This window comes from Rhamphochromis longiceps, linkage group LG14, assembly GCF_057381845.1.
Source record: "Rhamphochromis longiceps isolate RC_006_pf linkage group LG14, R_longiceps_female_GT1.1, whole genome shotgun sequence".
Classification (NCBI taxonomy): Eukaryota; Metazoa; Chordata; class Actinopteri; order Cichliformes; family Cichlidae; genus Rhamphochromis; species Rhamphochromis longiceps.
The window spans coordinates 7,367,697-7,439,785 of NC_140570.1; the positions used below are offsets into that span (position 1 = coordinate 7,367,697).

Sequence of the window (72,089 nt, forward strand, 5' to 3'; positions counted from 1 at the left end):
AGCCCAGGTTGGATTTCTATCTATCTGTGTACACAGACACAGGGCTGGACTGGGAAAAAATAGTCCTGGCATTTCTGGGCACCCCACTATAATCAGTCAAAACAGGGCTTCAAAATCTTCAAATCATGCCAAACACACACACCATCCTCCCCTGTGATGCTAGTTTGTTGGCTGTGAAAAGGTCCTTAAAGTAAGTTATTCCACTTCTGTGTCACTCCAAAACACACCATACTGGACAGAAAGTTTAGACACAATGGGGTTGAGAGGGGAGAAGTAACAGAGATTAAAGTATTTCCTAAACAGGACCCATATTTTCAGTGAGTGTTTCACTACAGGGATGGATATGAGTTGGATAAAGAGAATGAAAGTAGAGAGCAAAGTGCAGCGGGTAAAGACATACTATTGTTGCTATATAGTTCGATAGTCACCGAGTCAGGACAGCCACTCCGAGTGTGGTAGAAACAGAACACTGGACATCTTATGTTAGCAGCCCAATAACAAAAGTGAGATTCACCTTATCCCACCATGATTCAAAAAGTTCAACACCTAATTCACGCTCCCAGGCGGTTCTGATTTTGCCTAATGAGTCAGATTTGGAACTACTTCCTCTTACGCCTTTCATAGTCATAAGCGAAATACGGCTGTATAAATGTGTCGCAGCCCCTGGCGTGCACACTCACAACAATGGCTGAGCGCAAACAGAGTCATTTGTGGACGCGTTTTACCTCCACAAACAGCCCAGATGCGGTTTGTGATATATGTGGCAAGACAGTGAGGTGTTGTGGCAACACCACTGACCTCGTCAAACACCTCGGAGTAAATCACATTACAGAATATGATGAGCTTATGTTGAGGCGAACTGAAGAGGAGGAGAGGGACAGGTGCTGCTAGGGCGAGACAGACGTCTCTCGCAGACGCACAACGTCAGTTTTTTTTTTTTATTTCTATATGATTATTCTGCATTATTAAGCAATAAAAACAAGTTGTCTGATGTCCTCTAATCATTATGAAGCAGTATGGTTATGTTATTATTAGAATTACATAATACAATTATATATTGTATTATGAAATGCAATGAAACATTAAGTTTTTGTACAGAGTATCGGTATCGGATCAGTATCGCCGATACCACCCTGAATTTTACTTGGTATCGGATCGGAAAGGAAATCAGTGGTATCGCACATCACTACTTCCAGCTGCTGTCAGAGCGAGATGTTCGCTGCAAATGAATTGCGCATGCGCAAAGCCGCTGCTCCCACGCAGTGATCCTCTGATTTTTAGTTTTAGTGTTCTTATTTTCCTCCTCTGAGTTATTGATTGTGTCAATAGTTTCAAACATAAACTAATGTAAGTCTATTAGCCAACCAACCACATGACTTCATGTCCCGTGCTGACAGAAGGAACTTTAACTTTAAGCAGTTATTTTTTAAATCCAACTTTATAGAGAGAGTTACATCTATGGCAGTTTTTAAGAGCAGGGCTCAGTGGTGTGGTCATGTCACTTCCTCACAGCAAACAGATGTTAGTACTTATTGTTGTCTGATATTTTTTGGAGTTACGGTAAATACAGGCCCTCCTGGGTTAGAGGTGTAACTGCCTCAGTGTATTTTAAGTAATGTTTTAACCATATCCCTTAGTGATTGATTTTTATTTTATAAAAAGTCGATTTATGTTTGTTGACCAGTCTAAAAACTGATTATTTCTTTCAACAGAATAGAATAGAATAGAATAGAATAGAATAGCCTTTATTGTCATTGTACAGAGTACAACGAAATTGGAGTGCCACTCCCTTGGTGCAAGATTCAATAATAAATATAAATGTAAAATATAAAAAGTACAAAAAAACAATCGTAAGTACTCAAACAATAGTATGTACAATATATACAGGATAGCAGCATTAATATAATGACAGTATGAATAGCAGCATAATATAATGACAGTGACGGTATGGTATAGCTAAGCAGGTTCAATTGTTTTTGTGCTTATTTACTACAGTGATAGCTCTGGGAAAGAAGCTATCCCTGAATCTGTTTGTCCTGGTTTTATGTGACCTGTACCGTCGGCCTGACGGTAATAGTTCAAACAGTTGGTTGCTGGGGTGAGAGTGGTCCTTGATGATATTGCCAGCTCTGCTGAGGTACCGAGAGTTTGCAGTGACCTCCAGGCTGGGCAGAGAGCAGCCAGTGATCTTCTGGGCTGTGTTGATGACCCTCTGCAGTTCTTTCCTGTCTGCAGCTGAGCACCCTGCATACCATGTTGTTATGCCGTACTTTAGGATGCTCTCTATGGTGGCTCTGTAAAATGTCACCAGCAGCCTCTCCTCCAGGTTGTTCCTCCTGAGCACTCTCAGAAAGTGGAGACCCTGCTGGGCCTTTTTAACCAATGTATGAAAAGGAATGAGTGTTTCAAATTCATTCCATGCTTGTTTGAAGGCTTGCAAACATTCACTAGCACACTTTAACACACATGCACACTGATCAACTTTACTTCATCTAGAAGACGCAATACTGTCAGAACTCTTTCCCCCCCTTACAATGTAAGAAAGCATTCCAATAAGATAGGAAGAAGGCAATTTTATTTTATTTGGCAGGTCACTTAAAATTGTAATTCTGTTATTTCTACTTTTAATAATTTATCAGTTTTTTGTCTTTAGGAGAATGTTTCTTCAACAAAGTGGAAAATTAGATTTTGATATAGGATGCAAATACAATGAAAGAGTTGAGCTCTTTTGGCAGATACTGTTAGTTAAAATATCAAAACATTGTCATTTCTAAAGTGGAAACAAATGAGAAGTTCATTTTAAAAGAGTTGTGTTTTCTCTCTTTTGAATATTTACTATTGATATTGATTGAATACTCAATTGCTAACATAATCTGTTGTGCTAACAGTTTTCTTGATACATAATCATCTAAGAGCTCATTTTATTTTCAGTTATTGAGTTATGAAGAAAAAAAGAAGCAGATATAACTTGCTTAACTACTGAGATCAGTAATAGTTCCTGTGCGCTTTTTTCCTGTATAGTGAACTATCAAAACCAGTTTTTTTTTCTAGTCGTACTTTTACTTCATGTTATGCATAATTAGCTGATGCCTAGTGTCTTAGTCAAAGAGAGAAATGAACCTAATTAACTCAACACTGATATCAGATCAGTTTCTTTAACCAGCAGATGCAAAAGTATCAGATTCGATGTTGTTTGCTCAGTGAATTATTTATTTAGTTTATTAAAACTAAGACAAAATACAGCATTTTATACGGACTGCTCTGACTTAGTATTTGACATCAGAGCAGTGTCAGGTGTATTAAAGGGCACAGTAAATAGTTGATGATAGTTAAAAGAGATGAAATAATGTTGCAAAGAGTCCTTACAACTCTTTGAAATGTGTTAAATGATTTTCCCCCCCAATTTTTTTCACTTTCCCTCAGACATAAAGGCTGCTCCTGCACTGATGGATCCTCCTGCATTCTGTGCTCTGAATCACTCTTAGGTTTCACCTTTGATGGGGAAAGGTTCACATAGGAGAATACAATTAAAGCTGGTCTGATGTACTTTTTAAAAAATCATACCAGTTCACCACAGTCCAGTTAAGCATGTTAGGTTATATTCTTGCCTTGTGACTAAAGTTTAGCAAGACAGAAGTAGAGCATAGGTTGGTCCCCATTATACCTGCTGTGTGGTGCCTGGCAAATGTCACTGTACAGCAAAAGCTGTCATCTCTGCTGGTCATAATCTTCTCCATTTAAATAATCTGGTGCTTTGTTCCATTCCTGCTGCAGCTGGGTTAAAGTCTGTTTTTAATGGCATTCAAACATCATATCAGTACAGAAGTTTAGAGATTCACAGGTTATGCAGAGGGAGATGTTGAAACTTTGAAACTTGGCAAAAACTTTAAAATTCCTTGGTTTCCAACTTTGACTTCTTCTCCTTCTATACCAATGCTGATTTGGAGGACTGGAAATACCTATTGTTCAGAAGAATACTACAGCATGTACATGCACCATAACAGCTAGCATATATCATAGATATAACTGTGTGATGGCATTACTGGTGACACGCAAAGCTGCCAACATAGCATGTACACCAGGGCCCTTGGTTTGGAAGTGATGCAGAAGCAATGTGTGGAAAAACCAACAACACCCCATGATTTCTTAGCTTGCAGAACCTCCAGATAGCCTTTTCTAAATTTTCTGATGTGCTTGGAGTCACTGCACTGCCTGATAGTAGGTGATTTTTTAAAAAACTTTTACTCCTGGGAATATTTTGCAACTTGAATGTTTTCTACTTGAATAGTAAATAATCTTTGTCATGATTATTTCCTCTTTGGCATTATGTTGACACACACCAGAATGCTCCAGAGCAGCAAACTGCCAAATCTTCTGAGTTTATAGAGGTCGTCACTCATGCAATTAATCAGTTAATCAATTGCATTTGATTATGATTATGATTCGTATGTACCTGACACTTGATACCATCTTTATTTCTATGGAAGCAGTAAGGGTTTGCTTAGTGTTTCATACACTAATTCTGCATTTTGGCTTAGTTTTTGTCAAATACGTGACAGTGTAATGTCATATTTTATAGTTCATCTGAGGTTGTATTTCAAGACTTAATTTCAAGACCCGCTAAGATCCAGATGATTTTTATTTTGTCTTAATATGTAAACCTTTGACTGTGACACAGAATGTGGAATAAAAACTATTGAACAAAAACACAATATGTCACATTGGAGTGCAGGATCATTCAAATACATTTTGACACATCAATATTACAGAAAAAAGACAAAAAAAAAAAATCCATGTTGCAAATCTTTGTTCCTTGTGTTGTGGGAAGGGGTGTTTAAGTCTTTAAATGTTTTTTAAGGTGCTGACATTGATGTGTACCTTACAAACTATGGCCACTGCAACTACACATCAGGGAAACATGCCGGTATTTTCTATGATGAGGTGAGGCCTTTAAACTACATCACTCTGCAGAGCACTCCTGTTGTTGTTAGTGACCAAGATGTAAATTGTGTGTGTGCTTGTCGTCCTTCACAATACCAAGCATTAAGGGCGATCGTGGCTCAAGAGTTGGGAGTTCGCCTTGTAATCGGAAGGTTGCCGGTTCGAGCCCCGGCTTGGACAGTCTCGGTCGTTGTGTCCTTGGGCAAGACACTTCACCCGTTGCCTACTGGTGGTGGTCAGAGGGCCCGGTGGCGCCAGTGTCCGGCAGCCTCGCCTCTGTCAGTGCGCCCCAGGGTGGCTGTGGATACAATGTAGCTTGCCATCACCAGTGTGCGTGAATGGGTGGATGACTGGATATGTAAAGCGCTTTGGGGTCCTTAGGGACTAGTAAAGCGCTATATAAATACAGGCCATTTACCATTTCTTAACTATAGCGAGCATGGCACCACAGTGGATAATGTCCTGTACTCATGCGATTTCTCTGAGAAGACCATGTCCACCCAGCCTGGTAGCCAATGTCCAAGGAATCTTTCGTAAGTACATCTCCTTCATCTGTTTGGATTGGCTTGAAGGAATCCAGGTCTATGTGTCCAGTTAGTTTGATTTGGACAGCTGATGAGGTTGTCACTCATGGATTTTGTATGAACATAATTTTATTAATATCCATCCATGTTCTTACACTTAGCCACTCATCTGTATGTGTTCTGGTTAAAATGGTTAAATTTTTTTTGTGAATATATCATAACGTACTGACTTAAAGGAAGACTTTCATTTATACTCTAATACTGAAAAGAATAATTTTAGATTGGCTAGAAATTCAGGAAGTGTAGCCCCTTTCATCTGTTTGGATTGCTTAATGTCAGTTTCCTATTTGTTACAACACTGACACTGCTCCTGCAGTATTGGTCAGCTTTTTGTGTTCTTCATCCAAATTGTGGCAAAGGTCACATTTGTCATTCTTAATGGATACATGTAATTAGTTTGTGCAGTATTGTGAACCAATGACAAGAAAACTTCACTTTCTTGTGTAATTCATACCTTACAGTAGCCTATGAAATGTGATGAGCTATGCTTGCTAATTCTTAAGTAAATAATATTAGCTTAAAATAAAAATAAAATAAATAAGTGAATAAGTCATTAGCTGTCTTCAGTAAGCCCATTTTCTTGGACTGCAGCTGCTGATAGGTCTGTGTAGCACAGGCCTACTGCTGGAACGCCAAGACAATTCTACTACAACAGCAAAAGCAAGACGCAAGTCACCAGAGCTCTTCGTGTTGCTCGTGCTCTTCGCTCGAACACCAGTCACTCTCAGTTAGCTCCCCCGTAGCACAGCTCTTTATTGCGGTTACATGAATATGCATAGTCTCATTAACATATGATGTCTTACATAGGCATACATGTGAACAAGGAGTACCTTGTCTGTGTGCACGTATAGGCATAGGTGTGTGTGTGTGTGTGTGTGTGTGTGTCAAGATGTGATGCTGTAAACGACTCCCCGAAGCTGGTGCTAGGAGCCCAGCGGTCCACCTAAACAAAGGGTTCTTATACTTAAACAGATACAGAATAGGTGTCCTCTCATAGTATAAATCAGTAAGAGAAAGTACGACCTCTCTCATGACCGTAGGATGTGTGTGCATGCCAGAACCCTCTGGAAGGCACACAGAGTCTTTGCAGACTGCTAGGGATCAGACATTCTATCAATATGCAATCGATTATATAACTCTAAGCATATATGAGTATACATTTCTAAGCATAAATGACAATCCAAAAATATAAACCTAACAGCTGCTGGTTGTTGTTCTGCTTAGAGCCAGCAAGCCTGTGGGTAGGGAAAACACAAAATGCAACAGTCTAGCTTATTATTAGCTATTGCAAAGTAAATGTAAGGATGTAGTAAACTTACAACACAGTAGTAAACTTGTAGCAATGCCAGTATATTAGTTATGTATGGTGTCTATATGTAACCTTTTTGTCAGTCAGCCCATTTAGCACAAACATTTTCCTTCTTTCCTTCAGAAGGAAAAGAGGAGCTTCGTGACAAAAAATATATTTGTGTAGTCAATTAACCTCCAAGGACATGGTGTCCACATATGTGGACATCACATTTTGGGTTGTCTAGACCAAAATATTACATTTTGATCTACAAGGGCCTGACATCCACTGACGAGGACATTATACAGCCACTGTTCTATCAAAATTTAAAACGAATGTCCTCATATGTGGAGCTTATTTTTCTCAAAACAAAAATCAGTAAAAAAAAAAGAAAACCCGGGTAATTCTTTGTTTTTACATTCATCAGGTCCCAATCAGCCCAAATAGCAAAGAGAAATTGCATGCATGAAAGAGTTTGGGTCTTAGGCGGTTAATTCTATTATTATTGTGTGAATGCAACTGTGCTACAACTTCTGGCATAGAAAGTCGATTTTGAAGAATCTCCCTAAATTAAGATTTAAACTGTTTAAACTGCTACTTTCAGCTGCAGAAACTATCAAAAATTTCAGTTATTTTGGACTTTTCAGTGATTATCGATCTATCTATCTGCCATTCTGCAATTCATCTCATGTAAACAATAACATGGCGCACAGCATGACGTGAAAAAAGGCACATACCTTTGTTGCGTGACGAACTCTGTATTCCTCGTCCACACATAACGCAAAAAATGAATTTTTAAAAAATCTCAGTTTTCCGTGATTCAAAACACCGTTTATGTGTGGACAAGACAGCTGCGTTTTCAAAAATACCCATGTAGGTGCGGACGTAGCTTAAAAGAGTTAGTTGAGTTAGGTAGTTAGTTTCTTACTACCTGTAATTTATTGCAGATTACTTGTATTTGCTTAATTGTTTACTAAATGTTTGAGGTGTGAAATAAACCTCAATGGAGCAAAATATGGGTGTGTGTGGTTGGAGGATGTGTCTGTGCATGTGCAGGCAGCGGGTGAGGGGGGGGGGGGTGGGTGGGTGGGTGGGGGTAGTTGGGGATATTTTTCTTGTAAAATGAAGGGCGGCCTAGCAAAAAAAGATTGGGAACCGCTGGTTTAGTGTAACCTTGAAATGGAACTGCAGAACACTTGTACAGGCTACTGCTACAGAGTCCATTTGCTGTTGGTTTGCTTTGTAAATAGGATTTGAGAGCATAGAAAATCACTAGTTATAATCTTATTAATGTAAGAATGAAATAGGACCACTTTTCCTTCTTATTTGCTCTTTAGCGAAAACTGTTAAACATTACGCCCAATAAAGAAAAAGGAATGAGTTATGTTTATTGATACTGAGAGGGTTGGATATCTGTGTTCCGTTGGTGATAAATGTTTGTTCCACATAACTAAAGTGCTGTAACTTAACTACACTGTGTGGTAGGGGTGGGCGGTATAAACGGTATATGGTAGAAGCTATATAAATTTGGGCAACGGTAGAGATTTTGACTATACCGCTCTACCGCAATAGTGCACGTTGATGGTGTCATCAAGCGGCGCTTGTTCTGGTTGAAAGCATCGCAGCGGATGCAAACAACATCATCTGCAAATTATGCCAGGCGACAGTAATAGCAAAGAGATGAAGCACTTTTGGAATATGGGGAAAGCCAAAAACTGCGCTTCCTCCACTTCTGTACCATTGATTCATTAATTCTGAATTCTCTCGCAGCTGCTCTATTCCCATGTTGTTGCAGTATATTAATGACTAACCTCGTATTGTGGATGGATTATCTCAGTTGTTCTCCTGACCCTGACTGAAGTCTGGTCTGTTTATAGCATCCTGCCATTGCATTTGTCCCTGACCACCAGAAACACTCACGTTAACTTTTGTTGAGTGGAAAAAAGTTGGCGTTCATCCTTCAGCTTCACTGTGCTAATGTTATGCTAACATACCAGCTAGTTCTGCCTGGATGTTAAACTTAATTATTACACCTGGTGAAGCAGCAACGCTGATCATTTTTAGTATTTATTTATTTATTGTCATTGTCAGAGAACAATGAAATTGCATTTGGGGCTTCCGTACAACCCGTAAATAAAATAATGAAGAAAATAATAAATACCCCTTAAAACCCAAGTGTGTTGGGTTTTAAGGGGTTATTATTTTATTAATAATGAAAGAATTTAGACAGTTTTTAACTCTCAGTGATGCTGCAGTGTTTGTCTGCTTCAGGTCCCAAAGTCAAACAGAGTTTTGGACCCAGATTACTCTGTGAGGCTCCTGATTATGGCAGCCGTAATGCTTCCGGCAATCCATCAAGCGTTGCGCCTTCATAGCTTACCAAGGTCGTACTAAAACATTTTTGACAGATTTTATGTGCCGTGTACCACATAAAATCGGTTCGAGGTCAGTAAGCACAGCCAGAATTCATACATCAGGCACACTGTCGACCTTTATGAAAATTAAAGGATTTTAAGTGTACCTTATAGTGTGTAAAATACGTTATACAGAAGAAAAGAATATATCGCGATATATATCGTTACCACACATTCTTCAAATTATACCGTGATATGGATTTTAGGCCATATCGCCCAGCCCTACTGTGTGGAAATTGTTGACATATCCTGGTTTAGTAAATCAGCTTTAGTTATTTTTTTGAGTGTTATTTTTCAATCATGTGATTGGTTTGACAACAATATCCCATTTCTTTGCCTTGGGATATTTTGAGTTGTTTTTGCAGTGCATTTTGGGTCCTTATGGAGTTGTACTGTTAAATGCAGTCCAATCAACCTACGCCAGCCAAATCTCTGAATCTGAGCAGAGACTATAGTACTGCACTGCACACTTCTGAGTTCACCCTACTGCTTCTATCAGCAGTCACATCATCTGAGAGAAACCAGTGACGTGCAGGCAGTCCCACACTATACCATTGCTTCCATCATGTTTGACAGATAATGTGGAATAGGCTTTGGATTATGAGCTGTTTCTATCCTTCTTTATACTCTTCCCGTTATTCTGGTACATCTTGGTGTTTTTGTCTGTCTGATTTTATGAGGCTATAATGTATAAAAGAGGCGTTACTTTGATTTGCCAGTTTTACTTGACTTAACAACATTTACGGAGAGAAATTTTCCATAAAAATGTTATAAATGCAGCAGCTCATTTAAATGGCCTGTATTTGTATAGCGCTTTACTAGTCCCTAAGGACCCCAAAGCGCTTTACACAACCAGTCATCCACTAGTGTGCGATACCACTGATTTCCTTTCCGATCCGATACCAAGTAATATTCAGGGTGGTATCGACGATACTGATCCGATACCGATACTTTGTACAAAACGGATTTTATTTATTGTATCTCAAATTATAGCGTCATAATGATTACAGGACATCAGAATACCTTCTTCTTATCACTTAATAATGCAGAGTTCATCATATAGAAATAAAAAAACTAAAGTTGTGTGCTATTTGAACACCTTGCCTGCCTGGAGGACTAAAGGACTCCGTGAGAGACTCTCACCCTAGCAGCACCTGTCCCTCTCCTCCTCTTCAGTTCGCCTCAACATACGCTCGTCATATTTTGTGATATGATTTACTCTGAGGTGTTTGAGAAGGTTAGTGATGTTGCCACAACCATACATGCCAACCCTCCCGATTTTTCCGGGAGAATCCCACCTTTCTCCAGATTTTCCACCCGGACAACAAAGTTGAAAAACCATATCGCAGAATTCATAGCGCGGCCCAGCCAATTCCAGTTTCCAACAATGACGGCAGCGACTTAGTTTTAATATCACTCTTATTTCTCTTTCTGGGTCGCAAAAAAACTTTTAACATATTTTCAGGTGAGAATGTAGCTGTGTAAACTTCAAATATCTGAGCCGACCGACACATCGTCTTCAAACCCCCGCGGTCTTTCACCACTCGGGTTAAACATGATGTACAAGTCACTTTGATAACTTAAAAATGTTCTTGTTTGGCTTTTTCAGTGTTTTATTTGTTCGTGAGTAAATCGGTTTGGCTGAGATTAAAGTTATTAGATTAGATTAAATTAAATTAAACTTTATTATTCCCTCGGGAGGGTTCCTCCGGGGTTTTCACACAGCTGAATAAACGTCAAACAGAAAACTGATTAAACAGAAGAGTTTACGTCAGTGTCCGGTTATATTTTAGACAGCAAGGAGCAGACGGCAGAGTTTCACTCCACCGAGGGAGCTCGTGACGTACTACCCGGCTTTCTTTAGACCGCGAAGGCCAGTCCTCAGGTGGAAGCAGCCTCTGAATTTGGACACCCCCGCTGTTTCCGGGCCGGCCAATAATAACGGTGACATTTAACGTATTTTATCCGATAAATAAACCCTGTAAAATATATTTATCCGCCCAAACAGCCCTTTTGAATGTCTCCCTAATTCTGAGGTCTCAAGGTTGGCAAGTATGGCCACAACACCTCACTTTTTTTGCCACATTTATTGCAAACCACGGCTCAGCTGTTTGTGGAGGTAAAATACATCCGCACAATTACGCTCAGCCATTGTTGTGAGTGCGCACGCCAAGGGGCTGCGAGACATTTATACAGCCGTATTTCGCACATGACTATGAAAGGCGGAAGAGGAAGTAGTTCCTTTGAATGTAGGCAATCCGAATGTTATAGTTTCTTTCCACTGTGTTCCTGTTAATGATAAACTACAAATTTACTCTAAATTACTAAAATATCGATATTTTAATGTGAGAATCGATTCTAGAACATAAATGATTGGTATCGGAGGAATCGATATTTCAGGATCGATCCGCACATCACTATCATCCACCCATTCACACACACTGGTGATGGCAAGCTACATTGTAGCCACAGCCACCCTGGGGCGCACGGACAGATGCGAGGCTGCCGGACACTGACTCTGACCAGCAGGCAACGGGTGAAGTGTCTTGCCCAAGGACACAACAAGCAAGACTGTCCAAGCCGGGGCTCGAACCGGCAACCTTCCGATTACAAGGTGAACTCCCAACTCTTTAGCCACGATCGCCCCATCGTGGCTTAAGGTTAGTATTTAGTTTTAATACTACCTTTATAGGTTATTGTAAATGCACAACGGATTGCCGTTTATTCAAGTTTGAAATTCGTGTTTGTAAAATTGTTTAAAGTGTCGTCAGAGTCTTCACAAGTTGCGCATAAATCACAGTACACAAGCGTTTGTAACACAGTTCAGGGAAATTTCACTCTGTACAACTTTATTATACACATTTTGTTTGTTTATATAATCATTTTTATTCATTTATTTATTTACTTTTGTTATGGCTTTCAGCTATTGATACTTATTGTTTATAAAGTGACAAATTAATGTATAAACACATTACATATAAGAATAATACAATAATTAAAATACTAATTAAAAAAGCAGAAGCCAACAATCGAATTTGGTATTCACATGAGAGTGCTAGCAGGAGCTCTTTCTTATGTTTCAGGTACATGGGCCACATGTGGCCATCAAAAAGGCCAGGAGGGTCTGGTACCAGGTAGTTTCTTGTAAAAACTTGTTTGCTAAATTTTGCGAATGACTTTGAAAATTTTATAGCTTCGATGAAACACCACACAAGAACCCAAAAATGAGCTCCCGTGGATTACAACGTGAGCAGTACCTGCTCTCCATTGGCGTCACCCATGTTCTTGATGAGCGCTATGGTAAAGCCTAGTAAGCTAATAAGTATAATAGAATATTTAAACAAACAAATACACCTTATACTGGTGAGTAAGATTTCACCAGTAAGATTTTCATGAGTGTGAACATTTCAGGTGAATTTGGTAAATTTTTGTTTGAAAAATCCGTAATTTGTCAGATTATGTCACTCCAGCTCACATGTTAGTCTGCTCCAAGCATTTCTACAAAGGCAAGTCTTCTGTTGTAGTTATTATGTAATTTATCATAACATAATTGTTGATGTAGGTTACAAATAAGTCTTAAATTGATTTGAATTGAAGTCGTTGCGCAATGCTGCTTTGTTCACTGTGGCTTTGCGGGCTAATGTTTGTTGTGTTTTGTAGGAAAACCAGCCTACAAAATGCTGGAATGCGATCCAGACTGGGCACCCTCTATCAACCTGGGTCATACCGAGTTTAAAGCTGCTACCACAGCGAGATTTGATAAGAGAGAGAGCGATATCAAAACAGCCACGAAACGTCCCGCATATATGTACCCAAGGGTTGTATTGAAGCAATCAAGTGATGAATGACTGTTTTCCAGTATGTTGTTTTGCAATGTTTTTGTTTTTTTTGCATTGTTGATTTGTTTTTTACCGAAGCAGCTAATAAAGCACGATGGATTTTTACAATTTTACCTCTTTCTTGCAAGATTCTATAATAGAATAAAACAATAATGCCAGTTATAAATAAAGACAATAAATTGAAAGAATTACGAAACACATTTCTATTAGATCTGAAAATGTTGTGTAATACTACAACCTGAAACGACAAATAGGTCGTGTCCAAATTCATGGGCTGCATCCTCCTGAGGACCCGGCCTTCGCGGTCTACGTGGGCCGGGTCCTCAGAAGGTCGGGTAGGCCGGAAGTAAACGGCTGGGGAAATTGGACGGTCTAGCCTTCTGATTAGCGTCACCGCTGTCTCGATGGAGTTTAATAAACTCGGCCGTCTGCTTCGTGCTATCTAAAATATAACAGGACACTGGCATAAATTCTCGACCATCTCACACTTCTGTTTAATCAGTTTTCTGTTTGACGTTTAGTCAGCTGTATGAAAACCAAGGAGGAACCCACCCAGGGGATTAAAGTTTTATTTTATTTTATCTAATCGAATCTAATCTAATAACTTTAATCTCAGCCAAACAGATTTACTCACGAACAAATAAAACACTGAAAAAAGCCAGAATTAATGATTACTGGTGCTGGAAATACTAGCGCTTGATGCAGCGTTTTGATTTTGTTGCCACGGGTACCCACAAAGCAATGCGCAAAAGTCACGTGGTCTGTCAATCTCTATTGTCAACTCCCAGCAAAAAAATAGGGAACAACCCGCCCACCCTCCGCCTCCTGATGCTTAATCGATGTAATCTACTTTAATTTAATGCACGTGTAAAAAAACAAAACAAAAAACACAGAAATAAATTCTTTTTCTACAATAATTAAATAGATTCAACATCTTTACCAACAGAATTGCAGACTGCACAGATGGTATCTTCCCAAAAGAAAAAGTACTATAGCTTACTATATATGTTAGACTTAATAGTTACTATATACAGTAATTCTATACATTTTTACATCAGATTAAAACTTTGGGTGTAAGATTCAGATAATTATTTATTAAATGCTAGACATTTTAAATGAGAAAGAAAAGTATGTCTTTGTGCTTTATGCTCTTTGTGATAATTAATGGATTGGATTACATTTTTTATTTCTCTTCGAAATCCGATCCAGTAATTTAGGTCAGTATCGGGCCGATACCGATACGTAATATCGGATCGGTCCATCCCTAGTTTGCATGTGTTTTGGAGTTTGTACATGCTTTGTCTCTAGGGGCCACCATATATATTTATGTATAAACATATATATATATATATATATATATATATGTTTTATAATGTAAATAAAACCTATATACAAAATAAAACCAGGTTATATTTACATTACAGGGCTCTAGACTAACTTTTTGCCACAGTTGCACCGGTGCGGCACAAAACTTAGGCGCACTCAAATTTTTCAACCGCATCCCTTAACACCACAGTTTTACATGTGCACTTTTTTTGGGGGTGGGGGGGATTGCAGTCCATACAGACAATATTCATTTGTGAATGATTAACTAACGATCTTGTACTTAAAGTGCTTTGGCAATATTGTAGAAAATGTTAAACTTAATCATCATCTCTGAGTCCTCTGACGACATGTTTGCAGCTGTCTCTTGCTGAAAGGCAGTGAGGAGAGGGGACACTTGGGCAGTGCATTTATTGCAGCATATAATGTGTATTCTGAATACACTGTGCTTTTTCAGTGTTCAAAGATTGATGGCACTGTGTCAGAGCACTGCCTATGAATTTCAGATGGATCAGGCCTTAACTTAAAAAAGTTGTTAATAGTTCTTTACATCTTTTCTTATTACCCACAGCTACATCCACTTCTGTCGGGCCTAGGCTACTCACTAGGGCTGAGTATAATTCTGATCATTTATCAGTACTGATACATGTGAGACTTCATCAGAATTGTGAACATCACAGCAGATGCCTTTGCGTGAAAGTAACTGAGAGTAAAACACAGAAAAACATGAAGGAGATTTTCCTGGCCTGGATTTTTATAGCAGATAACCTTAAAAATATTCTGCAGTTTTGCACAATTTTAAAAAGTTTAAATTTCTTCAGTATTGAACAGCACAAATTACGCTTTCTTGTCTGAAAGCGTAAGCGTAAACAAAAGAAAAGAAAAAGACAGTGGCCGACAGCGCTGTATAAAATGGTAGACTGGTGGGTCATAAGCGAATGAATGATGCAGAAAACAGATTTGAGATGGGAAACTGTTCTTGAAGTACAGAGAGAGAGAAAGAGAGCTGTGCATGACGTCTGATTTTTATCGTGGTGAAAGCAAAACAGCAAAAGTAAAAAGGGAATTCATGACGACATTTATGATGATTCTGATGCGTCGGATCCACGCTCTGTGTTTATGTCTTTGTGTGGAATCCGTGTACCTGCTTTCATTTGCTTTTTTTCTTGTTTTCAGTAGCAAGCGATGCTTATGATTGTGCCAGAGCATATTTTGAGCAACACCATGGGAATTTCGGATTTTACACAGGTGGTTACACTCTGGAAATGGAAGGAAGGTGCACCTCCAAATCACATGACTAATTTAAGCTGACATAGCAACAAGCTGCAGCCACGCTGAGTCTCTATTTCAGCCCACATTGAAAGTTTGGACTTCAAAGTTTTTAAATTTTAATTACAGGCCAGTAAATCCAGAGTTATGATAAATACTGTCGCCACATTTTTGTGTGTGTATGTTTTAAGCATTTTTTAAGGACAGCGCGAAAACAGTAAAGAAAGGGAAAAAAAGCCACCTCTTTCCTATCGGTGGAAAAATGTACCATATCGACCAATTAAAAAAAAGTCAACATGTGGGTATTTGGTTGTTTAGGAAGAGGGGAAAGTTTAGGGGTGACGGTAACGGCAGCAAGACAGAGTGAGCGAGTGAGAGAGCTTTTAGATGTGGGAGATTTGTGACGTTTAGTGTGGAGTGTATAGTTAGTGTGTTGTGTTGTCTTGTGTAGTTGTTCTGTTGTGTAGTCGTTTTGTTTTGTGTGTCAGTGAGGGCACTAATGATCACAAAGGCACATTTGCAATGTAAACTCTGTCAAGAAGTAGAAAACCAACGGAGTGATGCACCTTCTGTTGTCAGGCCTGCAGGTTAATCCCTGTGCTGTTCTCCTCTGTCTTTTGGTGGACAAACTTTTTTTTTTACTGGCACACAATATTTGTGGGGCATCTTATTGCCACACCTGATTGTCCTCTCATTTTAGTTTTAGTAATATTTTTTAATGGTTGTACAAAATGGAAAAACAAAAACAAAAAACGGCAGGTGTACTGGCTGCATTTTTATATAAATAGTTGTATATGTTTACAAAATGTACAATTGATATTTGCATTTCAAGTTATAAAAATTTACTCAACATGTCTGTGGGGTTTTTTTTACAGTAAAAAAATACTACTGGGCTTTTACGTTCTTTGTGTGATTTCAGATCAATAATACTAATGCAGTATGTCTGTGACATTTCTGACATTTCTGACCCCTGTTGGGGTTTCTCTGTAATATTGTAGTTTCTTTACCTTACAATATAAAGTGCCTTGAAGCAGCTTCTTATGAACTGGCACTTTGCAAATAAAATTTATTGGGCTGAACTGATTTTCTTTTTGTTTATTAAGTCTGAGTTGTTGTATTTGAGCACTTTTGATCATTGTATTCATTCCTTAAAACAAGGTAACAATTCTAAACTTTCCACTGTGATCCTAATACCTTAGCAGAGAGTAGAGGTAGGAAGTACCAAAGTAAAAATACTTAGTTACTGTACTTAATTTTCAGGCATCTGTATTTTCAGAATCAGAAAACTTTAATAATTTTGCATGAGTATTTATTTTTTTCTGACAAATTTTAACTTTTACTCCCTACATTACCTTTAAAAGATATGGGAGCAGAAAGAAAAGGTAGTGGAATTTCTGGCTTTCAAGTATGGGTGGGTTTTGATAATCGATTCATTGATTAAAATCGATTCTGGCTTGGATAACGTGATATCGATTCATTAAAATCCTGAATCGATTTTTTTATATAAATTTATTTTGCCCAAAACGCCAGAATCTCGTTAAACCTCACAAAATTTCGACAACCACCAAACAGCTAAAACAGTAAATGAGAGCAGGAACACGGATTCTGCACAAAGACGTAAACACAAAGCGCGGACCTGCCGACAGATCAGAATCAGTGAGATGTCGCCTTTCTCACCCGACGGCACGGACACGCTCGGGGCTGAAAGCCGACAGCTCGCTGATTCTGATGTTTCGGCAGGTCCGCGCTTTGTGTTTACGTCCTTTTTGCGCTGATTCTAGAGCTGTTAGTTTTATCTCTCTCCAAACAATATTGGCCGAACCAGCAGCAAAAGAAGATCCAAACTACGCTTCACATAAACATCGTCATGAATTCCCTCTTACTTTTGCTGTTTTGCTTCCACCATGATAAAATCACACTTCATGCACAGCTCTCTCTCTCTCTCTCTCTCTCTCTCACACACACACACACACGTGTTTTCGTGATATATCAGTACGTATGACAAAAATTTGACAAATGGGAACGTGCCTTTCCAAAGGTCCTACAGGCATGGGAATCACAGAAAGTTTGACCCATGCTTCCAGGAACACGCCCATCTGTTGAGATTTTGGCTAGGGCTACATTTTGGTCAAACCTGAATTTACTGCTACTTGTGAGGACACTGTCAGGTTTATGTGACTTATGAGTACCATAAGGTCACACACTGATATTTCATGTTTAGGTGAATTGTGAAGCCCATGGATACACACATAATTTTTTCAAGTATACATGACTTATAAGGACCAGGTAAGGCTAGAGTCTGTATTTTCAGCTTGGCTCTTGTTACAGGTTTTTGAAATTACAATATAATAGGCATAGATGTACAATAGTAATGATGTCCAGTCAGGTAACTTCTGACAGAAATATCAGACATTCATGTGTTAATACAACGCAGTAAATCTGAGCTGTATAGAGACTTAAAAAGAGACATAGCTCAAAAATGTGGTCAGTCTACTTTTTAAGTCTTAATATTGTATTGCATTAATTCATTTTGCAGTGAATGTTTATGTGAATAAAAACATGGAACATTATCTGCCTTTCTTATTTTTTAATTACAAAATGCACCCATAATAAACAGATTTATGGGTAAGAACAATGCAATGCAGAGACCTGCAATACTGAAATAACTGTGAGAGTAACAAACTATCTCCCTTGCTTGTTTAAACTGAAAACAGAGTATGAACTTATGATGGCAAAAACCAGGAGAAAGGACTGAGTAACTTAGTCATTGCTAACCCAACAGACATAAAGTCAAAAAATAAAATGAAAATAAAGTTAATTTTAACTGATGCAGCATTCCTGAACCTGCATTTTATAATTTTATTTATTCATCTTTCTTTTCAATGTTATGATCCTGTTGTGAATGTAATACTTTACGGCAACCCAGTCTCTGCCTTTCAGAGCTGCCGGTTCTGCTTGGATGCAGGAGTCACATTCCTTTTTGCCAGGTACTTTGCAGCTTGACTTCATCACATCATTTGTCCACTTGCACCTTGCCTTCCCAGCTGTCATAAATGGAAACAAAATAAAATATCTTAATGCGAATGTAAGATAAGAGAGAAAACATTCTAGTTTATAATGTGAATACAAAATGTTCTTAAACCTTGCTTTCTACTGGAGCACTTTAAAGGAGCAATAAGCACAATTCATCACACTTAGGTTGAAGGAATTAAAAATGGCTATGTGAAGAATTAGAGGTGTAATTTAATCTGGAGTACAGCATGAAGTCACAATCCCTCTCTCTGTGTTGATCTTCAGCCATAGACTTTGGTTTGGTTTGCAGGCAGTGCACAACGGCACACCTAGCAGTGAAAAGATATTGCTTAATGCTCCTTTAAGGATGCTTGGGATGAACCATTTGAAGTGCTGTGTTCTGCTGGGAATCAAAGAAGATGAAACGGATTATGATAAAAGCTCTTAATAGTGTCATGCCTGAAAAGAATAAACATGTCCATTGATAACAAGTATATTCACTTAAAACATTTTGTATATGGGTGCCTTTACCCTTTCTTGGTGCAGTGTTGCTGATGTTTTTGCTGTCCAGGGTGGATGAGGCAGAAGCGCCCTCCATATTGTCCAGGGAAGCTGAGTAAAGTGTGCGGCTTTGGTTCCCAGAATTCTTGGTCCTTGAGCCTTTGAAAAGTAACAGTGAAATATGAGAATTAATGCATGCAATTGGTTTGTTTGCATTGTAGGCAAAGTCAGCATTGGGCAGTGTGTAATTTTACATTTGATATGAATATTTTACATGTGAACATAATCTACTAATAATACTCATCAATACTCAGGCATCTCCCTAGCAACACATTACTTGCATGCACTACCTCTCAACTTGTGTGCCTAATCTCACAGAAGTGGACCTCCTAATCCTTATATTTAATATTTGCCTTTGTATTGCTTATTTATGCATTTTGCCAGACTTCAATGTATCCAGATCTTTTAGTACCATATTAATGAATGGTGTCTACCATTCTGTCTAATGTATATACTGCTGTCCCTTAAGCCCATCTAACATGACTATCAGGAACCTATTAGCTGTCTCCAGTCTCATAACTTAAAGATATTGTCACACACTGGACAAGTCAAGATACCAGTGATGGTTTCTCCACTGGAATCATCATCACTTGTAACTACTTCATCTTGTTGGGGAAAAATAGTCAAGACAAAATATTTATATTAGAATCTGCTGAACATTCACAAATGTTATATTCAAAGCTAACTATGTTTTAAAAAAAAAAAGAATTCACCATCAGGATTGATTGTGATGTCATCCAACCCTTTCCCCTGCAGGTCAGACAGTTTTCCTTTCTCCATTGCAATCAACAGTTTGCTGACTTTTGCAAGCCGCAGGGTACTCTCTGGCTCTGGAAGCCGGTAGAATTCTCGATGGACACGGATGTCGTGTCCGAGAAAGGTGGCAAGTTGATCCATTTCATTTTCTTTTAGATTTAGTACTGTGGACAAAGTGGCAACTTGTTTCCGCAATCTTGTTGAGGTAAGGGCCTCTGGGTACTTTGCACCACATTTATTTGCATACTTGCGAAAGCAGTCAGAGCCTCTGTAATGGGAAAGGACACCTGGGCGTGCAAACAAGTACACATTCTCTGTGCGGACTTGACACTCACTTCTGGCTTTTGCGAGGAGCTCCATTGCAGCGATCATGTCAGGTGTGAGAAGCACAGGTACCATTCTTGACCTTTTACCACGAATCTCAACTCTGTCAAAGTGCTTTGCAAGTTTCCTTTCAAACTCAGTTAGGCCGATCATGATATCAGGATGCAACTCTGTGCGATTCCAGGATGTAAAAACCTGGAGCTCCATTTTTGAAACTTCTCTTTGCCTTTTTCTGTTAAATAGCACTACCCTGTTAAGTCACTTGAGCAAGATTTCCGAAGGTTGTGCTGTTGGGTTTTTCCTCAAGGTCCTTCATGTACATTGCAGACTTAGTAGCAAGAAACTTGTGCAGCAGTGACACATCCTGTGTAAATGGCAAAATCTGTGGTTTATTCCATTTGGCTTGTTGAAGTGTGCCCAGTGCAGCAGCTGAAATGGACTCTGACCACTTTTTTTCATACAGAGTGGCAAAACTGCTTGGCTGACTCTGCAACATCATAGCGATTTGCAATGATGGCTTTACACTGCACAATGCTTGCAACTTTAGCCAAACTGTGTCCCAATTTCAAAGCCAAGGATGGGGTTTTATATGATTTGCTCTCCAGCTCATAACCAGCAACAGCTCTGACTGCCTGTATGACATGGGGAAAGTTACTAGGCATAACAAGGTCTTCTGTGCTCTTCAAAGGTGTTATAGCTCTGGCGGTTATCAATAACCTTGCGATCTGTCTCATTTTTTGGCGTATGTAATCATTCCTTCTCTCATTTGGTTTCCTGCCATTGTACAGTGACTCACCAAGGCTAAGAATCTTTCACTCTCTTTCACTCGTTACTACCAAGGAGATGTCATCCTGATTCATTTCACATGCAATCTTCCATACAGCTTCATGAACTTGATCAGGTTTCGGTAATTGCAGATGCATCCGTCTTTGCCCAGAGGGAGCTCCCTCATTAAACCTCTGAGGGCACCTTCTCACATGCCTCCAAAGGCAATTTCTTGCATATAGGCAATTTCTTGACAAAATTTGCAATGACGGTAGTCCTCAGATCCTGTTGCAGTAGTGGGTCTTCGACAAGCAACCATTTCTCCAGCACCCGAGTCAGTAGTATTATGGTTAAAGTTTCCCCTCTTCTTAATAGAGCGCAACAAATCTCTTCTTTCGCGGGATCTTTTATCATAACTGAAGGCGCTTGCAACTTCTGGCACATTACCGTGGGCAGATTCAAGGTGTCTTGCCAATTTAGCAATGGCCTTTTTACAATATAGACAGTATTGCTTCTTGTTGTACTTGCTTTGTCTTTCCGTGTTTGGCAAAGATGTGACTTTTATGGAGCTGTCTTTAGGTGATGTGACCCCTGATGAATCAAAACTGCGGCTTGTTACCAAAGTACTGTGACTGCTACTTCTCAGTGACGAACTAAATGTTGTAGGTTTCTCTGAACTGGTGATCTTCCCACTGTGTCCTGAAGCCGTCTCCAATGCCATGTCATTTAACATATTTTGGGGAACCACAGATTCTGTGATTTTCATGTCCACACTATGGAGACTTGTGTCAGAGGAACTGCCACATGAATCTGGGACATAGTCTTTATCTTCATAATCCGTACAATCTGAGAATTCATCAGTAGAGACCTGAACGAAAATGGAGAAAAAGCACCTTTGTATTTATTAATAGCTAGAATGTAACTCCCCCTCCAGTAGCAGAACATTCTGCAATCCATGACTTGATGAAAATGCGTTCATGTAGTAAATATGCATAGTTATATAAATAAAATTGAATTGAATAACATTAGCTATGGTTCATACTTGCTGTGTGGTCGGCTGTAATGTTAGATTGCACGATCGGCAAGAGAATAAACTTTCAATCTTTTCATTGTTTTCCCACCTGGAAAAAAGGCATCCATCCTGTACAGCAGCTGTGAGACGAGCTGATATCAAGTTCACTACCATCCCCAGATATCTGTTGGTGTGTTCTAGACATTTTCATTCGGGTAAGTTCTAAAAGGTTCATATTACTCTTTATAGTGTATTAGTTTTATTTTCGATGCACTCTGAGGTCATAGCAAATTAGAACAAACACCCTAGTGAGTGATTTTGCAGAACTATGTTCTATTTATAGAGTTGATAATTATTTGGCATTATTGCAGGCAAACCAGCCTGTGAAATTGACGATACAAATTCTGACTGGATTCCAACGCTACACATGGGGCACTCCAAAATCCCTGCCTCAAATATACCACCATGCCAATCATATTACTTCTTCCATGTGAGGTTGAAGAGATGACCCTTCTGGATAAGATAGTGAAGCTTTGCTGCGTTTTGGTGAACATGTGCCCCATTGCGGTTGTACAACCTGTGAAAAATTAAACGTGCTTTTGTTAAATACTCTTAAAAGTCTTGTGCTGTATATATAGTGAGATTCTTTTCCAAACATTTTGTCATTTGTCACTATAAATGACATTGATTCTACACTGTAACTGTTGTGATTCTCTATAAAGTGGTTTTAATTTTAAAAAAGGCAAACATTTTTTTTTTTTACTTTTTAACAGTAGTACTTAGTAAGTACATATTGAGTAAATACAAATTATTTGCATGGCAATGCACTTCTGGCATAAATCTAGACCTCCTATATAAAAAATGATGGGTCATTCCCACAACCTGCAGCTTTACTGTGTTCGAGCAGTGTATACAATAGAGGTGACAACTCCAGAGTAGCAGATGGAATTTTTCTTTTTTGAGGACAGCTTCTTTTGCCTTTACTACGGATGGTCTGTTTATGTTTTGATCGAGAGCCTTTTTTGGGCAGGAGAAGTCCGAGAGGAGAAGGCCGTCTAATGGCCAAACTCTGGGTGAGATCTGTGTTGTGTTGGCTCCTTCCAGCCCTTGACAAAATATTTGTACTTTTACTGTAATTTCCTTACATTTTAAAAATGGGTTCATTACTTTGGGTTTAACACATTAGATGGAAGCCTTTATTTACCAGTCTTTAAACAACAAACTTATATCAATCTAATGGAGGTGACCAATGACAATCTTATAGTGTGACCAGTGATTATTACACACACACACAAAAATGAAAGCAGTAAAAAGATATTTCCTCTACAATCTGTAGTGCTGTAGGGTTAGAGTGGATTAAGGATCAAAGTGTATAGCAACTTTCGTGACGGCTCCAGCCCCTGGCTCGGACACCTGCAAACAATCGTCTCATCTCATTCACTTCTTAAGGCGGCTGCTGAGAGTGCTTCTTCGCTGGATTATTGTGTAACACTCGTTAGTGTCCTTGCAAATCTGAGCTTTTTCCCGAGTTTCTTTCGTGCCGCAACTTACCTGTTCTTCCTTCCTGTGCCAGATTTCTCGCCAGCCTGAGGACCGCCGTTTGGTGAGCTAAAAAGCCGGAGTCGAGCTACCTGAGCTTCAGTGAAGGATTGTGTACATAGCCGTCCCCTCCCCGTGCCTGTGTTCCCCGGAGACCCTCTTCCTGTGCCCCCTCACCTGTATATATCCGCACCTGGTGTCTGTGTGTAAATAAATTGTGAACTTAAGTGACGGTCTGCCTCCGAGTCTCTCCTGAGCCTGACAATAGCACTGCCTTTAGTAGCCTCACACAGCTCCTACTGTTTCCTCCTCATGTCTGGACAATGTTATATCATGAGTAATAATTTTTAAAAAATCCATCCATCCATCCATCCATCCATCCATCCATCCATATACATAAAACACACACATGCACACACACACAGTGACATTTTAGACCTTCTTCAGAATATTGTATATATTATGGGCATCACAGTGCTGATCGAGAATCCTTACATTATTTTTTAAAACTAAATACGTTTCTAAATACTTTAAAACTAAATATGTTCCCTAAAACGGTGACAGAGCTACAGACCCATGACAGCCTTACCCAGGTAGCCAGCAGCTATGACCAGCACTACCTGTGCAGTTAATAAAAGGACAGGTAATGTTTGTCGCGCTGTTGCACACACAGCACGCTCATTTCTTTCAGTTCGTCAGTTGCCACAAGACAGCTCACCAACGTGTACGTAATAAGCCAATACTCCTGTGTGCTACACACTACAGTGTACGCTGTACACCTACTTACTGGTTTTGTCGCATCAGTCTGTGTCTCTGAGTTAACTTGTGTTTCTCCTACAGCTCCGGACTGCAAAAAATGCGCGTGCTCTTTGTGAGCTCGTTCCCGGCTCGTAACCAGCGCGTTCTGCCGTAAAGGGCGATCATTGGTTAATAGTGATCATGTGACTGATGCAAGCCAGATCCTTTTATTTAGCAAAACTGTGATTAATAGTATATATTATTGTTGAGGGGCACAGACAGGACTCCGCACGCCCACACACATAAAACATTTTTTTTTAAAGTTGCCTCAACAGAAGGGCACACATCAGGAAAGGGGCGGGTGCTCAAGCCCCTCAGTGGCGGTGAAGTCCACTACACTGTTCTCACGGGAACGCAATGTTTCCCACCTACAAGGGTGCAAATAACTGTAAACCTCGGCCACAACAACCAGAGCTTAAGTGGTACATTGTTGTGTAACCTACCGTTCTGACAGAAGTTTAGGGGGACCCGCATCAAGCTTTCATGGAAAGAAATTAAAAACACCAACTTGCCCAACTTGGACCAAGCACTGGCAGCTTCAGGTTTGCTGCCCACACCTGAGCTTATGAAAGGAGCAAAGACCAGCTCCGCCCACCAGGGGCAGTTCCCAGACTCAGGTCTCACCTGTCACATATAGCAGAGATATTCTGAATTTACACCGATAATGCTTAGTTTTATTTACTGATTTTTACCTTTGTACCTGTTTAGTGCCTAGTATAAAGTTAGGATAAACAGTATAATGGAAATCAGCCAGGTTAGCTTGTTAAATTTTAGGTTACATTCTGTTAAATTCAGTTTTGGAAATCCACAAAGAGCAGGAAACTTCCGAAGAGTAGCAGCACATGTCAGCTGATTACAGCCTGTACACAGAAAATCGTCTGGAGCTCTCAACAGAAGTTATTGTGAGTATCTGATACACACATCCTTTAAAGACCTAATTTTAAAGTAAAGAATGTCTGTACGTTTGCCACATATACCACACACCATTGCCTTAATGAGTTTTATTAGTGAATTACGTAGCTAGTCCTGTAGTTAATCTTAAAGCTGAATCATGATAGTTAATCCGATAGCTAAGAGGAAAGGGATCGATAAGGAGTGGGATCACCCTTTAAAATGTCAGAAAAACAAACAAACATCTGTATTCCTAATTAAGTCCTTAAGTCCACTTATTTAATAAATTACATCTTTAAAATATTTTGAAATTTTTTTTAAAAAAAATTGGAATTCAAAAATGTTTATTAAAATTAGGATTTCGATTTTTTTTGCACAATTAGTTTTATGGCACAATTCGTTATTAAATCATAACATCCGTTAAATTTGAAATATTTATATTATTTACTCTTATATTTTATTAGTTAAACAATAATTTATTTTGTTAATGCCTAAACAAAAATACGAAATTAAAACTGAATTTGTAAATGAAACTGAATCTGATCTATTTTAAAATCTATTTTACTGATGTATAATCTTAATTGCACAGTACATTTTTAAAACGCTTTATTTCGATGCGTGTGACTCTTCCGGTTCTCCATAGTTGAGTGTTGTTATGTAACAGTACTCCGGTGGCGGCGTCTGATGAGGCTTTATTAGCCGTTGCTATGGTAACCACTTGTTGTTTCGCCTAACTCCTGCATAAGGTACAGGACATTGAAACGTACTCTTCTGGTGGTTTTCTGCTGTACCAAAGAAGGTATATATCATAAACGCTAGGCTCCTGTCGTTTGTTAAGTTAACCCGTCGGAAACTGTGATATCAGATTGAAGTTTGAACAGCGGGCAAGTAATTTTGGGGTTGGCATACACCCTGTGTTGTTTCAAATGGAAATTTGCCATGTCGTTTTACTCTTTTACTGGTATGTTTTGAATTGTCCGGTGGGAGGGTGTGTGTGTGTTTGGGAGGGGGAGGGGGGGGGGGGGGTAACGGAAGCTGTTATTTTAATTTTGACTGTGTTTCTGTTCTTTCACTTTTTAATGGCCGGCTGACTATGAAAATCCATCTGCTAATGCAGAGGGGAGGGAGACAGGACAGAAAACAGGCTGTATGCATTTGCATCATTGTTTAGGACACAGTCTCAGGCTGCATTAACACAAGACTTCTCTGAAGCAGAACACTGGTGGTTCAGACATGATGAGTGTTAGATTACTCAGGGCTGGCCAAGACTCCTTTTCACAGCAGTGCAGTTGTACAGGGTGATATTAAGTGTTTGGTATTCCAGTAGAGGCGATCAGCTGGTGTTCAGTAGACCCAGCAGAGTGTCATGGGCACTTTCCTCTGGTGTTATTTTTTAATTTCTCTGTAACAATCAGCAGCCACAGTTCTTTCCACTTCCTTGTTAATGTTCCTCCTTCCTGCTCATACTCACTACCAAGTGGAGAACGATGTCGTTCCCGGACCACAGCTCCCTGCTGGGTGTGGGACCCGATTTGAAAAACATTGAAGTTATGCTGAATCACTCTGAGCTCTTCAGGGCAGAGTGTAAAGGGCTGATCCAGGAGACTGACAAAGCATGGCGGCGCATGCAAAATGATGATCAAAAGAGACTCGGTAAGCAAAAATGAATATTTAACACAGAATGAAAGACTATGGAGGTGAATTGTAATGGTTCTTCCTTTTTTAAAAAAAATTCTGCTGTCCAGATCAGCGGGTCAGAGATATCCAGTTTCTGATAAAAGAATTGCAGCTAAAGCTGGAGGAGGTCATTCTGGAGACTGATGCTCTTATGACTTTACAGAGCAGTGTTGTGAAGGCTCTGGAGGGCACCAAAGAGCCTCTGAGAGTCACTGTTCTCTGTCTGGAGGAGAGGTGAGGCAATATTTTTTTTAATTATTATAAACGTTTACAAGTTTATAATAATAATGGTACCAAAGAGTCCAGGAAATGATTGAAGCATACATTTTAAAGAAGCTAATGTGAGCCCTAATTCTGTGTAAAGATGCACCTCCTAGTAACATTAGGCTCATGATCTGCAGGATGAAACGCTTCCCGGCTGAGAGGGTGGAGGATGAAGTGGAAAGAGAGCTGCTGAAGGAGCAGGAGGTTCTCAAAGGAGTGGCTTCCCTCCTGGAGCGTACAGTGGAGCAGATGAGTGAACAAATTCGGTAAGAAAATTGGGTTCAATTTGATTTCGAGGGCATCATAAAAGCACACAGAGGCTTTGGGTTTGCTACCTAGCCAACCAAAGTGAAAGTCTGCTGTTTTGTTCCAGACTGAACCGATCTGCCAAGTACCATTTAGAGAAGGATCTGAAGGAGAAATCTGAGGCTCAGCACATTGACAACTCCTGTGTTGTAATGACCACCCATTCCATCGGTAACCTGCAGCTGTCCACAACCAAGAGCACCAGTCTGCCGAGGTGAACCTCTTGTTTAACACAGAAACATGTAGAAACAGTTTTCAGACATGAATTAGTTTTTTCCTACTTGAGGTCTAAACTTATGCTGTGATTAATTTCCTTAAGTTTTCTGCATAAAAGGAAAGTCAAGAAATGTTATAAAGATAGTTGCGTCATTTGGTTTTTCTTAGCTTGACAGTGACTCCAAAGCAGTGGGAGAACATTTCAGATATCAACATAGCTAAAGCAGAGCACCAGAAGACCAACTCTGAGTCCATGAGGGCCCTGGTGCAGTCTGTCCTGGAGCAGACAGCTGCTGACATGCAGAAGCAGTTCCAGGCAACAACAACTGCCTTCCAGACACATATCCAGGAAATCAAGTCTGCCAAGAGCCAGATGGAAGAGAAACTGCCGGAGGTAGGGCAGGGAGGTTTGTTAGACTGCATGCTTGTTGTAATATACAAGGAAGCAGATGTAATGCTGTGTTTATCATTCTGCCAGGTATTAAATTAACGACTGGTTTCACATCATTTTCTGTTCTGCTTTAAAGTTAGCACGTGTTGTGGTGACCTAAGTCAGGCCTTTATATTTATATAGTTAGGAAGAATGATGGCCTGCCAAACGTCACTCTGATGGTCTAAAACTCCTACTGGTTCTTTCATAGATAGCCTCACAAGTTCCTACTTCATTTTGTCTATTTATTGTCTTTGGTTTCCTGTAACACATTACTCACATAGTTTGAAGGTGTGGTTTCCAAGAAAGTTGCCTGTGCAATCTGCTGTTCTCTACAACAGTCTGTCCTTGTGTGTGCATACACACTCATGGACTGTGTCCTTATACCTCATATCGTTTCAAAACAGTAACTGTATGATTGACTTCATATGATGCATTCAGGGGCCATGCATTGTTTTCAAACTGACCCTGCAGTAAGTGTAAGCATGAAGAAGCATGAAGTCTTTTTTTTATGTCATTGCATCAGCAAAATGATTATTAAAATATAATGGCCCATCCTCTTGTAGACTAAAAGCATGCATACATTGTTGATATTGTTGGCCTCAGATAATTGTGGTTACTCCCTGACTTCAAAACTCTGTTTCAGTCAGAGTGTCGCTGAAAGTCCACATTTGCAGGTACACTGCTAAACAAACCTCTCACTTTAGTTTTCATTTCCAGGAGAATCAACATGTGCAGAGCAAAATGTGTCTGCATGTAACCAGAGGGCTCTCCTCTAGTCAGAGTGCCAAAAAGATGTGAATCACATCAAACTTTGTCCCCAGTAGATCAAAGATTCAGAGTGCAGAGGAACTGAATTATAGAGTGTACATTAAAAAAACAGACATAGCAACTGTGGTGTCATCATTGGATTTGCATTTTTGAGGCCTCAAGAGTAGCACCTTGCACAGTACCTTAGTATTTTGGTCCCAGAGGTGACCATATTTTGATGAGAGGATAGAGTGCAATGTAAACAGCTAATGCTATCAAAGTGTATTAGCAAGCTAACCTTATGTGTGCAGTGCAAAGACACATATATCTGCTTGTTACAACAGAGGAACAGACTAATGAAATGTTACGGTGTGAACACACCGTTAGAATGTTAACTTCATAGTAGAATTAGTTTGAAATAATTTCACTGCAGATTGTGAATCTTGGCTGCCCCTGATGTGACACCTGTATTCCCTCTAGATTCTGTCTGAGATATTCAGCCAGGAGAGGCTCAGAGAGGATCTGCAAGTGGCCATCACAGAGAATGAGCATTCCCTGAATCTGGCAAATACCCGGCTGGCTATGCGTCTCCAAAGGCCCGGCAAGGAGCAGTGCTACGATCTAGCCCAGGCTCAGCTCCTCACTGAAATCCAGCACCTCACCTCTCACATCAAGAAGTATGGCCTGCAACAAAACAGATGTAAAATGTTTGTGCTGCACAGCTCAAACCTCATGACCGTGTGCAGTATTTGGGGATATTACTGCAGGGGACACACATCATTATGCAATGTCTTTTTGTCTCTGTGTTGTCAGACTGCGTGAGGAAACAACTCAGTCACAGGAGCAGCAGAGGGCGGTAGTGCGCTGCAAGCTGAGGATGGAGGAGGATGTCGATATGAAGGCCAGCTCTCTTTACATTGACGAAGTCATCTGCACTCAGCTGAGGGAGCCTGTCAGGATACATACATTCTGACCATTATATGCACTTCAGATGTATTTCAAAATGCAGTCATATAACATTTTCTTTACAATAACTGTGATCCTGTTTGTCTTTTAAGTAGTTGGTTGGCATCATTTTTCTTTTACAACTGTTTGAATCTCTTTTTTCCCTCACTAAAATATTAAAATTGACCTCACATAGAATCTTGTGATTATTTTTATTTGCAAACTATATAATAGCTTTTTTTTTTACAGCAAAGTGTTCCAAGAATGAAGCCCACACACAGGATAATAAAAACTGAATTTATTAGACCTAAAAGCAATATTTAAATTTAACCTCTAAAGAAGATTGATTTAAGGTAAAAGAGATTTACTGATCACCTTCACCAGCTTGTATAGCCTGAATCCCCAGATGAACTGCATTTGCTGATGACCCTTTAATGTCAGCTACATTATCTGGGCATTATTAACACGAAAGCTCACGGAACCAAATGGCACATATTAGCACATATGTCAGTAGCGTTTGCCTAAATGACCAGAAGTCAAACATACTTAGCTTCCAGGTCTTGGCACTCTGCTCTGCACTTGCCAAAACAGAACTAGCGGTGTAGCCCTGTTTAGGAAACCTTTGGTTTAAATGTGAGGATAAACTTTAAAAATCTCACAGTGGAAGATCATGTAGGTTACACATTAAGTGTATATTCATTTGTAAAGAAGTGTTTTTTTTTAAATTATATATCATATCAGTTCAACAATTGGTATTCATGGAAGTACTTCAAACACGCAACTCAAAGTCCTCAGGTTTGCAGTTTTAACAGGGTAACAGACAAAAGTGTGCACAGAGCTCTGGGTGTCAGCGATAGACTAAGACTCACATACATGTAAATATCCTTCGGCGTGGAAAGGTCAGTAAAAACATCACACTGTAGCTGTGGAAGCATGTTAGTGATTCATGGGCCATGAATACAGAACTCTGCACCTTCTAGCACACGTTTCCCATCAGTCCCCTCTTCCTCTGCTTTGTGCACATCTAACAAAAGATGAGGTGATCGTCACTGCCGGAATATTAACATGATATGAGCATAAAAACATTTTAGAGTTATCATGAGAATTTTTTGCAACAACTGATCCAGTTTTACACACACAGCAGTGGAAACTGTGAATATGATGGATAAGTGGTTAGCATAAAAGTTAAGTGGCCGTGCTTGTAATTAATAGACTGTAAGTATCAGGAGTGTGAAATTTACTTAGATGCAGAGTAAAGTACTTTAATTCAAAAACAAACAAAAAATGTAAACATTAATAAAAGCATCAGAAGAAACCCTAAAGATCTGTTTGAAACGTGCACTTGCTAAGCCTTTATGCTCTCCTACGGTGTTGGTCAAAGCTCTTGGGGGCAGCTTTTCCATTCTGAGAAGCTCTGCCTCTAGTTGAAGCGTATGTGACGTCTGCACTTCACCTACAGACACACAGGAGGAGAGGGGAACATCTTATCATTGGTAAATTTCAGCGATTTTCAGTTAAATCCTTGGTGCTTCAGAAACATTACCTCGTGCCACTGCAGTGTGGAGACGGGCAGAGCCAGATGACAATGTGGGCATGCACGGATTTGATCTGGGTCGCCTCCATTGATCCAGGGGCCACGGCTGGGTCTGTCTGAGAAGTTTAATTCCTTGTTGGTGGTCATCAGCTGGGGAATGCCCCCCTTTTTTGAGAAATCAACCTGATCCTCCAACTCCTCCTCTGACTCCTCCTCCAACTCCTCCTCTGATGCTCCCTTTGACTGCTTTTCCACTTCATATTCCCACCTGGTTGTTGTAATACATGCCATCTGTTTTGTGGGGAATACAGAAAAAGATATTATACAGTGACTCTTTACAGTGTAAAAACAAAATAATTTCCTTCAATTGAATTCAGTTTTATTTATAAAGAGCAAAAAAAAAATACACTAGTAAGGTCAAGACCCAACAATAATACAAAGAAAACCCCAACAATCAAACAACCCCCTATGAGCAAGCACTTGGTGACAGTGGCAAAGAAAATCCCCCTTTTAACAGGAAAAAACTTCTGGCAGAACCAGCCTAGGTCTTTGGCAGCATAACTAAGGGAGGATTTTGATCCTAACTTAACTATAAGCTTTATCAAAAAGTTTTAAGCCTAATCTTAAAAGAAGGTGTCTGTCTCCACAATCCAAACTGGGATCTGGTTCCACAGAAAGGGGGCCTGAAAGCTGAAGGCTCTGTGTCCCATTCTATTTTTAAATGCCCTAGGAACCACAAGTAAGCCTGCAGTCTGAGAGCAAAGTGTATTATTGGGGTGATACAGTAATATGAGGTGTTGTTCAAAGGACATAAACATTACTGAGAGATATGTGACCCTCTGCACACAAATGTTAAACTTGTTGCTCAACACCTGTGAGCTCAGTTTGATTTGGTCCTTAACTCTGAGCCTCACATTCTTCCTCTCTATGAAATAGAACAGGCTAGAGCACCTAGACTTTCATGCTCTGATCTGGAGACAATCATACACATATTTACTGTATTTGCAGCTCCCTTCTCTTGGGCATGAGGAAGCCTGAGGAGATCAGACCAGAAGAACCAATGACTTCCTTTGGATCACCTCTTAAAACTCATTTCTATAGACTTGTTTTTAAGTGATTCTGCTACACGTGATGTCTTCTATCTGATCATTTTCATCTTTTACTTGGCTTCCTATATTTTCCTCCAGTGTCATATCTGTTTATTTTTAGTCTTTTTGTTGTGTGTATGTGTGTGACTTTAATCCACATGTATCCTTTCAATTTTCTGCTAACAAGCAGCCTGCTTAGCTTGACAAACTGTGATTATTATATGTAAAATAATGCTTTTAAATACCTCGTGCTCTTCTATATCAGCAACTGGAAATGATGCCATACATCTGGTACAATTTACTGACATTTCTGCTGTTAAGAGAAGCACGGCAAGTGTTAAATAGCAGGAAATAAAATTACACTGAGGTTTACTGAGATTTTCGCTGAATCTATTATTCTCTTACTCTCTTTGAGTGCCCTGCTGGTCGCTTGTAGGGGACTTGATGACTTCTCAGTGACTGAGCAGGTCAAGCCATGATTGGGCTGGTCTCTCAGTCTGACGTAACAGCCGCAGTCTCTGCAGAGCTCAGTGCGGCTCCCACACACCAAGCTGTGTCCGTCCAGCTCCTTCGATGGCACTTCTAGGTCACAAAACTGGCATGCCTGCAGACGTTCCACACATTCATCAGCCTGTGAGACAGCGAAAAGTACAGTTAGCCTGATAACTAGGATAACTAGGGCTCGTCCATGTGGGCAGCTGCAAGTTTAACTTGAGCATGAAGGTGTGGATTCTGTTTTGGTCATAACCCTCTCAGTCTATGGCGACTGTCTTCACTGGGGACAGTGATGGTGGTATTCCAGCACTTTCCAGTTCATGGCAAGCTAGAGCTTAAACTTGTCAAATTTAAAGGACATCGTGCAACCTTCAGCTCCACTTACTCAAAGTAAAGTAAAGTGAATGCAAAGTGCTACTTACTAAGGCACATTTAATCAAATATTAGTGGGGTGCATGTATATATTTGAGTCTGTATATGTCTTGATCCTGTGTGGCTTTGAGAAAATCCAAAATAGATTTAATAAATAATTAAAAGCCCCAAATCACCTTGACATCCATGCCCATGATGATGAGTGAATGTAACCTTCTGACCACAGCTGCACTATGTTGTTCTAATGTGTCTGAATGTCTACCTAAATGGTGGTTTTGGTTTCACCTCATGATCCATCAGCTGAGAACGTTCCATCTTCTTGTTGCACTTGGAGCACCTCACCTGATAACAAGGAAATTTGCAGATTTACATAGATGTGCTGTGCTGTGTCTGTGCGTCGTGTACGTGTTTTACTTTTTCACATTGTGAGAACACCAACTCTTTTTAAAACAAAGTAAAACAAAGTAAACACTGGAATAGCTCATAAATCTCACTGCCTTCATGTTGAGTTGTTACCTACATTTTGCCCAATAATTGAGGGATCCATCATATTCTGATACACAAAACTACTCTCAGCTGCTTCCTTTTATTCACCAGGGGTCACCACAGCAGGGAGCTCCAGGGAGTCCCATATGGAAAAGATATATAAATCTTATAAAGTTTGTATCTGTCTTTTGTGAAACTTGTATGAAAAGCATGCAAGAGTTAAAACAGATATAAGATCCCTAGAAAAATTATATAAATGAAACCTGTATGTTTTAGATTCTTACTAAAACAATATATGACATTGGCCACTTTCATGAGTAAATCATATAAGCCTTATATGATTCACTATATGAAGTAGGCCACATCGGATGCAAGTCTTTTATAAGTTTTTTCTATTTCTTTTCCATATGGGGTGTTTTTTTTTTTTTTTTTTACACCTGATGATCTTCCTGATATGCCCCCCAAAAGCATTCATATCTCCTCCCAGGACTGAATCTGGGAGCAGTCACTTGTTTGGCAAATATGCAAATTGCTCACTACACAGACACATGCTGATACTCAAAAGGTAGAAAGGTGTACCAACGCGCAGGGAATGACAGCACTCTGTGGCCTGTGCTGAAATTCTGAAATGATCTCCATGAAGTGGATCTGTGTGAATAAACAGCTTCACCGTGTTTGTACCTCTGCATGCTGTTCCTCTCTGTGATCCTTCAGCTGATCCCTGGGAACTGATTCATTGCAGTCCGGACAGAGACATAGGAATCGGCTGCAGTGCGTCTCATGTAGAGCAAAGTTGGCTTCAGCGACCTCTTTGTGGCTTAAACAACAATAGAAGGAAAGACGTATGTCATTTTGTAGCGAGGGAAGTCACATTCAAAAACAAACACAGAAATAAAGTATGTACCCGAGAACCACATTTTTTGTTCAGCTGTCCTACTGAATGCTACTATAGGAAGTGACAGGTATGCCCTGCCTGTAATACAGCTGGACTCTCTTTTTTGGACTGTGCTGCTACGTGTTAACACAGTAAAAGCACAGGCAGTGAGGAGAGAGGAGAAAAATTGCAGATTTATTATTGCTAACAATCAGTTAGAGATGAGACACACCTTATTCAGTGAAGCAGTAACACGAAAATATCTTTATTAGGGAGAGCCTTCCTGAAAACGAAACTAAGACTGCTTTTGATTCACGTAAACTGTCAGACTCACGCAGTTTCCATTAAGCAGCAGCTTAATTGAAGCAGAGCACAGTATGGGCTTAATACACAGTGAAAGAGTGGACTGACTCTAGCTTTTTGAGACTGGGCCCTCTTTAGAAAACAGATTTAAAGCATTTTACCGTTCCATATCAATTTTCAGTCACCGAAACCATACTTGGTTTGCAAACTTCTAACAAAGACTTTTATATATGAGCAGATCAGGACAATGTGCCTGTTTCTTTCAGACATAATTGCCATTCTGACACTCATTCTGTTCAGTTTTTTGACTCCGACCGATCTATTCACCTTACGTGGTGGTTTATTCACGTTCACTTTCCGGTTATCAAATTAACTGTAATCACTCATTTAAAAATACTTTTAAATCGAAGTTTCACTTCAAACAACGCTGTCACATGTCACGAACTCACCACTGGCCGCAGGTGCGTGTTGCCTCCTTGTCTTCCATAAAAATGATCCGAGTGTGGAAGATTAATCTGAAATGCCTGACTGCTCTCACAACTTTGGTACTGCTTCCCCAAAATAGAAAGTGAAAACATCTAGCAGTTGTGTACAGATTGCTATTGCGGACACCTGCCACAGAGGGGCGAGCGCGAGTTCTAAATACGTCTTCAGTGGCCGTTTCAGTTCTTCAGTTTAATGCAGGACTGAACTGGAAACGTATTGAATTTCAACGCTTTGTTTCGATATTGCTCCTCACTTATTTAGGGACGTGTTTTTGTTCACATTTTATGAATATTTTAACATTTACCACCTTAAAAACATGTACTGAAAAATTCTCTCTCTCTCTCTCTCTCCCCCCCCCCCCCCCCCCCCCCCTATATATGCATGCATAATGATATCTGATCATACTCTCTCCAAAATTTCACATATCGGTTTACTCTTTTTTAAAAAGTGATACATAGTTCTAAAGTAAGCAAATTCATATTTTGCAGTGTCCCTTGATGTTGGGCCCACAGACATAGATTCTGGTTCTTCTGTAGCAGCACCTGTTGTTTGCTGAGGAAGAGTCTGCAGCTCTTGTTACAAACACATCCAAACTGATCATATCTAGGGACCAAACCCAGGGATTCCCAAAGAGGATCAATCCCACTCAGCACCTGTAAGTGCCCCCAGAGGAAGTGCTGGGCTTTCTGAGAGGAGACCATGTTGCGGAAAAAATCGCTCTCTTTAGTGAGTGTGGTATGTGACACTCGGAGTCTGCTGCACATCCTAAATCTCACCATTTTCCACTTGGACACTGAGAGAAAACGGCGTCATTCTCACTCAGGTAATAGAGGTAATCCTGTTAAATGAGACAAGGTGGAATTTATTGATTTGTTACAACAATGGCTGTTTTCTAAAAGAAACAAGAGCTGGAATTTGGCTCTTGTTTGAACCAGATGTTTTTATTTTTTTCTTCTCTCAGTTTTTCCCTGTGCAGCTCCTCTGCTGTGGCAGCTGGCTGCACTGATGTAAGAGAGAGAAGAAGAGCAGCGGGCCTCCAGTGAGGAGGTGATTAGGCTCCGGAACCAGCTCCAGAAGGCTTAACAAGAGACCGAGCTCAAACAGAGGTGCAGGGGATGGGTGGGAGGGTTGGGGCACTGGGGACAATAATACTACAATACTGCAATGACAGGACAAGCTGTTCATGTTTGTGTTTTTACTGGTGATGGGGCCATTTGATTGAACGTTTGTAATTAATGCTAATTAACTGATGCCAGTGCTGCTTGAGAAATGGTGCTCTTTCCAAAAGTTTGAAAAAATATATACAAATTTAGCAGTTTTTAGTACGAGTTTTAGTAAAGCGGCAGAATGAAAATATTCTTTTAAGCTTGCCTTCATGTATTCACATCTATCTATCTATCTATCTATCTATCTATCTATATATATATATATATATATATATATATATATATATATATATATATATATATATATATATATATATATATATATATACATATATATATATCAGCTTCAGCTTTATGACCATATTAAGGACATCCGTAATCTCCGTCATTACACAGAGTCAAAAGTAGGAAAAAAACATGGTTACTGACTATTTAGATTGGTCTGAAGCCTGGAGTAATGGATCACAGGAATTTCGTCATAATTAATCTGACAATCCACTATTGTAACACCATATATTTGACAGAACAGTAGAGATTAGAGAGAGAGAGCACAATAGGTCCACCTGAAATTGCTGAAAGAGGGCAGAAAGGAGCTGGTGCTGAGTGCAGGCCATGACCATCACAGTGACAGTTAGAGTCAAGGCTTCATCTATGTTTCATGGAATAATTGTATAAAACTTTATACATTCAAAATTCAAATAAACTTAAAGTTGCATTAAGTTTTTCCATGCTTGACTTCATGGATGGATTTATGACTAAAACCAGTTATTTACACCAAGCCCATTCCTTTTATCCCTGTTATTAAAGAAAAAAGCATATCAGTAAAAGACATACAACACTCCACTAGTTCTATTAGACCGTACAAATCCAAGCACTTCACACCAAAGCAGACAAAAAGGAGGGGGAAAAAAGCTGATGAGATACAAAGCAAAACAAATCACACAAAGTTCAAGGAAGTGTGTGCAGCCAAGATATGACGTACTTATTCTGCAATTCGTTTTTTTTACCAGGAGCTTGATTTAAACAATTTAATAAACTCAGTCCATCCTTTCCAGCACTGATCAAATGAAAGTCCATTTTACCATCAGGGAACCTTTTTTGATAGCGTTTTTTAGTAGCAACTGTTGCATTTAGTTAGCAGGAAAATCCGTAAGCATGTGTGGTATCTTACCCAAATAAAAGATTTGAACGGGGGAAATTAGTTGAACATTTTTCCAAATATGAGTGATCAGAGATGGACTGAGTGAAAAAAAAAATTGAACTATCAGTGTGGGAGCACCGACACTAACAATTTAACAGTCTGATCCTCCTGTGTTAGATGCAAAGTCATTGATCCTGGTAATTTATGCCCTGTGCTGACTGACAGAAGAGAATGTACAGGAACTGCACGCACACAGACACAAACACATGATTTCCATCTCTCCATGTGTTTGAGGCTGAGAGTGTGCAGAGAAGCAAGCGCAAAAGCGCAACTTTCACAGTGAGCTGCAGGTGACGCTAACAGACAAGTTTTAGTTGCAGGAAAAGCTGTGAGTCCTCAGCCTGTGCTCTGCACTCTTTAGCCACACACTTGAATGACACTGACACTCAACACCAATGAGCCATTCTGGAATTCTTTCGTCAGGTGGAGGCTCAAAGGGGACTGTGGTCGCCTCCTGCGGAGCTCCTCCATCACACATGGGAGAGCGGTCAGTAGGGAAGCAGCTGCTGGAGAGAAGTGCTGAAAAACTGCAGGCTGAGCTGAGCACAGCTGGAAAAGAAGAGACAGCACTGAGGAAAGACCTGGAGGCTTCCCAAAACAGTATTTGAATTTGTGTGTTGGGTAAAGTTACACCAAGAACTCAAACAGTCCTATGTTTTCCTGTCTTTCTGATTATCAGTTATATCTGGTTCTCACTGACACGGCAGGTGAAAGGAGTGATCTGGACACTCAGCTAAAAGAGGTCAGGGTAGGAACTCATCTCATTCATCATATTTATTCATCTGTTAATCATGGCATTGACTTCTCTCTGTTTTGGGGCCATTGTGATAGACAGCAGGAGCTTTGCCCTGAGAAACTAGGAGAATGAGAACAGCAACAGATAAGAGGCAATCACCAATATTCTCATCAGTTTTATGTATAGAAGTAATTTAATGTATTGAAACTGTGTATTTCAGAGGCTGTTCAGAGGGCACAGGTATTTAGATTCTTTGTGCAGGAGGATCAGACAATGGAGGACGCGACTGACAAGAACCAGCAGGCCTGTGAGGAAAGGGAACACAAACACAAACCCTCAGTAGAGATCAGTGTTGTCTTCTTATTTTAATAAATGATACTCACCAAGTCTGGACAACTCAGTTTTCTGTTTGGTCGATGTTCAAACATTTTTCATTTAATCTGTCCTCTTTGTTGAGCTGTTGTAGTCATTTGTTTTTATTCTTAAAAGTCAAATAAACTCTACTTTTAAGCCTTTAAAACCTGAACAATTCATTTTTTTTGAAAATGGAGTGATTACTGAAACCTGGCTGTTGATATAAATCAGTAAAATGTAATCTTTTCTTTGTTGCTGTTCAGCTGTGATTTGCTTCAAACAAGAAACATGTCTCTTTTAATCCTGATTAACCTCCTCATTGACTGACAATTGGATCGGCCCTGCGTGTCACGCACTCATAGTTTCCATCATTCAACAAATGCTCAAAGAGATGAATTTCTGTTTGACTGAAGCATTTCTTTAGGATTTATTTCTTTTAGAATTTGCATTTGCACGAGGAAGAGTGCATGGGAAGGAAATAATAGAAGAATTCATTCCATACACTTTCGTTTAGCTGTATATTGCAGTAACAATGTATGATAGTTACAAAATTGTGCACTCCACCTGACCGTGTCTTACAGCTCAGCAGCTTTGGGAATCATTAATGCAGAAATAAATTTTTTGCTGCTTTTCTAGAGTCATATTGTGTTCATTCAGGTAATTATGTCACATCAGATTATTGTTGTGTACTTCTGGGAGAAACGGAAAAACCTCAAAATAACAAACACATTTTGTGATTGTCCGTTTTGGTTTTCTGCCTTAGTTTTATAATTAAGGCTGCAGACTGTGCCGTGTTTAAAGGGCTTTAACCTGCAGGCAGACAACCTGTGCATAGGTCTTGAACATACATTAACTGCAGTCTTAAAGACTCAGGAGGCAAAAGAAAGAATCAGTGGATATTATGAAGTACTAATATCAACTTGTAAAAGTTAGTACTGATAAAAATACGTAGAGATTGTGTTTAACTGTGAAGCTTTGATTATTTCTGGTTTATCAGCCTTTGTTGCAGGTGAATATTCCAAAATGTCAGCTTTATAAAGTTTAAGTGTTTTTAAAAAAAAATGAAAACAGATGGCTGATGTGGGAAAAAAAATCTAAAGATTAAAAAGGAGTTGGAAGAGTTATTACATTCTTTACCACACTGTTCCAAAAAATAGTAATGTCAAACAGGGCTGTGCAGAGAGGTTTAAAGGGGCGGGTGCTCAAAGTTAAAAAGGGGCACATTGAACCAGGCTGAATAACAACAACACACATTCATCAAGAATCTAATATGGGCAACAAGGCAAAGCAAATGTAGCCGATGTTTTACCTGATGGGTACAATGTTGCTGTTGAGGGGTTGCTGTGGATAGTGCTGGAGGGCAGGGCTGTGCTGATCTGAGACTGTAGACATTAAAAAGTCCATAAGAGAGATGGTAGCTGATTAAATGTCATGAGATAATAACAAAATGCAAAGATTGGTGACAGCGCTTGGAACCATAAGGCAACAAAAAACTGTGAGAAATAATTTAGGCTCTGCCTGTGAATCACTCTTTGCTTCTCTTCTTCCTTCCATCCCATCATTTCATATATCACTCTCCACTTGCTGTCTATCTGAGAACAAGGCACAACTTGTTATTGCAATAAACTATAATCTAATTATCCACACCTAACAACTCTTGCACTTAATCTAAATGATGACAGAAAAATGTTATAGCACTGCCTTTAGTAGCCTCACACAGCTCCTGCTGTTTCCTCCTCATGTCCTTACCAGGCATGTCTGGACAATGTTATATCATGAGTAATATTTTAAAAAATCCATATACATAAAACACACATGCACGCACACACAGTGACATTTTAGACCTTCTTCAGAATACTGTATATACTATGGGCATCACTGTGCTGATCCAGAATCCTTACATTATTATTTATTACTAGAGCTACAATAATAAAGCAATGAGGAGGGGGAAGTAATAAATATGAAATAATGTCATTATGATGATTCCATTTGTTTCACTATCCACTCTGTGCAGGGGCAAAGCTTATTACATTTTTAAACTGTAGAGATACAATAATTTTACTGCTGTAAAATCCAAATTTTGTCTTATTTAAAATATAAATCTAATATAATCTGCTTCTTAATGTATGTTCTTTAAAATACAGCGTGTGTTTTTAATATATTATAATTATAATAATGCATAATTATGTGGACATGCATATTAGATCGTTTTTTAGTGAAATATAATCTCCCCAGAAAGGCAGGAAAAGCCCGGAAACTTACTTTAAAACTAAATATGTTTCTAAATACTTTAAAACTAAATATGTTCCCTAAAACGGTGACAGAGCTACAGACCCATGACAGCCTTACACAGGTAGCCAGCAGCTATGACCAGCACTACTTGTGCAGTTAATAAAAGGACAGGTATGTTTGTCGCGCTGTTGCAAACACAGCACGCTCGTTTGTTTCAGTTACACCCTGCTACACCCAATATACACACAAAAGATCAAGAGCACTGGGATTACAACCAAAACCGTGAGAACATGGCCGCAGGATGCTATTCCGATGCTTCAGGACTGTTTCCACTGCACAGACTGGGATGTATTCAAGGTGCAGGACACTGACAATCGTGTCGCATTGGACAGTTACACCTCCACTGTCTTGGACTACATCTGTTTCTGTGTGGACAATGTAACAACTTGGAAACGATTCCGTGTGTTCCCTAATAATCCACCCTGGATGACACACGGAGTTCAACAACTTATTCGAACAAGGAACAACGCTTTCAAATCCGGGGACCAGGAGGCATACAGTGCTGCCAGGGCCAACCTGAGAAGAGGCATCAAGACTGCCAAGCAGCAGCACAGGAGGCGTATCGAGGCCAGGTTTGAGAACAACACAAACCCAAGGCAGGTCTGGGAGGGCATCAGGGCTATCACGGACTACAAAAGAAGAACACCATCACCCTCAGCCGACAGTTCTACTCTGGCTGAGGATCTAAATCTCTTTTATGCCCGTTTTGATAGGGAGAACACCAACCCTGTCCTGTCCCCTCTCCCCTCAACCGACCCTGCTCCGGTCCTGAGCACTCATGAGCTGAGGCGTGTGTTCCGGAGCATTAACACCAGGAAGGCGGCCGGGCCGGATGGAGTGCTGGGCCGGGTGCTAAAAGACTGTGCTGCGGACCTGGCGGACGTCTTCACCTCTATATATAACACCTCGTTGTCCTGTTCACTGGTACCATCCTGTTTCAAAGCAGCAACCATCGTTCCCATCCCAAAACAGTCAAATGTCACATGTCTGAACGATTTCAGACCTGTGGCACTCACCCCCATTCCCGCCAAATGCCTGGAGAGACTGGTCATTAAACACATCAGAGCTGCTTTTTCCACCATCCCTGGACTCGCACCAGTTTGCATACAGGGAGAACCGGTCAACCGAGGATGCGATCGCCACAGTGCTGCACACATTACTGAAGCACTTGGAACACAGGAACACCTATGCACGGCTCCTCTTTGTAGACTACAGCTCGGCTTTTAATACCATCCGGCCATACAAACTCCGTCCCAAACTCCACCAACTGGGACTTAACTCCTCTCTGTGCAACAGGATTGTGGACTTCCTCACTAACCGTAGACAGAGTGTCAGAGTGGGTAAGAACACCTCTTCCACCCTTGTGGTCAACACCGGTGCCCCTCAGGGGTGTGTTCTGAGCCCTCTGCTATACACTCTCTTCACCCATGACTGTATTTCCTCCTGCGCGTCCAATCTCATTGTTAAGTTTGCAGATGACACTACAGTGCTCGGACTTATATCCAACAATGATGAGACAAACTATAGGACAGAGGTGCAACAACTAGAGTCATGGTGCCACGACAATAACTTGGTCTTAAACACCAAAAAGACCAAGGAGATCATTGTAGATTTCCGGAAGAGGGGTCATAACAACCATCTGCCTCTCTTCATTGGCAGTGAGGCGGTGGAGAGGGTGAGCAGTTTTAGATTCTTGGGGGTAACTGTGACCGAGGACCTGTCCTGGGGCAACCATATCACCTCAGTTGTACGGAAGGCCCAACAGCGCCTCTACTACCTGAGGAGACTGCGGAGCGCACACATTCCCAGATCTCTGATGTTGAACTTCTACAACTGTGCCATCAGCAGCGTTCTGACGTATGGATTTCTAGTGTGGTTCCCCAGCTGCACCAAGGCCGATCAGCAAGCACTCCAGCGGGTGGTGAAAGAAGCTGGCAGAATTATTGGAACAAGTCTGCCAGAGATCAGTAATATCTTCCCCACTCGCTGTCTGAGGAGGGTGCACAGTATCCTGCGGGACCAACATCACCCTGCGCGCCACCTTTTCCATCTGCTGCCCTCAGGGAGAAGGTACAGGTCTATACAGGCCAGAACATCCAGACTGGCCAACAGCCTGTATCCACAGGCTGTGAGGCTCCTGAACTCTCTGCCCCCCTCTCACGGACAATAACCATATCCAACTTCTTAATAGCAATGAACTGGTCTGCATTGGTGCATCATATCTTTATTCTCTTCCCCCTCCTGCCCCCCCCCCCCCCTTTCTTAAATAGATAACTATCATATCTGATATCATATCTCACAGTACAATAATATTGAATGGGTTGCATTGTTGTATTTTGTCATGTTTCTCAGGTCTTTGTCTGAATTTCTACGAACATTATTGCTAAGGATTGTCTTATTGCATTGGAGTCACACTGGGTTAAATATGTACACTTGGGTTTTAAGGGGTATTTATTATTTTCTTCTCTTTTTTGGGGTTGTATGGAAGCCCCAAACGCAATTTCATTGTTCTTGACAATGACAATAAATAAATAAATACTAAATAAATACAGTTCGTCAGTTGCAACAAGACAACTTACCAACGTGTACGTAATAAGCTAATACTCCTGTGTGCTACACACTACAGTGTGCGCTGTACACCTACTTACTGGTTTTGTCGCATCAGTCTGTGTCTCTGAGTTAACTTGTGTTTCTCCTGCAGCTCCGGACCGCTAAAAATGCGCGTGCTCTTTGTGAGCTCGTTCCCGGCTCGTAACCAGCGCGTTCTGCCGTAAAGGGCGATCATTGGTTAATAGTGATCATGTGATTGGTGCAAGCCAGATCCTTTTATTTAGCAAAACTGTGATTAATAGTTAAATATTATTGTTGAGGGGCACAGACAGGACTCTGCACGCACGCAGATTATGCATATGCACGCAGAAGATTCCCCCAGAGCAACATCAGTTGTCAGGCATGCATACAAGCGCATTTTTGAGTTGACAGCATTTTTTTTCTCACTGAGATCTGATGTGTTTTCAAAGTGTGAGCTGTGTATTATGGCTTATACTGACTTCAATTTAAACCTTGTTTCATTTATTTATTCATTTTCACACACAGACATTTTTTACATAAGAATGTGCTTGTTTAAGTTACAGTTAAAGTTAATAGGTAATATTTTGTGTTATCTTGATGGAGGCTCAATCATCCAGGTGATGAAATCACAGAAAGTTGTTTCAGGGCGTTGATTTGGACGTTGAGTTTTCTCCCTCTGAAAACCAGATGACCATGCTCGTCCTTACCTGGAGTGAAACACTTCAACTCACTTTGGCAAAAACTGCCAAAGCTGGTACATGAGTATGAACAACCAGCACATAAGATGAAAAACACAGTGTGGTGAACAGAATTAACTTTTTTTTTTTTTACCCACTATGTGCTTATACACCACTCTGCATTTAATAATTAGTTATTAATAATCTCTGCTGCTCTTTACAGTGTGTCTTTTTCCCGACTTCCTCCTCTCACAATTTTTTGCAACAGAGGGCTGGACCCTCCCTGAGCCCTCTTCTTGTTAAAAGATAGTTTTCCCTTCCTACTTTTGCCAAATGCTTGCTCATAGGGAGTTATCTGATAGTTGGGGTTTATCTATATTATTATAGGATCGTTGCCTTACGATATAAAGCACCTTGAGGCGACTGTTGCTTCATATAAATAAAACAGAATTGAACAGAATAAAGAATTAGGCTAGGGCCATTTTTAGTTAGCATCTCCCCTTTTTTCAAGCTGCCTTTAAGCAACTTATGAAACACAATGAATTATATAATCTAAAATGATATAATTTGTTTTCTAATATAAAAATAAATGTCTCCAACCTGATCTAATTGAAACTCTGAAGGAGACACTGGACTGAATATTAACAGTTACAATCTCGAGTTATGATAGAGTGTCAGTCTGCCCCAGGGCAGCTGTGGCTACAACCGTAGCTTGCCTCCAACAGTGTATGAATGCGAGAGTGAATGAATAGTGGCATTGTAAAGCGCTATATAAATCCAATCCATTATTATTATTATTATTAGAACAAAACAGCTTTTGATGGCGTTTCTTTTAAATTGAGATTGCAGCACTGATGTTTGTTCTAGCCACACTAGATATTAGTATCCACTTCTGGACTGAGATCTTTATAGGAGGATATGGGATTGGGAAGCTGCATGAGGAGGAGGAGGAGGGTCACAGCAAACTCCATGTGAAATGTGTACAGCTGAGCCTGTTTTTTCATTTTCTTTTTATTGACATTAAAAGGTTTGTTGTCTCAGCTGCCTGTTGGTTCAAGGTGAAGCTTCAGCTATTCCTTTAAATAAATGATGCTGCTCTTTGAAGCCACTGAAACCTTGAGGCTAGTTAGCAAAACCTTCTGCAACTTGTGCTTTGCAAAATAGTCACGTGGAACTCCTGATTTGATGTGTGGGAATAAGCCTCTAAGTGTCTTTATCTTCTTTTTCATTATTAAATCCCCAAAGTCTTTCAGAGAACCACACTGATCTTTTAAAGCACTGCTGGCTAAAGGTTTGGGCCTTTTGATGTATGTGTGGGGGATATTTTCAGTCTTTGGTGATGTTCTCTTTAAATCTTCAGAGTCACAATCAACATGAAAAACACAGTCTCTTGATTTGTTTAAAATGGACAAAAATGTCCCTTCAAATGAAAAACGTCCTTCCCATCCATGCGTCTAGAAATATCTAAATGGTTTTGAGTCTAAACATTGAGACATCCTTTTGTTTTATCCTCTTATACAAAGTCCAGCCAAAAAGTTCTGCTTCTCTGCCCACCGAAATCAAAAACAGTATCTGATTTAAGTCATTAGGAAGTGCTGCTCCGCTTCCAGTGTTCCTGCAACATTTGAACGGCTCCCTCTCTATGATCTCACCACTGACTTCAAACTTGTACACAGAGGAAACCTCGACTTCTGCATTAAAATGACTCAATTTTTATGCTGAGGATCATCGCCTGGTGAACTTAAAGACCGAACAGCAGTTGTCAGTGGAAGTGTCCACAGTTCCAAGCCCACAGGTGGAGCACCCAGTCACAAGTATCAGCATAAGGACACTCTACAGTTAAAAAACCAACAAATTCAACAATGAGGTTGTGCATCATAAATTTGTGCCCCAGAGCCAGACTGTCAACAAGGAGCTCGACTGCAGCATCTGGATGCAGTGTGGCAGATCAAGTCAGGAGTGCTGCGCTGCTTCCAGCACTCCTGTTCTCCGCTGTGTCTGAATTTCATTTGGGGGAAGAGGAAAAAAATCACAGGGAGCGGAAACTGGCAAGTAGGGCAGGTGCCGAGCAAAGATTTTGTTGGTTTGGATCTTGGTTTTTTTCATTTAGCTCAATAGCACACACCACGGTGCTGATCATTTGCAGCAAATGTTCTCACTCGGAAGCCTCGAGACTTTAAACTCGTACTCCCTGCTCACAATCAGCTTGGGGTACAAATTCAAGGTGCACAAGCCAATGCTGGAAAGAATATTGAGTGCATTTAACCCCATGTGCCACCTTTGGGCTTGGACATATGCGCTCTTCCACTGAGAACTGCTGTGTGTGTCTATCACCAGTGATGATCTTCAGAGTGAAGGTTGGATCAGTTTGCCACACAAATTTTGGGATTTGCTGTTTGATCTGTGGGGAAATCACAGAGCACAGATGTGGTCAGAGCTACTACAGAGTGAACAAGTGGTCCAGAGAGGACAGTGGGCAGATTTAAAGTTAGTGTGGTTTGGCTTTGCACAGGTGAAGCCAGCACTGCCTTGTATATATGCATTCATACATTGGATTGTTAGATTTGGAGATGTCACACAAACAAAATAGATTTAATTGAGAATGACATCTAAGTAGGATAAATTGCAAAGATTTGAACAAAAAACTGGACAGTATGGGTGATAGGTGGTGTTTTCACCTCAGTGGTTGGAAGCAAGAGAAATTCTCTTAATAAAAGTCTTATTGCTCATATTGAGTGAAAAACCTTTAACCGGTCCTTTTTATGGGCACACATCTTAAATGCACGAAAAGTGGAGCCCATGCTGCACACAGTTTCTTGTTTACAGTGCAGCAGTAAAGAGAAATCTTAAAGGAGGAACTCTGGAAAGAGCACTGGGTATTTGAGTGTGCCAGACTGATTGAAACACAGGTTTCTCTGATAACCTCCTCACTTGAAACAGCCTTGTGGTTTGCTCAGCTTGTTTATCCTCTGCTGTGCACATGCTTCCATAAATCCAGCCAGGCTGTGCAGGTTCTAATCAAACAGCAGGCAGAGTGGCAGAGGTGGACTTCTACTAGCCAGTGCTGGGAGGCCAAGCGAGCTGGCTCTCATCTTAGGAGGACACAAGCCCGCAAGGTAACACACTCACAGTGCTAAAGCCTGACACACAGAGGAGTAATGTTTCTCTCTCACACACACAGACCCACACAGACAGCCTCACACCGATCCTTTGTGTTTATTCAGACATTAAACAGCAACCAACAGAGAGGAAGAGACAGCAGCCACGTGTGAACTAGCAGCTGTAGAGTCAGAAGTGTGTGGGCGATGTCCTCCATGTTTATAGATCAGAGTTAGAATGTCGATCAGTATGGAAACATGCACTCTCTTCAAAACAAACTGTACACCCATAACATCTTATTTAATCCTCTACTGTACAAAAAGTCTCAATTTTTTGTACCAACAGATTCCTTATACAAAAAGTTTTTTTGTTGTTTTTTTAAAGTAACACTGTACAAACGCACGATTCTCCATCTATCATTGCTGCACTTTAATGTACAGTATGTTGGCTTGCGTTATATGTACTCATCATACATTCAGTTACTGTGAATGTATGATGAGTCCCAGGTTGTGTGAAATTGCTCAGAGTTCATGAGGAAACATGGGAAATGTGAAGTGTCCAATAGCAGAAGTTCTCCAGGAGAAAAGAAAGAGCTCATGTTGTTCCATGTGCTTTCAATTCTGGTGAGGGAACTCAATCTTTTTTTTCTTTTGTCTGATGTTTGACTGATTGATATACTGGCTCCTTTGAGATGTAGGCTGAATGGAGAGATCCATCTGGCGTTTCACTTTGCTACACATCCTGAGAAAAACACGAGTCTACTTTCTTCTTTTTGTGTGGTTTTTTTTTAAAAAGAAAAAAAAAATCAACAAATTTAAAAAACTTTACAAACGCTCACAATAACAAGAGACCAATGCATGCCAGACGATACAGTCATGACGATTGAACACTGACCATTGCTCTCTGCAGCCACAAGAGTGCAGCAGTATGACACAAATCCAATACCAAACAGAGAGAACACTGATGATCTGACAGGCACGAGGATGCTACTCATCTCAGCTTTCTTGTAAATCGGTCAGTTTACATTCTGGACTGAAATCACATGAGTTGTGAATTTTTAATCTTCACTGAGCATTAATTTTTCTAGTTGATGCTACAAAGGAGAGAAACAAGTGAGAAAACATGTTGCTTGATTAAAAATCTAATAACTGGGAGATCTTTGTGTGTGAGCTAAATACAAAAATAGATGATTTGAAAATAAATGTAAACATAGAAAAATATATGTAATCAAATGATACAGTGTATACATACATAATCATATAATACACACACTCACACGCACACTCACACACACACACACGCACATACACAATAAATGGTCACGTGACCCATGCTTTGTTCGATTAGTACAGTTATTAATGGACAATCAATATAAGAACTCAACATATATGATGATAATGTTGAAAATATATATTTCCTTCCTGTGTCTTTCATAGTCATGAAAGGGCTGAACGCTGTACCATCCTTTTGGATCTGGTGATGTAGGAGGGGAGTGGGTGTTTGGATTGGAGTTTAAACATGAAGGTCATCCCATGCCAGATGGAGAGGTCACCAAACGGAGCATTTGTGTGTGGGATTCATCGGGGAACTCTTCGGACAGTGGAAAACACGGGCAAACTCATCAAACTGAGAGACGCTGCCGATCACTCTACAGAAGGAGGAAACACAGGAAGCGCTAGTAGTGATGCAGAGAATAAAAAAAATGAAGAAAAGCTTAAGAAAGGTAATGTAACCAGCCTCATTGTGCCTATTCTGAGGTAGTTCAAACTGGCAAGTTGAGCTGCACTGCATCGTACCCACATTACCCACACCAACATTCCCCATCTCTCCCTCTGGTATGTCAGTGGCCCCTCCACCACCCCAGCATCCAGGTGTGTTTCACAGTACCTGTAGTGCTCTGGTGCATGTTTGTCAGTTAGCAGTTGCAAGTAGATGGACTGAGATCTTCTCTTCATACACCAATTCTGAAAAGAGAACATTGCACTTTAGTTGAAGTGGGACAGCCTGTGCTGAATATATTCTCTTTCTCCCATTTGAGGAAGTGACTTGCATTAAATACTATTTTGAGTTACCTATTATTTCTTTTTTTTAAAAAATACTAAATACTTCTACCACAAAACGTTTCAGAGGGAAGTGCAGTGCTTTTTGTTTTAAGAGCTAAAGCAGGTACTTTTCAGATGAACGTCTACTTCCTGATCTTTTCAGGAGCCCTTATAAAAAGCAGCTGGAGCTCCCTGTAGTTAATTGGAGCTGTTAGCAGTTTTACGAGAATAATTCCCTTCAACACATCTGAGCAATGTTCCCTCTAAGCTGCGCGCGCAACTGTGCACTGCTGGCACGGTCTCTGCGCACAGAAAATCTGTGTTGCGCTCAAAAAAAAAATCTAACCTGAAATGAAATTAAAATTAAAACTTTAACAATTCTGTTTTGCAGTGTTAGTCATTAAGTGACTGGCTGCTCCCATATGGGATTAGAATGATGCCACCTTATCCCATAGTCCAGCCAATAATGCGATTCACATTCGTATATACGCAGCTAACGGGCTGACAGGCTATGACAGCGTCTTTATGTGCTGGTGTTTTAGCTAGCAAAGCGGCGTGGCTGATGTGGAGCGAAGCCACGTTAACGACAGCGTGTACAACCATTGGAGATGTGAACAGGACAGACGGAACAATTGACAGAAAAAGTGTGGACTTTATACGTAAAACCAGAGTTATGTTAACAAAACCAAAAAACCCCACCCTTTCCTATTCGTCGAAAAAAGTACCATGTCGACCAATCAAAAAATTATATGGCAACATGGCATTTAGCTGTTTAGGAAAGGGGGAAGTTTTAGGAGTGACGGTGGTGTTTTGAGATGTGAGGGATTTGTGATGTTTAGCGCAAATCTTGTGTAGTTAGTGTGCAGTGTAGTCAATAGTTTTGTTGTGTGTGTCAGAACAATGAATGTTACAGGTGCTACAGCAGTGATACATCTCCTGTTGTCAGGCCTGCAGGTATCAGGCTTGTGATGTTCTCCTTTATCTCATAGTGGACAGAAATTATTTTTGGAGTGGCACAAATGATTTGTGTGGCATCAAATTTGATGCAGAACACCTGGTTGTTCTGTAAATAGTTTGAAATGTTTATTTAAAAAACAAACAAAAAAGAAAACGCCTTGGCTGCATTTTTAGGTAAACAGCTGCAAAATACTTTGTTGTTAGCATAAAGCAGTTACTTTTTTGTTGTTAGCATAACTCAGTTACTTTTTTGAAGAAGTAAATATATAAGTAATTGCACAACATTGGTCATTATATAATGTATTTTGCAGACAGAGTTACAGGACTCTCTCCCAGACCACAGACTCATACTCATAATACAAGTCAGAGCTTTATAAAAAAAAAAAAGAAAAAAGAAAGAAAGTTGTGTTTTCAAATTTGGAGTTCAAGTTAATTTTACTTCCAATAGTGTTAACATACTACACAGGTCATGAACAGGATTTTTTTTCAATTTTCATTGTAAGTGGGCTAAAGCAGTTAATTAAAAGTAGTCTAACATAAATGCTGTAATTTGATTATTTAAATAAATGATGTAACTTGGATGGATTCGATGCTGGCGTGACCACAGTGCACACGTCTAATGTTGCTCACAGTGGTCCAAGGGACCGCTCAGGGAGTTTGTGTGTTCACTCAGACACATGAAAAATTAGAGGGAGCATTGCATCTTAGACAGTTTTATTAAAATACCCAGATGAGGTAAAATTACCCAGAGCTCCGTGTCAAGTTATGAACTCTAAATTAAATGTCTCAGCTGTATCCATTGTGGTTAAAGTCAGTTCCAGCTCGACTGCATAAATACTTCTCTTCTTCCTCTAGTCTATCCTGAGCAACTTGCCAGTCCATGTGTTAGACAACACAGCTAAACAGACAAAAGATTAACACTCATCACTAGACCTATCGCAATTTAGAATCCCAAATTAACAAATCTTCATGCTTTTGCAATGCATACAAACGTAAATGTATACAATGAATATATAGTCATGGAAATGTTTTTAAATATTTGGCCCTGTGGGATTCTTGAGGAATCGTTACCCTGCTAAGCAACTTTCAATAATTCAAGTTAATTTTATAATACTTACTTTAAATGAAATAGGTTACTGAAGTTCTACATTCATCCTTTACTTACTATAGGGATCTGGCAGCATATTGTAATGTCAAATATTAACAATTTCTGGCAAAGAACTGGTAATAAAATGAATCCTTGCCAAAATTTGAACTGATCAGACAATACTGGATAGTATAGAGGTGAGGTCTATATGTCCTATTTAAACACACATGAAATTAAACAAATCCAATTTTTTAAGCAACTCAATTTAAGGACATCACTTTGAGTGAAACAAACATAATTTTGTCATTTTGTTTACCAAAAAGTAGAAGCAACCCTTAAAAATACATTATATGCAGCCTGATATTTGCTACAAGTTCTTTGATAAGTGAAAAAGCTTGTTTGTTGGCCTGCTGTGCAGATTCAAAAACTTGACCACATTCATTTTGGTTGAGGTAGTTGAATTGCCTCAGGCGAAAAATTATGCCTGTTATTCACTCCAGACACACACACAGACACACACACACACAGACACACACACACACACACACACGACATTTCAAACAAATCTAAACCCATAACACGACTTTCAAATCACTTCCCTGTGGCAAGAGCTTTTGAAAAATGTCCTAAAACACTGCATGTTGCGTTATTAAGCGTGTCTAGATTTTGCCTCTGTTACATTAATCCATGAATTTCAACGATAACAGTTACGAGGAACATGGGTGGTATGGCGCTCAGAGACACTGTACTGTCGTCAACACTTTTGCTGTTTTGGATCCCTCCAAAAGTTAATGCTGCCATCAGCTAATGTTAGAAGCATTAGCTCCTACCTGCCCTCTGTGATCTGCAGCTCCAGCTGAGGAGGGCAGCGGAAGGATTTAATATGTAAATGTAATGAAATACGCTGGTGTGAATTCTGTGGAGAGGACTTTGGTGTACCTGTGCAAAGGCAATAAAGAGCAGCTGTTCATGGGTGTATTTGAGGCCAGGCAGGGGTCTCTCTGGACCATGTTCCCTCACCCACTTCTGATATGCCTGGGCAGAGAGAGAAGGAGAGTGTGATGGTAGCTGCTCAACTTGTGTCTTAAACAGTATATATTTTTAAGTTTAAATATGAACCAAAACCAAACAGGACCTCTAATAAAACAGTCATTATGTTTACTTCCATCAGTCTAACCAGCTGACTCAACTAACAGGAATTATGACCCTACTGGTGCATTCAGTATCACCATTTACTTATTTTAAAAGCCTTCATGTGCTTCCTTTTAACTTTTGTATCTGTGTGCACAAAACACTCCTTATTTCAATGTGGGCTGCTCAAAATGAAAATTAATTATGCCGCACCCTGGATTTTCCACTATCTGAGAAAACACACATGCAAGTATTCAAGTAAAAAGGAATTCAAATCAAATTGTTTGTCTTTTATCGTGATTCAGGGGCACTTCTGCTCTTTATTTTAATGCAAACAAAGCACAGTGGTTATGAAGAATAAAGAGAGGCGGATTTTGAGACAGAGCAGAGACTCATGGGTTGCCTACTAAAAGAGTGAATTCTAATTTCTAGATTTCTTGGAGCCACACAGTGACCAAATTTGAAGAATGATCGTATCAGTCGGAACTTACATAGTATGACAGTTTCAGCCCTCCCATATCTGCTATGTTTTCTCCCAGTGTCAGACGGCCGTTCACCTACACACAAAGGTAAGTCGTAAAACACTTTACAGTATGTCATGTACATAAGGGATGCAGTTATTCAGCTGTAGAAATACAGTTTTTTATTTTTTTTTATTTTTTTGGTTTTGTTTTTACAGCTTGTACCATTTCACAGAAACATATTTGCTTTTAGGAAGTAAATTTTTTGTTCCAATTACATCACTTGAGATTAAAAATAAATCTTATCTGTCATATCTTTGCATGTATCTATAGGCTCCAGGAACCCAGGAAACTGAGCTAAGCTTAGCCAAATGTCTGGAAAAAGGTGGGGTAGCAGCTAGCGTCATGCTATCCCTAACTAAAAAAAATACCCATGCAGGAGCTCTAAAGAGCACTAATTTGGTTATTTTATAATTGTTTGGTTCCTACGTGGCCTACATGTGTGGAGAGTCATGAACCCAGTTCTTTCCCTTTGCTTAGCTTGAACTAAGCCACATACTGTAAGCTAATCATCCGCTAGGCCAAACTTCATATTTAAATTACAGATGTTAAAGTGGTATCAATCTTTAACTCTTCGCGTTAAAATGGATAAATGCAGTTTTCAAAATGTCAGTCTGATTCTTTACATTTGAAAAAAGTACATAAATAAAGTGCTATTAATATTAGGTGTTTCACAAGGCAATATACCTAGTAACATGTTACGAGACCATTAAAGTTCGTATTCTTTAAAGCTGATAGGCTGGAGAGACATGGATTAAAAATAAAATGGTCAAAAGTGAAGTAGCAGAAACCAAGTTTTTGACTTTTTGACATCTGAGATATCATTAATCTTATGTCAACTGTCTTGCTACCATTTCAATAGTTAGTGATGTTTTTTTATTCAAAACTTGTAAATCCTTATACACTGGCTCTAGATTATTTTCTTAGACCTGACTTAGGTCAGTTACAGATTCATACTGTCTCTAAAATTGGCAGAGCACTTCTTTAGATACAGTAATCATAGCTCTGCTCAGACAACAAAAGTAGCATTGATCAGAGTTAACAAATCAAGGTGCATCAAATCACAGAAGGACACTAACTTTCTATATAAACCTAAAATCAAAAACACATATGTCGTACTACTGTAAAAATTGTATGCACAAGTAGCGACTCGAAAAGTGTGTGTGTGAAAGCCCACCCTCTGACTATAAACAGTGAAGTTATCGTAGAGCTTGACAATACATTCGGCCTTCTTCTGGAACTTTTTGTAGGACTCTTCGGTCCACCACTGTTTGAGGTTACCATGGCGGTCGTACTGGCCCCCTAGGGACATGAACCATTGCATCACTAAGATGAGGGGCAAAAGGGCGAGTGTTAGCATGAAGACAACACAACCTGCAACTTTCCTTCACAGTCCAAAGATCTGCCCAGCATGCCCAAGCCATTAGTGGCAAAACACTGAAAGATGTGGAGTTGATAGTGGTTGATGTATCCTGTTCATGAGCCAACAGAACAAACGGTCCTGCCAAATTACATTTGTACTTTTACAATTGATGGTGGACAATCTGGAAGAGGAGCTTTGCTTTTTTTTTCTGTGGATCTCACAGGGCAGCGCATTTGACTGGAAACCAAAGTTAAAGATTGTGCCTCAAAATAGTCTTTGCTGCACATCTGCCCAATAGAAATGTAATAAATTATATATATAAAAATAAATCACAGAACAACTTATCAATGCAATGATGGTAACACAAATGGGGAAAAAAACTATAGATGTTCAGATCTTATTGCAGTGGGTAATGGGTGAAAGGTTTGTGATTCTTACCCCAGTCATCGTATCCATGTGTCAGCTCATGACCGATAATTGCTCCTATTCCTCCATAATTCAGAGACCTGAGTTGGAAGGAGAAAGATGAACCTTACACAAACTCAAACTTTCTTGATATTGACAGCTCCCTGGATATTACACTGTACACTGTATATGTATAAACATTCTTTATCGGACTGTTTGCAACTGAACACAATCCAAACTGATAAATGGTAGAAAACTTAAGATTTGCTGTCATTTTGCTGACTTCATCCACTGTTTTTGTAGTCACTATTGTTCTCCAGCTGAATTGTGAGAACGGTGCTCACCAAAGTTGGTGGGTCCTTTGGAAAGTATACTGTTTTGGCTGAAGATGGTAGTTTTATATCTGTTTTTTAAATAAGTGGTAAACCTGAAAAACCTAGCTTAGTGTGAAGCTACTGGAAGCTAAATCTTGGGGGGGGGGGGGGGGGGGGGAGAGACTGGATATGTTAATGGTCAAGTACTAGTGTTACTGTTATGCTATAACCATTTTGTATCATTTGGAAATTGAATTTGACACAGTTGGGTTGTGCAGTCCACTGCTCACTGGCCCTGACCCCATGTTCCCGCTTAGCTCAGTCACTAGAGAAACCTTTCTAGACTACAGGCACCAAGGCTGGGTTGTGCCACTGTATCCATTTATTTACAACCCATGGAACTCCGTGCAACTGGAAATCTGTTCAGGTGAAAATGTTCTAGTTTGAACTTGGTATTACAGATGTCCAAAGTCTGGACAGTATGTACATTCCCGCGACTTTAGAACAAGGCTTTGTGCCTTTTGATTGATTTAAAGTCTCATTAAAGTCAGCTATTTAGCCCTTTCTCTCTGTTCCCTTGTCCCGTTGTCCTCCTTAGGAAATCTGCTCAGCCAAGCTAGGTAAAAAAAGAAAAACAGATGCACTTGAGATCTAATTTGGTTCAGATTGCTATCTATCACATTTGCCTTGCTCAATTGATTAGAAAACATCAAATTTTAGCTTGACGTGAGGAAACAATAAGCGCTGGGACCTTTAGCTGCACTGTGAACGTAAATCATCATTTTTAAAAATTCAGCACCAAGTAAAACAGGGACATGCCCACAACTCGTATACATTTCTCTCTTGTCGCCCCCTGCTCCCAGAAGGCAGCAGGTCGCTTCACCTCTCCTTCACCCTCACCCTTGGCTGGGGTGAGGTGTCTTTGCAGCACATGCAGAAATGGAGAGCGATGAGAGGGCAGACTCGGGGCTATTCACATGGCTACATCTGAAAATGACTTTCTGACAGCTAGTCGATACGCTGCCTCACACTGGGCTCAACTCCCTCGCTAAACTAACTGGCTGATTGAAGCTTCATTATACTTGACGTGATAGTGGAGAGCGGTGTGTGTGTGTGTGTAAGTGTGTGTGTGAGAGAAATAGGGAGAGTTTATGGGAGGTTAGGGCTACTGCAGTAATAACTTCACGGCGACAGGTGCACACACACTCACACGCTCGCTCTCCTACAATCATTAATTAATATTGATTAGCATGCATGGGAGCAGGTAGTGGAAGTAGTAGTGATCACCCCTAATGAAGACATAGAAATGTTAGCTAATGTTGGGCACACCAACCGTTAGGTCCAATTAGCCCATATTTGTGAGTGTGTGTGTGTGTTTATTCAGAGGAGCTGTATGAATGCAGCAGGTGTAGCTACTTGGACTGTATTGTATGTATCTGCTCGAAATGCTGCTCAGTAGTGGCGGCAGTGAGTTGCTGCTTTGGTTAACAAAGAGAGTTGAGTGTTGAGTGGAAAAATAGCTGTTTACCCACTCTTGCCTCAGTGCCGCACTGCAATGCTTTCTTTATGACCACACTGAAACTCTCTGGATTGATTTCCCTCCTTCCAGGCAATAGTTTAGTTCTAATTCACATGAGTACTGTATGAAAAACTACTTGTGGAGAGTTAAAGCTTACTTTTGACTGCTTTGCCACCACCGTGAACAATTATATTTCTTTAATTCCAAAACTTTTTCTAATTGGTTAGTTAATCCAAACAAATCAAACTTAGATTCTGTTATGTTCATTTCAGCTTTTATTCTTGGTCTGTAAAATAGCTTAAAATAGCAGTTCAAAGTAATTCCTGTTTGTCTCAAAACCGCCACAGGCCTTTACACCATCCACTGACTGTAATAAGCTATTGTAGTGTCTCCAACTTTAAAATAGATTTTCTTCTGATTGGCTGAACAAAAGACAGACCAGGAGGTGGCTGGGGCTTAAATGCTCATAGAAGGAGTTGTGTGTCTGACCACAGTCAATGATAGCTGCTTTGTCTGACATCATACAGAGCCAAGAATAGAAGAAAGGGCGAAAACTTACTATTTAGAGCAGTATGACGCCTAAACACACATTACTTTTTCATACTTTGGCCATGTTTAATATGCGCAGAGTTGTGGTCAGAACAGTTGTGGTCACATGTTTAAATTCATCATGGACATCAATGTAATTTGGGGATTTTAATGATTTCTTTGATCTCTTTGGTGGAGGTGGAATGATTATTATGCAGCACACATATTTAGTGACTTCAAAAAATAAAACTTCGAAACCAAATCTGAATTTATTTTGGATTTTCTTGATTCCCTGCATGGTCAAAAGTATGTGTCACAGTATAAGGGTACACGGGAAATAAAGCTTAACATTTCTGCTATAAATCACGAAAACCTGCTTTACCTTGTGGCCATAACAACTCATTATGTTTCGAACGATCTGTTAACATCTGTGTGACTAAAGTAGAAAAAAAGTGGTGGCTCGAAAGGAAGTGAGGTATTCCATGAACTCTTGGTATGTTCTGATAAACTATCTGCAGCAAGATACATTTGAAAAGCCGGAAATCATTAAATATACAGTATTAATTTTTAACTGTCTAAAACATACAAAACTGCCTGATCCTTTAAGAAAAATGCAACTTCATAATTTTAAAAACAACTGAGAAAAAAGGACTTATAGAGAGAGACGGGGAGGCTGTCTGCTTTCATGCACCATCATATTACTCAATGGGCTCAAATTTAGGTGACCTCTAAATGACACCTGTTCCATTAGCGGGACCTTGTTCAGTAATTGAGCTCTTGGTGGGTAGTTAAATTGGTTTAATCAGGTGTGGTGGGACTGGAGGGGAAGCAGAGGCTTCCCGGAGTAACGCAGGCTTCAATGACCTTGTTGTGGCCGTGGGGATGTTGTTGGCTCCCTGCAGACAGCAGCAGGGAAAAGGCAGAAAGCATAAGAGAGCTACTTACTGTGGAAACTCTGGGTTGTAAAGAGTGGGTTGAAGGATTCCAGCAGGAAAGACTGTAAGAGATAAAAAAAAAAGCAACACGAAGGCAGTCATTTAAAATTCTGATATGCTAAAACCAAAAGCTAAACCCTAAAATGTGCTAATTAGCCACTTGATAGAATAGAGACTCGTTTAGAAAGAAAAACTGTTTGAAGGAAATGGAAAACACTGAACCTTTATACCTGCCATGCCCAGGGTATTAATATAAATATGTCAATACACAGAACTATCTAGAACAGCAGAAACTCTAATTTGCCACTCTCAACAGCTTCCTCGACAGTCATACATGTCCATAAGTTTTACAACTTTTCATACTGATTTGTCCTCCGTGAACATTCATACAACACTAAAGTAACTGAGTAAAAAATGAACAATTGAGAGTTCCTTTTTTCACAATTTGCTATTGAAATGTCTATTTTTAACAATGTGTCGACAGTAAAAAAAAAATAAAACAAAACAAACAAGATATTTTCTGTGAATTAAAAAATTATTATTGTAATTCAATAACAATTACTGTGTACAATAATTATCTGATTTTTTTTGTAATTTTACACCTTTATTTCTACAATTTAAACCCAAAGACTTGTGCCTTTTTCTTGTTCTTACATTAAAATATCCCAGGGCCCAAGTGTGTGGTTAAACTTCTTTACGCTGACAGAAAGGGCAATTTCATGGATCTGCCCCGTTAAAGATCAAAGTGAGGTAGATGTTGCTCACGATGTAAAGTGAGTTTGACAGCCCTGATCTAGAACCTAATAATACAGTTGCTGCAGAGGACAGTTACAGAAACTACCTCTATTTGCCCAAATGTACAGCTGTGATAATAAGTTTGCATAAAATCATTATTAACTGTAGAACACAGATGGCTTCAAAAAACAAGATTTGGATGCACAAGTTTGCATTTATTTAGGATTTTCTCTAATCCACAGAGGACACAGGATATTTATGCCTGTGATGAATGCATGTAAACATCTGACCACAGCTGTAAAATCTGAGCAAACCCGCAGAAGCAATGTAGAAACCAGTCTCATTAGGAGCAAGTTGTTGCCTCTACCAGAAAATAAACTGGATTCACCAAAGTCTCTAATCTCTTGAACTTTTCCACATTTTCATACACTCTTCAAAAAACATTCAGTTTGTTAAAAACACTGTCATCTCTAGAAGTCCAAAAGAGATTTCAAATGGCAGCTCCTGGCGCCCTTTGGAGCTGTCAATCTTTGAATTTAATCCAGCCTTAAATCTTGATGTATCAGATTGTGTTTGACAGGCTGTTTACAGGATGTTAAGCGTCATGTTGTCTGTGTTCTCTAAAGGTCCTGAAAGTACAAAAAGAAAGTGATAAGCGTTGTTGTCATTGGCTGGAGAGAGCGTTAATCCACTGAGTGGTCAAAGGCTCGCAAACAATCATATCCAGGACTACTTCATCTGACTTTACAAAAATCTGACCAATACTGTATGAAGAGTATTGATTCTTGTGAAAATGAAAAAGCACCTGTAGAAGAGAAAATATGTCCCTGGCATTGAGGACAATTTGGGTGATGACCAGGTGATCACTGTGTGCAAATCTGACCAATACTGTAGGAGGAGTAACGATTCTTGTGAACTATTGATGGGTGCACAATCACCATAAGCTATTGGTCCTTTAGAAGGATAAGCTAAAAATAGATCCCTTTCTAAATATAAACCTATTAAGAAAAGTTGTTTTGTTAACAAGGTTACTTTAAGGTTAGGTTTGCCCACCTAATAAACAATATCTTTCTCAATTTTATTGTTCAAAATCCCCACAAAGCAGCAGGAACCCTGGATTCCAAAACATTTTATTTTTAGTATTACTCTCGACAACAATATTGTTATTTTGTGCATAAAGACAACTGTCTCTCCTAGATAAACAAGTAGTCTGCAGATGCCAGTTAATATATCACAGCCACAGGTGTAGTGCTATTTGTTTAATTACAGACTTAGTTGAGAACATGAAGTAATGCGATTTACCATCTTCATCAGTTACATACTGCTTACACCTCTCTCCTCCCTGGCACTGTCTTCTCTCTCTTTCTCATTTTTTCCTGTAGGATAGTTTCCTATAGTTTCCTGCTCTTTCTTTAACTTTGATGCCATCTCTCTCCCTTACACACTCACTGGTCTGGACTCCTACAGCTTTTCACAGAGTTAACGTCAGAGCTACAAATCTATCTGACAGCTCAGGATGAGTGCAGGATTCCTCCCGAGGTGGGCTGCGTTATTATAAACTACTCCACTGTGTAAACCTGAAATCTGTGTTACAGTTGACTTGTACTATGAGCAGAATAACACAAAACATTATTTACCATGAGAGCCCGACCTATCTGCGTATTGAACTTAATAACTGTGTCACATGTTTAAAGGTTTCTGTATACCATGTATTGCTTGCTATTTATTAAAGTCAACATTAATAAATAGCAGTTTAAGAGCCAGACATTAATTTTACACACTTACAAAGTTTAATTGCTGCATTTTGCCAGAGATTGGATTTTTTACAGTACAAATCTGTGAGAGGAAAAGCAAAACTACATCAAAGTGATTTGTGGAGCTCCACAGCTTGTGTTCAATTCTATAATTTGGCTAACACTCTTAAATGCTGCTAATCTATTGGCTCACTTTAAAAATATCTTGATTGGCTGCATGTGTCTTGGCTGCATGGGTGGCTCCCTACAAATATTTAAAGAAGTCAACTGAAAAAAAAGTTCACGGGCCAGATTTACTAACGCTCTACACCAGAACCAGAATCTCTTTTAGTGTCAAAAGGCCACTGTCAGCATTTAATGAAGAGGCAAAGTGTGAGTTTTGAGACTGAAAGCTGGGGACATTAATGTTTTTTGTGGCTGGCCTTATTGGATGTGTATTGTTCCTCTTTCACAGCACAAAATTTTGGAGAATATTTAAAAAAGTCCTACAAATGCTAAGGTTTGCATTATGAAGTTGAATGCTAAATTTAATGCTGAAAAACGTGTTTTGGCTGTGGGATTTGTGATTGTTGGAACATTTATTTATTTGGATTGAAAGAATGTGTCATTGAGATGGGTGGATGAGCCAAAACTGTGCCAAAACTTTGGGTCCGTCCTGAAACTCTTCAGCTGGTGGTTGGATGTGGTTGGATTAGTCCCTGCTCTTCAATAATAATCTAGTATTTAATTAAAACCAGGCAGAATGGAACTTTCAGGTTTTTAGGCACATTTCCGCATGAGGATCAGATTCAAACAACTCTGCATATCCTTTCTCAGCAGTGTGCAGACAGAGCAGTCTTCATGTAGTTTATCATCATTATTTGAATAATTTTTTGGTATCTTATTTATCATGATTACATCCAGTAACTGCCATCCTTATGACCTAGTAGAGACTGGTAGGCTGTGGAATCTTTTCTTAAGCAATAACATTTGTTTGATTTATTTTGTTCAAACATTAAAAAGATGTGCAATTCTTGCATCAAAAAAAATCCTTTGCTCAGAAAGTTCAAGAAAGACATCAAGCAGGTGCTGGTGGTACATGAGCATAACTTTCATTTTGGACCTTTCGATCAACCAAGAAACGATGGTCAGTCAACCTTGATTGCGTGGAACACTATCACCACCTTTCTGGAGAGTAAGTTATACGTTTTTGACTAGCACCAAAATAGTACTTTAAACAAAAGACTTATTGAATTCAATAACAGGCCCTATAAACAGTGTTCTTAAATATATCTTGCAATTAATCAGTTTTACAACCTTTACACAACAGTTTTGCTAAGCATAACATTTCCACGTCAATACAACTGAAGTGGTGTCAGAAGCTCCCAAACTGCTGTGGTTAATGGAAAACAAAATGAAAAGTTCACTGCCGATGACTGCAACCCTTTGTGAGCTTATGTGGCTCAAAGAAGCAGCTGATGCAATATTACATCATCACCTACGTATGTCAATCTTATCTGATGCAATCTGTGAGAAACATTAGCATACACTTAGGATGGCAATTACAATTTTCTTTGAACACCAGTGTATATACGAGTGTTAAATAGGAACTTTTAATTAAACCGCTGATCTGTCTCCATGCGGCGTAAAGGAAGCCAAAGAGTCACACGTGCAATTAAAAAGGCCAACGTTATTTTTGATAGAAGAGCAAACTGGATGAAAAGAAATACTGGGGAAGAAGAGGAAGAGCTGACGGCGGACTGGATTAAGCGGAGCAATAAGAAAGAGAAATCAAAAATTTGTCTAGGTCCTGATGACTGTGTTTGTCTGAATCCTCCTGTCCTCCAGCATCAGCTTGCGAGCGGGCCATTGATTTTTCTGCAAGAGATTTAATCCAGCAGGCAGGCAGACGCCAGCAGCGGGCCAATCTTGGGAGAAAATGAGGGGGAGGGAGGGGTGACACGGCAAGGCTAGATTTGTTAAAACTCGGGAAGGTGTTACTGCTTGTTTTTCCTCCAGGGGGGTATTAGGTATGTGAGGTGGAGATCGAAGTAGAAAGTGAGCGATGAGAGGGAATATGATATGAGGAGGTGGATTTTTTCCCCCCTCCCTTCTTCTCGCGGCCATCGTATTTGGCTTGTTGGAAACAGACGGCAACATGGTGTAATTGTGTGTAACTAATGCGCAGTCCACGTCGTGGTGCAGAATGGAAATGGAGGAAGGATTGCGTTTGTCTGTGTGTGTGAGGAAACAGATGACAGAGAATACAGAAATATCAGCACATACACTGTTAAGGCACACACTCACCCATTTGGTTCTTGTTAGGGAGGTAGTAGGCATTAAGCGCCTGTGGGGGGAGAAGCCACCTGAGGAGAAAAAAAACAGTCAAACAAACAGGGTTTTACAGAAGGGATTCCTCTCTCTCTCTCACACACACACACACACACACACACACACACACACACACACACACACACACTGAAATCACCACTGAAAACACACCCAGATCTGGAACAGAATCCAAAAACACCTCTGTGTGTGTGTGTCTCTCTCTAAACCCCCTGGTGAGAAGTATTCAGTGTGTGGGGTCCCACGGCTAAAGCTCCTTTCTGCATATGAAAACACGGACAGTTCCTTTATGGTAATCCACTTAAAGCCAGTCCAATCGATTGTCACGAAATCCCACAAATGACTAACGCTGAAAGTGTGAGATGCCCTTGTTCTAGGGGTGAGAGAATGATGGCTGCGTGTGGACTGCACAGAGATTGAGGGGAGACAAACACAATGAAAATAAGTAGTATTTCTTTCTTTCTTCCTTTTTTATTTCACCGCGACAAGACCGAGTGAGTGATGAAAGGTTCACTTTTTGGATGATAAGGCGAGGAGGGAGTGTGTGATTTAACTCTTCAGGGCGTTGAGTGTTGGCTAATGATACAGTTGTTTTGAGCACCTTGGAATACTAATGTGACTGTAATGTGTTGTCATAGCAGAGAGGCATTCAATTCAGGCATACGGGGCTGTATTTTAGAAAAATGAGTTGCATGTCCCACAGCACTTTTCTCCTGCCTGGCTGCTGCAGATAAGTAAATCAAATGGATTTTCTGCAGCTGTGTGCGTCGACTGGTATCTGTTGCTTTAATTTACAGGCACGTCAACAAATGTGTCCAACTAGAAAGGGATTCATGGGGACACATGTACAGGATGTCTGCCATGTCGGAAACACACTCTCAGTCGGTGAACTGCAGCATCCACTGAGAGCCTTGTTTAATTGCTCGCAGTGCTTGTCAGTGAACCGGTGCAGCTCAGTGTCTGTGCTAGTGAAATTGTGACACTCACGCTGTTTTGTCCACTTTTTCGTGAATTTTCCTGACAGACAGCTTGATGTTGAACTTGATGCTGTTGAGGATGTTCTTGAAGTAGGCCTTCTCGTCCACGTCGAACTGCACAGCAAACATATGAAATGAGTCAGAATGAGAACACTTTCATTACATTATGAATCAATAATAAAATCACATTTTTGGAAACATGCCCATCAGATTCTTCCATCTTTTACCATTTGTGACATAAGACACAAAAGCTACTTTTGGGTTTCCACAGTGGGCAGTGCTACAGGTTTGACTATAATGCCAGGTGCCCTTTCTGATGCAAACCCTAAAGAATTTGTGTCTCTTCCCACGGTTGAATCAGGCAGTGTTAGGTGAATGTGTAAACCACTAGTCTATTAAGCCCTTTTTAGACAAATAGCTGAAGAAGAAAGCTGAAATCTCGTCTCTTTAGAGAAAATGGCCACTGATCACTTGTATTTCTATGATGAAATACAGGGTCTATCAAACACAGTCATGACTGTGCAGCTGTTCACCAGTGGCAATCAAAACGTACCGTTAGAAGGGGAAAATTTGTGAGTTAGCAGCTGATAACAAGCTCAAAAAAGTATGAGACAGATCTGAAAATCATATGCTGTGCTGTGCATCCAGAGAAGGACCGGTTGAGCACTGACAATAAAATGTTCAAATTCTTCAATCGGTTAAGAGTTTAGGTGTTGTTTTCAATAGCACATGCATAATATTAATCAAGTATCATCCCTTATAGCTAACAGTACTGCTATTTTCGTATATGTGCTGGTTACATCTTGTATTGATTACTGTAATTGTATCCTCTCTAGTTTGCCACACAAACTTCTACATATACTTTAACAGGATGAACATTGGTTCAGCTGCTTTTGTCATTACCAGAACCAATTCCACAGACCATTATTACCTCTGTCCTCCAACAGCTTCACCTATAAAATACCGAAATTAATGCTGCGATTCCATGCCTTACCTTCACGTTTTTCCATAATCTTGCACTTCTGTATCTCGCTGATCTGACCTAATCATCACCACTCCTTTATGTTTCTGATATCCTCCCCCTCTGTTATATAACCTCTCATTATGCCACCTGACTCCTTCTGACTTCCATGGGCCAAACAGATTTCAGCCGAGTGGCCTCTCGTCTTTGGAACTCACATTTGCAATATTGATTCTCTCCTTAACTTTAAAGCCACTCCTAAAACACATCATTTTAAGTTTGCGTATTCTATTTTTTAATGAATTATTGACTATTCAATTCTGAGATGTATCAACTTTTATTTCTAAGGTGTTTTCTAGCTGTCATTTTGGTTTTTGGTATTTCATTACTTATAAAGTGTCGTTGAGTGTCCCGAAATGTGCCTATGAATAAGATGTATTATTTATTTATTAATTTTTATTATTATTGTTATTATTATTATTATGTAGGAAGTGTCCCATGCAAATTTAACTATTCAGTTGCAAACCCAAACCTCTCCACTTTAAGCTGTTGAAGACTTTAGTAACATTTTAATGGGATTAATTAGTTCTCTCACTGTGGTGAATAAAATTCTATTTGTTTATTTGTTTTTGTGATTCAGTTTATGGTTGTAGCTTGCATACACATACGCACACAAATATGGTCAATTCTAGCTCTAAAGAACCAACATGGCAGCATTTTGTGGGCCAGTTTCCTTCGTGTCCTTTGTCACCTGTCTATAGCTTTATGCAACAGGTCAAGCTTTTCTACGAACACTATAACACCTCAGTCAATAAAAATGTTTTACATTATTGAATTTGGCAAAAAACAACAACAAAAACGTAAAAATTACACAGTCCCATTTTATGTCCCAGATGCCAGGAAATGGCTGTTTTCTAAAGATTAAACATTTCAACTGCAACTTGCTAATTAAAGCTTCAGATGTGCTCTTCCTTCCTGAGTCCAGTCTTTGTGCCGAACTTCATTTGTAAAATATTTCTATATTGTTTGTGAAAGTCTGCCATGCTGTGGGGTAATTAAGTTGTACGAATAGTGGCAAATAAAATGAATAAATAGTGGTAGTCTGCGTTGACTAGGAGGATCTTATTTTTGTTCCAGTACATGGCAGTACTGCTCCTCCTGCAGTGGCGCCTCAGTCCTGACATTAAAATGCACTTGCAGTAGTTTATTGTACACAGACCGATTCTGTTCGCTTGGCAAAAAAATGTAATGTATCTTGCTTTGTAACATCTCCATCCTTTACACTGGCAATAAACACACCATTGCTCATGCTTGCTTTTTTTGCTTGTTGAGTCTCACAGGGCTAGATGAGCTTCTGTGAGTTTGTGACAAAAATGCACATCTGTTGAAAATGATGGTAGCAGACTGAGGAACAGAACTTTCACTTACTTCAATAATGGATGAAATTGTTGACATATATTTTGGTGTTTTAGTCTATACAAAAACAAAGATAAACCATACTAATGAGCGTTAAAGGAGACAATCAGTTTGGTTACCTTTGGATTAAGCAGGCTAGCTCTTTCCTATTCCCCTTGCTGTTGCCTATGCTAAGCTCACTATCTGCTGATGACATCCTAAATTGTAACACATTACTTAAGGAAGGAATTCTTCAAAAGCTTAATTTTTATTTTTATTTTTGCATTAGCGATGTTACTTTAAGTGAACACACAATAGTGTGGACAAAGTCTTTCACACATGTGAAGTGATGAGGAACTCAAAAACTCTGGGGCTGAAAAATGAAGCCAACACTGAAGCCAAAAACTGCAGTTTCTCTAAAAGGACACTTCAACGGAGCGAGTCCCCATAGACTCCCGTGTTAAAGTATCTAAATAAACAACAATACAATCCATAATTACAGTCTGGTATAAAAAATAATGCTTAACAAAGTGCTTAACAAATTTATCAGACCGCATGTTATAAAAAAAGAAGGGTTAATATTTTAGAATCCTGTCAAAAACTTGTTTGAAACTAAAAATTATGTTGTTATTTAGTAAATAACCGAAATTTTGCATGTTAAATAAAAAGATAAACATGCACTTTACTATGCTAAATTATACCATAATAATGTGTCATAGAAAAACAACTGTAAAGACAAAGACAGAGTGAGGTAGAGCAGGCTGCTGGGCAACTGGATTAGCATAAGTGTGGTAAGGATGACCGCATGCTGCAGAGTGAAAAAGATGATGATGATGACTCACTTCATATTCTTGATCAATGAGCTCAGGTTCGAGCAGGAAGTCTGGGTATCCTGTCATCACTATCATGTGCTTCAGCTGGGTGAGAAGAGAAAGAAAATGACAGCTGAAGGGAAGAAAAAGTGGGGAGCAAACAACCAAACACCCCACAGCAACTAATAAGCACCCATACACACTTAGTTTAGGACACAGGCCCTGACAGAGCACGCAAGCACACACACACACACATCTACACGCACGCACGCACGCACGCACGCACACACACACACACACACACACACACAAAAGCATCTGCTAATCAAGCAAACCCAATGTAATAGGATTACAGGGAAGCTCTTTATATTCAGCATGGCCCTCTAAAAGGATTATAACTTCAGATTGTAAAAGTATTAGAAGGGATATCTTCCAGTGCAGACCCTAAATCAGCACTACAGAGAGATCCGGATTAGGCAATCCTCACTTCTCAATGTCAAGCCCTAGATGTATTCTATCACACACTTCTATCTAACAAGCAATCAGTCAAAGTCCCGGAAAGAAAAGAATCGCAAAGAAATAATTGAATCCTTTTCAAAAACTAATTGGATCTAGCAGAAGTCGTGTTTGTGATGCAGAGGCTCAGTTAGTGCTCCAAACCTTTGCTCTAGCAGCATCCTTGGTGGCTTCATCCATCCAGTCAAGTTCCTGCAGCCGGAGGTCCAGAGAGTGCTTTATGTCCTCTACCAGCTCCTGTACCTGTAGAGAGATCATCCCGCAATTCATTACGTGTTCATTTTAAGCCCCACATAAGTGTTCTTGTACTCTATTCTAGAGTAGCTTTGCATGATTCACATTTAAAAATAATCCTTATTTACAACTGGGTGTTGGTGCAGCTCCTTTAGTCATCCTATCTGAAATAAACTGTTTTAGCTCCACTCCCTTTAAATATATTTCCACTGTCAAATACTTTGTGGCAAATAAGTAATAGCTGCATCTGCAGTGAGCCTGTCATCCTGTGCTCCATCTGTAGCACGCTGGATTGTAGTTACTGACTACAGTTTGACAAACTACTTGGAGAAGCAAGGTAAACAACTGAACTGTGAGGGGACTGTCCACTACTAAACTGATTACAAAATGTCTTGGTCTTTCACACAAATGAAAAAATTAAATAATACTAAAACGAGCCGTGAAAAACTTGTTTGGTCATGGCGAGGCTGCTAATAAACATGATCTACAAGGTCCTAAATTAAGAAAGAATCTAAAACAACTCTAAAAGGTTGGAGTATTTTTGGTGACTGGTGACCTTTCGATTTAATGGCTGTTTTTTTTATCCCACTGGGCAAACTGATCAAGCCAAAGGGACTTGAACTGCAGGTTTATAGTGCTGATATCAGCAGGCAGAGAAACAACAGCTGTGACCAGCCCAGACAAGGAAGTTTACCATGTGACAAATGAGATGAAATTTAAATGTGTCCATTCATCCTTCCATTTTCTTTCTTATCCAATTCGGGGTTAGACCAGCCTACCCCAGCTGCTATAAGGTAAGAGAACACTGTAAAAACCTCTACAGTGGGGACGCCAACCCGAGATTTGAACCTACACTTGCTTGCTGTGAGGTGACAGTAACGTCTTTACTCCCTACTGCCTGAACTACCATATAGATGTATGGAAATGCCATAATTGACAGATTCATAGTATACCAGTGCTGATTCAACCATGTTGACTGGGTTGTGACTCCAAAAAGAGACGCAATTTCTGATGCAGATTCTCATGCCTCAGGTGTTTCTTTCCATACCTCCTCCTCCATCTTCTACCAGTGTCTAAACCTCTGTTAGATAAACTGTTTTCAAGGGCTTGTATTTAGAACGCAACAAATCCAAATAATTAAATAAATGGAAGGTCAAGCTACAAACTGCAGATGTAGTGTTGTTTGTGCTGGTGTGTCTATAACTAATTAGATTTTGATTACGTTAGGCTGCAAGTTTTTGTAGCTCCATTAGTGCAGTTTTTAATGTCACAAGAGTGGAAAGCAAACTTTATTGTCTGATATGTAATTACCTAAACTGTGTTGCTGAAAAGTGTTCAAACCAGCACTCAAGCGCTTACATCGCTTTCTCCGTTTTCCAGCTCAAGCAACTGAAATTGGACACTTTTAAGCCCCAGCTCTGCATGCAGGGTGATAAAACTTGCAGACTTTTGTTTTTATTTTTAAATTTCATACCGCAGAAGAAACCTTCTAAAACATTTTCATCTTAACCTGTAATTGAAGATCAAGTACCTACTTAGTGCCACTAATATAACACTAATCTTGACGTTTTTGGCATCGACTGTCCAAAACTTCTCCGGATTACAACTTGTGCTTTCTGGAACTGCTCTAAGCAGAAATGCTATTCCTAGACGACACCGGGACATATTGTGTCCTTCAGTTCGCTCCACATTGGTGATTCAGGATAACAAGGAGGCTCGTCTTTCCCCCTCTGTCTTCTGTCTTTTTTTTTTTTTTTGTTTATTTTATTTTCAATTACTGAATACGGGACAGACTTGACTGGGGGAAAGAAGGGGAGAAAGAAAGAGGGAAAGAGAAACAGCTGAGAAGAGGGACGGGGGAGAAGGGCAAAAGACAAAAACCAACAGAACGGGCAGAGAAAAAAAAATGCATATATCAATCACCTGGATCACCTGCTGAGAAAGAAAAAAGAAACCAAGCAGAAGAGAACAAGAGTAATAGAATAAACAACATCACAATGATATATGGGAATATGACAGTAAATACTAAATGTTAAACATTATTGTGCAGCACATAAGATCAACAGAACACAGTGTGCTTTGAGGTAGGAGCCAAAAAGGGTGTAGTTTGTGGGTGTGATCACCCGTGTGTACACCTGTGAGCATGGACGCGCTTGTTTTTTGTTTTTTAAAAGGTTCCTTCATGTAATAATCTGCTAGAGGGTGTGGGGGGGCCACAGCCCCGTCCTCCAGGGCGTGAAGCAGGTGTGGAGGAGATCAAAACTCCAGACATCCAGAGGCCCCCAGAACACAAGAGACCAAGGAAGACCAACAGAGGGGCAGCTGCGCCACTGTCCTGGAAAGAGCTGAGGAGAGTCCCAGATGAGGGCTCACTCAGCAGCCGCGGAGCAGAAGCCAGGGGGAGCTGCAGTGACGCGCCCGTGAGCTCCGCCGGCAGCCAGCCGTGCCTGAGTGACCGAGCCCCAGGCCGAGAGGCCGGGGGCACCCCACCTCCGAAGTGGCCCGAGCGAGCCCCAGGCTCCAGGCCCCGATAAGCGGCCGCCAAGGAGTGAGCCGGTGTGTACCTGGACGCCCATCCCCAGACACAAAGAACCACCAACGCACCGATGTCTGAGGGAGTCCACCACTGGCAGGGGAAGTGGTGGTGGGGGGAGATAGGCCTCCAAACCTTGGAGGGCCTGAGATGTCCCCAGAGAGGTGGCGCCTGACACCCAACCTGACATATAGACACAGACATACAGGCACACACAGATACAAACATCCATTCCCACCCTCATGCTCTCATATGCACTTACTCCACACTCAACCAACGTGGAGACAGACATAAAGAGACGTTGTACACACGATCACACTCCCCAAGCGTACTCTACAAACCGGGTCTAGGTGCCCCCGCCCCTGGAGGGGGGAACTGCACCCAGACCCAGGTGGTGTTTCCCTTTTCCCTGCGGTGGGGGGAGGCAGACCGCCCCGACTCCGCAGCAGCAGGAAGGCTCCACACTCCAGACCGCAGTCGGACGGCCAACTCCTCCTCCTAGTCCTAGCCCCCCTGCTCCAGCAGGTCGCAGAGAATGGGGGTGAGAGAAGACTCCAAACCTCCCTCCACCCGCTCATTGTAATGTTGATGCATGTGTGTTCTAAGGTGCATTTAAAACCCAGGAGGGCTTGGAGATACCTGCCAGAGAGCAGCAGGTAAGCGCATGGTCCCTCCTGCTAGCCCTCAATGTCTACGTGTATTTAAAATTGAGAGGTGGGCAACGATGCCAGGGGTGGGGTGTACACCCTGATGGTACTTTGGACTCCGTGTATCGTGCCCACCCCCAAGATCCTATATGTATGTGTAATGAGAGTGTGAGTAATGTGAATGTCTAAGTTGTGGGATAAAATTGAGGCAGAGGCAGCCAGAAGGGGACAGGGGGGGGGGGGGGGGGGGGGGGGGTAGCCTCCTCTGCACCCTGGTGACATACCCCTACTCCAAGGCCCTGCATGTGTGGGTGGTTGTGGTGGAGCGGGAAGAGGGAGGCAGCTGGAGATGGGGAGGGAAGGAAGGGAGGGGCAAGTGACCCCTCCCTGGGGCCAGCTCCCCCGCTGACCCCAGTAGGCACCCCCATACTCCGCGACCCGCCAGGGAAAGGGGGCCCAGGCCCATCCAGACCGGGCCCAGTGCAGCAGCGCCGCCCGGCCCCACAGAGCCCGGGACAGTCCACCCAACCCCACCACAGAGAAAACTGCACCCACCCCACCATCCACTCATCTTCCAGACTACATAAGACAATAAACACCCAGGCTGAGATCTTCCTCCACCTCTCCTGTATCTCCCCCTCCTGCAGAGGGAGCTCCTGAGGAGAGGAAAGCTCCTGCAAGATGTGACAATCTCCCCCACCAGTTGAAGAGCCCCCCAGGTGGCTCGACGCACCGGCGGCACCCTGCTCCAGGGCTG

The 72,089-nt window shown here is 40.3% G+C and overlaps 3 protein-coding genes across 10 annotated transcripts in view; 1 reads left to right on the top strand and 2 right to left on the bottom strand.

Moving 5' to 3' along the window:
• The first annotated feature begins 25,968 nt into the window (after positions 1-25,968).
• tekt1 (tektin 1) lies at positions 25,969-30,090 on the top strand. 2 transcript variants are annotated; one of them, XM_085380156.1, is made up of 8 exons: positions 25,969-26,062; positions 26,795-26,969; positions 27,062-27,227; positions 27,395-27,523; positions 27,631-27,777; positions 27,948-28,173; positions 29,440-29,636; positions 29,773-30,090. In XM_085380156.1, the coding sequence occupies exons 2-8, from the start codon at positions 26,804-26,806 to the stop codon at positions 29,930-29,932; spliced, it is 1,191 nt and encodes a 396-aa protein (XP_085236282.1). In that variant the 5' UTR covers positions 25,969-26,062; positions 26,795-26,803; the 3' UTR covers positions 29,933-30,090. The 2 variants fall into 2 exon arrangements, with proteins under 2 accessions (XP_085236282.1, XP_085236280.1); XM_085380154.1 differs by having other exon boundaries at positions 25,988-26,115.
• Positions 30,091-30,223: 133 nt separating this feature from the next.
• xaf1 (XIAP associated factor 1) lies at positions 30,224-35,602 on the bottom strand. 2 transcript variants are annotated; one of them, XM_085380023.1, is made up of 7 exons: positions 35,506-35,602; positions 34,561-34,696; positions 33,679-33,735; positions 32,932-33,157; positions 32,772-32,836; positions 31,448-31,729; positions 30,224-31,357 (listed from the first exon to the last, which is right to left on the bottom strand). In XM_085380023.1, exons 1-7 carry the CDS (start codon positions 35,541-35,543, stop codon positions 31,325-31,327), a joined length of 837 nt encoding a protein of 278 aa, XP_085236149.1. In that variant the 5' UTR covers positions 35,544-35,602; the 3' UTR covers positions 30,224-31,324. The 2 variants fall into 2 exon arrangements, with proteins under 2 accessions (XP_085236149.1, XP_085236148.1); XM_085380022.1 differs by having other exon boundaries at positions 32,772-32,839.
• A 12,143-nt stretch (positions 35,603-47,745) lies between these two features.
• The window catches only part of ecel1 (endothelin converting enzyme-like 1), a 58,522-nt gene continuing 34,178 nt past the window's right edge, over positions 47,746-72,089 (bottom strand). For 4 of the 6 annotated variants that reach the window (XM_085380291.1, XM_085380290.1, XM_085380293.1 and 1 more), the window contains 11 exons: positions 68,063-68,161; positions 67,433-67,507; positions 64,245-64,348; positions 63,216-63,274; positions 58,451-58,502; positions 55,178-55,245; positions 54,554-54,702; positions 53,347-53,412; positions 52,664-52,759; positions 49,526-49,602; positions 47,746-49,286 (listed from right to left, as the gene is read on the bottom strand). In XM_085380291.1, the coding sequence (XP_085236417.1) occupies positions 49,187-49,286; positions 49,526-49,602; positions 52,664-52,759; positions 53,347-53,412; positions 54,554-54,702; positions 55,178-55,245; positions 58,451-58,502; positions 63,216-63,274; positions 64,245-64,348; positions 67,433-67,507; positions 68,063-68,161 (945 nt within the window). In that variant the 3' untranslated portion in view covers positions 47,746-49,186. The remainder of the gene's footprint in view (positions 49,287-49,525; positions 49,603-52,663; positions 52,760-53,346; positions 53,413-54,553; positions 54,703-55,177; positions 55,246-58,450; positions 58,503-63,215; positions 63,275-64,244; positions 64,349-67,432; positions 67,508-68,062; positions 68,162-72,089) is intronic. The other 2 variants (XM_085380294.1, XM_085380292.1) reach the window with 1 other exon arrangement.

Excerpts from the sequence above, each read along its gene's own strand:
- xaf1 (XM_085380022.1), bottom strand. The coding sequence starts at position 35,543 with ATGGAAGACAAGGAGGCAACACGCACCTGCGGCCAGTG. Across the intron at positions 33,736-34,560 it reads GAGAGGAACAGCATGCAGAG|GTGAGGTGCTCCAAGTGCAA; the intron begins GTACAAACACGG and ends CCTTGTTATCAG. Across the intron at positions 33,158-33,678 it reads CTCAGCTGATGGATCATGAG|GCTGATGAATGTGTGGAACG; the intron begins GTGAAACCAAAA and ends GCTGTCTCACAG.
- tekt1 (XM_085380156.1), top strand. The coding sequence starts at position 26,804 with ATGTCGTTCCCGGACCACAGCTCCCTGCTGGGTGTGGGACCCGATTTG. Across the intron at positions 27,778-27,947 it reads AAGAGCACCAGTCTGCCGAG|CTTGACAGTGACTCCAAAGC; the intron begins GTGAACCTCTTG and ends GGTTTTTCTTAG. Across the intron at positions 28,174-29,439 it reads TGGAAGAGAAACTGCCGGAG|ATTCTGTCTGAGATATTCAG; the intron begins GTAGGGCAGGGA and ends TATTCCCTCTAG.